Source organism: Diospyros lotus, chromosome 1, assembly GCF_014633365.1.
Source record: "Diospyros lotus cultivar Yz01 chromosome 1, ASM1463336v1, whole genome shotgun sequence".
NCBI classification, from domain to species: Eukaryota; Viridiplantae; Streptophyta; class Magnoliopsida; order Ericales; family Ebenaceae; genus Diospyros; species Diospyros lotus.
In genome coordinates this window covers 12,332,530-12,404,618 of record NC_068338.1, presented here as the reverse complement: position 1 = coordinate 12,404,618, position 72,089 = coordinate 12,332,530, and the positions used below count along the sequence as shown (strand labels likewise).

The 72,089-nt window shown below is 38.9% G+C and overlaps 2 protein-coding genes and 1 long non-coding RNA gene across 5 annotated transcripts; 2 read left to right on the top strand and 1 right to left on the bottom strand.

Annotated features, from left to right (window-relative positions):
- Nucleotides 1–16,391: 16,391 nt before the first annotated feature.
- LOC127807602 (protein EMSY-LIKE 3-like) lies at nt 16,392–56,355 on the top strand. 3 transcript variants are annotated; one of them, XM_052345603.1, is made up of 10 exons: nt 16,392–16,687; nt 52,462–52,667; nt 52,760–52,869; nt 52,969–53,206; nt 53,326–53,508; nt 53,586–53,654; nt 54,924–55,142; nt 55,252–55,320; nt 55,400–55,454; nt 55,936–56,355. In XM_052345603.1, the coding sequence occupies exons 1-10, from the start codon at nt 16,660–16,662 to the stop codon at nt 56,106–56,108; spliced, it is 1,350 nt and encodes a 449-aa protein (XP_052201563.1). In that variant the 5' UTR covers nt 16,392–16,659; the 3' UTR covers nt 56,109–56,355. The 3 variants fall into 3 exon arrangements, with proteins under 3 accessions (XP_052201563.1, XP_052201568.1, XP_052201575.1); XM_052345608.1 differs by having other exon boundaries at nt 16,393–16,687; nt 55,939–56,355; XM_052345615.1 differs by lacking the exon at nt 55,936–56,355 and having other exon boundaries at nt 16,393–16,687; nt 55,400–55,619.
- Nucleotides 16,694–23,181, top strand: LOC127807620 (uncharacterized). Its single transcript, XR_008024763.1, has 2 exons — nt 16,694–17,998; nt 21,389–23,181. It is a non-coding gene; the product is annotated as an uncharacterized LOC127807620 (long non-coding RNA).
- Nucleotides 56,356–58,451: 2,096 nt separating the features above from the next.
- Nucleotides 58,452–59,935, bottom strand: LOC127801693 (uncharacterized). The gene is made up of 2 exons (XM_052337065.1): nt 59,724–59,935; nt 58,452–59,022 (listed from the first exon to the last, which is right to left on the bottom strand). Exons 1-2 carry the CDS (start codon nt 59,933–59,935, stop codon nt 58,452–58,454), a joined length of 783 nt encoding a protein of 260 aa, XP_052193025.1.
- Nucleotides 59,936–72,089: the final 12,154 nt, after the last annotated feature.

Sequence of the window (72,089 nt, the reverse complement as noted above, 5' to 3'; positions counted from 1 at the left end):
ACGCATTCTAATCCAACCCTCGACGCATCACAATATACGGCATAACCCCCACTCCTCGACGGTAGGGTCAACACTAGCGTTGTTGTCAAACGCCGCTTCAACTCATTGAAGCTTTCTCTCATGCATCTGAACACTCAATTTTACATTCTTTTGGGTGAGATGCATCATTGGTGCTACAATCTTCTAAAAATCCTTCACAAAGCGATAGTAATATCCTACAAGACCTAGGAAACTACGTATCTCAATGACTGTAGTGGGTTTAGGCCACTAAGCCACAGCCTCTATCTTCTTTTGGTCCACCTAGATCCCTTGACTAGACACAACATGCCCCAAAAAGACAACACTCTCTAGCCAAAACTCACACTTTGAAAACTTGGCGTATAGCTCATTCTCACGAAAGGCCTGTAAAACTGTCCTAAGATGGTGCTCATGCTCAACATCACTCCTCGAGTACACCAATATGTCGTATATGAACACGATGATGAATCGATCCAAGAAGGGTCGAAATGCCTTGTTCATCAAGTCCATGAACTCTATCGGGGCATTCGTTAACCCGAAGGACATCACCAAAAACTCATAATGTCCATATCGAGTGCGAAAGGCAGTCTTGGGAATGTGTTAATTCCTAATCCTCAATTGATGGTATCTTAATCTCAAGTCGATCTTAGAAAATCGCCTTGCACTTTGCAACTGATCAAATAGATCATCAATGCGCGACAACAAATATTGGTTACGAATACTAACTTTGTTTAATTGTCAATAATCGATGCAAAGTCTCAAACTCTCATCCTTCTTTCTCACAAATAGTATTGGCGCACCCCATGGCAACGTGCTAGGCCTAATAAATCCCTTATCTAAGAGTTCTTGTAATTGATCCTTTAACTTCTTCAATTCTGCTGGGGTCATCCTATACGAGGGTATCGAAATAGGTCGAGCCTCCGATACTAGGTCGATATAAAACTCGATCTCTATCGAGTGTTAATCCAGAAAGCTCCTTGGGAAAAACATCTAGGAACTCACACACCACTAGGACTCCACTGACTTCCCCAGCTGATCGCTCACAATCTCTCACAACCGCTAAGAATCCTTCACAGCCTTTGCCCAGTATACGTTGTGCCTTAATAGCTGATATCAATCTGCTAGCCTCTCGAGTTCTATCCCCCTGGATATAAAACAAATCCTTACCAAGAAGATCAAAGTAAACGCGTTTCTGATGACAGTTTAGGCTAGCGTGCATGAAGCTAACCAATCCATACCTAAAATGGCATCAAACTCCATAGAACCGAGTAAGATAAGATCTGCTAACGTGTCCCTACCCACGAGAAAAACAACACAAGCCCGATATTCTTGTTCTACCTGTAAGGCATCACCACGAGAGTCCCCATTAACATGGGCTCGTCCAGAAAAGTGGCACTTACTCCCAAATAGGGAACAAATTGTTGCGATACAAATGAATGTGCCGTCTAGGGATCGAATAGCACGTGTGCACTGTGACCACAAATATGGACTGTACCTGTCACCACCTGATTGGATGCTTGGGCATCCTGAGTCGTCATATGGTAAACCCTCGGCTGACTCTATGGGCCAAGTCCTCATTGAGACTGTAGAGCACAACTCTGAGCTTTAAGTGCAGGTTGCGGGGCTGAAGCTTGCCGTCCTTGAGGCCCTTGCCCTAACTGTGGGCAATCTTTCTGCATATGACCTGGTTGTCCACACCTAAAGCATGTAACTGGAGCCCTTGCGTACTTGCACACCCCTGAGTGTCGCTTCTTACATATCAGACACTAGGGCCTCTCTTCTTATCTCCATTTCCACTACTACTGTTGTTGTTGTCTCTGGGAAGGCAGCGCAGGTAATGGTGGAAACGATGGCGCTACTGCCAATGGCTGTGAACTTGTCGAGCCCTTGCCTTTCTTCCCAGAAGAGAATGAAGTACTACTCTCACCTTTGGCCCTCTTCATGTCTCTAGTTGCTCTCTCCTCTACTGCACGTGCCTCAAGGGCTAAGGCACTATCAATTGCCTCCTCATAAGTCCCAAAGTGGGAGGCGTGCATACTCCTGAACCACGGCTCAATCAGTCGAGACACGAAACGGGTAATCCTATCCTACTCTATAAGAACCAAAGCAGGTGCATACTGTGAAAGCTAAGTGAATAATGCATCATAGTGCTCGATGCTCATATTTGGGGTTTTCCTTAAGGACTCGAACTACTGGGCCCCCTAAAATCTCATAGTGCTAGAGACATACTTAACCAAAAAGTATCTCTTGAACTCAGTCCATCCTAACGGGGCATCACCCCATCGTCTCCTCAGCATATCGTACCAAGCGCTCGCCTCACCATGAAAACAGATAGAGGTGAGCTCCATCATCCTGTAGCCATGAATACGGGAACCTTTCCTAAATTTATCTAACTGATCCAAGAACTCTTCAGCCTTGTCCCTCGCACCTCTGAATTGGGGCGGTTTCAGACCATGAACCTCTTAAATTCATAATCTACCCCAACAGCCTTAGCGTAATATTCCAAATTTTCTAAAGGGCTTAAGAGTAATTTTAACGTGGACCATAGGTGAAATTATCAAAAGATTAAGGACTTAAGTGTAATTTCTAATAGTTATAAGTGTCGAATTGACTGTAGGGAATGCCCTGGAGTGTAATTGTCTACGAAAATAGATATGGTCTTGACGAGTATCCCGAGATAGGATTTATGGTATTAAAAGAAAAAGGAATTGAGATGATTTTTGGTACAGCTAAAATACAGCTTCGATTCAAGCTAAAAAATCAAATCATTGTAGAGGACTCCCAGGAAGTCAACGGAACCCTAAGGGGGCTCCGATTTTATGTAAGGATCAACCCTGAAGTGATTTCAGGACAAAACAAAGGTCCGGTGAAGACGCATGGGTGAAATCATCCTTATCAGGTAAATCTCAAATTAATTTGATGTTTGAGGATGTAAATGAAATTAAGAAATTGCACAAGTAAAAAGAGATGAAATTGGGGTTTCAATATGTAATTTTTTATATATATTGATATAATATATAATGTTATATATATATAGCTATGCGCGCGATGGGGTAAATTTGCAGCAATTAAGGGATAAACTTTACACCAATTGAGGACATTGAGATGAGGGATTGCAGAGTGATTTGAGGAGAAAATTTCGGAGCAATTGTCTAGAGTAAGATTGATATATATTTATAATTATGTGTACTTGTGTGCTTGGGGACCAAGGCTTCAATAGTGCCCCATTTCGTGACATTTAAACACACACACACACAGAGGGCTTGTGAGAGCTTGGCCAAGAGCCATGAGAGATTGAGAGAAACAGAGAAGCCAAGAGAGAGAGAAATAGAATAAGAGAAAGAGAGAGAGCTCGTGAGATCTTGGGCTGAAGTCGGCCATGGCAGCGCAAGCGATGAGTCAAAGCAGCAACCAGCGGCTAGATGCGAGGCAGGGGACTGCTAGCAGCGACATGCATTGTGCAGGGGTCATGCGGTGACGAGAAGCAACCAGCAAGGCTGGCAGAGGCTGACGAGGAGGCTATCAGCATGGGCGGAAGCGACCATGGCAGCTGCGGCTGTTGCAGTTGGGCGGCTGTGTGCAAGTCGCGAGCAAGAGGCTGGGTGGTTGTGTGCAGGTCGCGGGCAAGAGGCTGGTTGATGGCCGCGAGGCGGTGGCCAATGAGGCGGCCGGGTGCATGCGGGCAACAGTAGTGCTGGCCGTGGTGGCGACAAAGGCCAAGTAGAGTAACCGTGAGGCTGTCGTGCGTTGCAGATAAGGAAAGAAGAAACAGAGAAGAAAAAGGAGAAGAAAGAAGAAAGAAAAGAAAAAGGAAAAAAAAATGAAATAAGGAAAAAGAAAAAAATGAAGAAAATGCTAGAAAAAATAGGAAATGGAGATTTACTAATATTGTGGAGATTTTGGCAAGAAAAATTGTTCGGGCACGCGTTTCAAGGTCAGACATGAAAATTGAAACTATGCAAGAGAATCGAGGCGATGCACAAAAATCATGGTGGTGCACAAGAATCGAGGTGGTGCACGAGAATTGAGGATTTGCATGCATTTCAAGGTATGACACATACCGAAAAAGCCTAAAAGGCTAAGTTGAGGTGAGTAAAATTCCCTAGAAAATTTCAAAAATTTCAGAATGTTATTTTATGAATTGTTATAGTGAAATATTTGAAAAATATTTAGTTTGGATTTATTGAGGAAAAATATGAAGAAATAGAAAGAAAAATAAAGAAAATGCAAGCAATTATGAAAAAATAGGTTTTAATGCTTCTTTAAATAAATATGATGATTAGGGTGCTTTGAGGCTTAAGTTGAAGTGACTTGCACGAATTTTGAGATTGGCACACAAATCGAGATGATGCACGTATTTCGAGACAAGACATGAATATCGAGGTAGCCCGATAAGCTTAAGGAGGTAAATGGTTCAACAAAAAAAAAAAAACTAGTTTCATGCAAACGTTTTATTATCATGTTGTTATGTCTTGGTATGCTATACATCACGTAAAGTGTATTTACATTTTCTGATGATGAAATATGCATATGAGCACGATGAGATTCACGATCATACGTTGCATGGGTTTGGGATTAAGGACTGGCATCGTTGCTTTGCCAAAGGTGCATCCATACACCTCGGTCTGGCAGGGAGACTGTAAAAATGGTGGGCAACAGTTGGGTGCGGTCAACTCAAACATAAGAGTAATGATGATATGTGCATTGCATTCATACACGTGCATTAAATGTTTTGTTCCCTTACTTAGATTATTCATCATATAACTTGGGCTTTGCCTCTGAAATATTCAAACGTTCCAAATGGAGATTGTAACAGAAACGAGGATGAATGAGGCATAAAATGGCACTTAGTAAAGTACGTGAAGAATTGAATAATGAATTGAATGTATGTTATGTAGCCCATGTATTTAAATTCTGCTACTTCGAATTCTGAACGCTTTGAGGAATGATGATGTATAACCTTATTTATGGTTAATGAGGATGTAATAATTAATTTCTGATTAATGTTAAGATGTTATGTTCGATTCTAGCTTCCGTATTTGATGTTTATGATAATTCTCTTTCGAGATAGATGTATGGAAATTTTAGGATGGATATGAGGAATGATATGGTTTAGCAATAGTTTTTAAGAAAAAAATTTATTATCTCAGAATTATCCTAAGTTATAACACGCCCGAGAAAGTGGGGTGTTACACTTAGGGGGTCCTCTAGAGGCTGTCCCCTAGCCTCGCTAGTATTGCTAGTGCCGAGGGCAACACCGTCAGTGCCACCGCTAACAGCGCCTCTAGCGCCACCAACCACAGTACCGTTGCTAGTGATAGTAGTGCTGAAGCATATTATCCATGTCTCTCATGGCCTTAGCATGCCAAGCCTCACAGTACCATAATCTTTTTTTGCTGTGAGTCACCAAGGAATCTACCAATTAGTCCTCTAATAATGCAAATGATACCATAAATAATGCACAAGTCATAACCATTTATCATTTCTTGTGGTGCCTAAAATGCACCATATCATTCAATATTTCACATACTCAAAGATAAGAAATTAATTAGGGTATCATTTATAATCTTTATACTTATGTCTCTCTCGGTAAGATGGAAAATATTTTATGCATTTTAGAAACATTTAAAAGTATTTTTCTATGATCCGCATATAAAAATCATGTACAAGTTATGCATGGAATAGTATATACGTGCACAATATAAGGTAAACATAACATATCTTGTCTACTCGCCTGGGAAGAAGATCGAGTGAAATCTTGAGAATCCAAGCCTATAATGAATAGAACAGGGTGATCACCTTTGGATAATAAAAATAGCGACATAATGAAAATTATCGAAGATCTTAACCATTACCTATTACCCCGAATTGGTTATTATATACCTTAACTTACACAATATTTGAATTTGGCGCCATGGAATTCTTCAAGCTTAGCCATCGATTACGTCATCATGCCTGGCCTTGCATGCTATGCATAAGTGTATAGTAGAGCTACACACCCATTTTTAGGCTATAATAAGAATAAAATATATATATATATATATTCACCCATAACTAGATTTCTTTTAAAATAGATAATATTTTAAAGTTTTTCCAAAAGAATATATTTATGACTTAATTGGTTTTTTTTTTTTTAAGAAGTGTAATAATTAATTAATTAGTGATTTAATAGATGGCTTAAAAAAATTGCAATGTGTTAGCCTCAAAGTAAAATGAATCCATCATAAATCAAGATTCGGGGTAAACCCAAGTCATCATCATAGGCTAGCCTATAACACACTCGGGGTCAGTGTTGTTCGATCTCGAATCATATAATAGGGCTTCGTCCTTAAAATTTCGATCAACAGAGTGACTCACCAGTCATATCGCCAATTCCAAGAGACCTAAAGAGAATCCAAATTAGACTGACGTCGATATCCTGAGTAGAACCAACCAACCAAGTTATTCTAAGTTCAAGGACAAGCGACAAGAAGGGAAAGCAAGTCGAGTAGGCCAACCTAAGGGCTGCCACAACTAGGTCAAACTTTGCCCAACACATTTGGCCATTCTATAACCCAATCGAGTCCTACCATCCTAGGCCAAAACCTTATTCGATCTGCCCGAACCCAAAAGCCCCTATTTTTTTTTTTTTTTTTTGTTCTTTGTTCCTTTTTCCCCCACATTCTGCCGCTGCCATTGCTGCCGGCGATCGTCGCCGGCCAATGATGATATGGCCGACCAGCATACCGTTTTGAAGCCCTTGCCAGGAACATCAAAATATCTCAAAATGAGAGCCATCAAACGGTTAGATTTTAGCAGATCTGAAAATTAATTTTCAGCCAACATAGGGACGCGTTCTACTCAATTATTTGTCCAAATGGAAATTTTGGACGCATGAGAAGGTAAAAAAAAATGATGGTTGAATGATACTGGATTAGACAAGGCAGTAAAGATACAGCGAAGTGAAGAACCCTCGAAGATGCAATTTTGAAGCTTTACCCTCCTCACTGAACCGAGAGCTGCTATCCTTTCCTCCATTGCATTTTGTCGCATCATAGCATTTTCAGATAATTAAATGCTCTAGTGCAAATGATGAGAGATGGTATGGAAAGGAGAGAGGTGTGAGCGGCTATGGCAAAAGGGAGAGGGATTGGAAAAGTGAGTTTTGGTGGATTGAAGGAAGCACTCGATTATGTGAGTTGCTATCCACGTTCTCTCTTCTTCTTCTTCCTCCTTTGTTTCTCCTTTTCGCTTATTGTCCATCCTTTTCTTCTTCCTCTAAGTTGTGGTCATTGCTCATTCTTGCTCCAAGTTTGGTTGGTGCAGCTTCCTTCATCTTCTTCTTTCCATAGAGAGGTTGTTGGACAACCAAAAAGCAACCGAAGAAGGGACCACGTATAACTTTAGGTCACCTCCATCAAGAGGGTCCTAGCATAGCTCTGTTTGAGAGTTTTGTGACTGCTCAGGAATGGACAAATTAGGTCCTCTACACTTGCGGATGAGAGTTGGTCACATAAGTGCTTGTAAGGATAAGAAGCTCACTGGACAGAAAGAAAAAGAGGTCACTACATAGGCAATCGGCACCAAACCTCATCCGAAAGGTATACCAAAAAACCCCCTATAGCATGGGCTTTTCTGTTTTGCATGTGGTTGATAGATACCGAGTCTAGCAAGGTTGATTTTGGTTTTCACTATGTATGTTTTATGCTTCCGTTGTGCTATTTTTCTATTGAAAAATGCTTTGAAAAAAAAAAACCCTTGTAGGTTGGTGTTTTTGGCGCTCCTTTGGTCGCAGCCTTTCAGTTCTCTCCTTACACCCTGGCTCTCTTGCTCCTTCGAGCCAAGGGAATCTCCCATTCCTTAATCTCCTTAGAGTTAGGGGCTCGTGTAGGTCATTTTTGTTACTCTATCTGTCATCACCTCTCATTTTTCTCTCGGGTCTCTTAAGCCCGCTTTATCACCTTGGCCATCTTGGGCATCCCGATTCTTTGAAATTTCTCTATCTCTGCAAATAACAATCATAACAAATCATTAGTGCATTCCAAAAGCAATTAATTAAAGCAATTAAATAATAAAAAAAAGATAGGGCAAGGTAAGCACCCTCGGGGTCTGTCTCCCATTCTTCTTCTTCTTCTTCCTCTCTAGCATCACCATCGTCACCCATTACATCTACTTCTTCATCTTCCTCTTCCTCCTCCTCTTCCCCTTCCTCTAAGCAAGGTCTTTGGGGAGTGGCCCTCTCGTGTTTAGCTGACTCTAAAGGCCCTGCATCTTGGGCTACGAGTTCTGATGGGATGGCACCCTCATCTCCATCTCCTTCTATTGTCATCCATCCTACCGCAATCAGGTGTTCATCGATAAGAAAATTGGACAACACCATTGGTCCTCTTTAGGCCAATTTATTAATATCTTCTTGGTGTTCCTTTACTAAGGTCCTCATGTCCCACCACTTGCGCACCATTTTCCTCATGGCCGCAGTGCATCAAAATCGCAGTGCATTCCAGCTTAGAGGTGGTTGAACCACTAGCCACTTAGTTTCAAAGCCGTCCACCTTTTGTGGCATGCCTTTAAATAGCCTCACCTTATTAACTATGTTTTGCAGTGCCATAAATTCCTTCTCTCCCCACATGGTTCGAACGCAATAGAAATAGTGAAATAAACAATTATAGGCTCTACCCCATGCTCCTTGCACATGACAAAAAATCCTACCAGCATAGCCCAACCATTTGGGTGTAGCTAGGCTAGCGTCGATATCTCCTCCTTCAAAAATTGCATCCCAAATGGGTGCAATGGAAGTTTGAGTCCTACCCTTAGACTACCAATGCTTCGCATTTGACCGTGCTCATGAATTCCTTCTTATGGGGTTTTCTTGGCAGTCATGAGAGTGGGATGCTAAATGCTCGTGAAAATCCCCTAATGTCCCTACTTCTCAACACACATGGTTGCAATCTCGAATAGATGATTACTCTAGTTATACCCGATCTACCCACTTATAGTATAAGAATTGGTTGAGAAGATGCCATGAGTTTAGGGGTGTTCGGTTCGGTTATCTATTGTGGGCAGTTCAGGTTCGGTTACTATTTTCCAAATAATTCGAGTAATCGGTTCGGTTTGGGTATTTTGGTAAAAATAACTCCAAAACTAAACCAAGACTGCATCACCCTCCCCAGCCCCCCTACTACCCAAACCCAAGTCCAAGTCTATTCCTTTCTTTCTTCCTCTTGTACACCCGATAGCCTGAGATCGTTTGCCTCACCCCCCAACCTGTCATCAAAGCATCGAACCCTAACCCTGGGTCACCGATCAATCTTCACCTCATCGTCGTCGTTGAAGCCAAATCCCTTGGTTGTTAGCTTCTCCCCCATCCAACACCCATTCAGCAACCGCCACGTTATAAAGGTTCGCGGCCAGCCTTGCGCCCAAGCTGGCCGCAAGGGCAGGCTCACGGCAGCCTGCCGTGAAGGCCAGCCTCGTGGCCACCTCCCCCTTTTCTTTGGCTTGGCTTTAACCCGTTCAACAACTGCCACGTGTCAACACCAGCCACCCTTAAGAATCGACACCAGCCATACCAGCCGATTGGGTGAGCTCACTTGACCCTACCCGAAGGAGCACTCGTACCAAGACGGGAGCCACGAAAGGCCCCCACCAAGTGCACTCTATAGTACCAGAACTTTTAGTAGATCACCCTAACAACGAAGTGCATTCTGGAAATTTTCCTGTGCTCGAATACAACCATACCACCGGACTAGGGGGCATGGAGCGTTCGGAGCAAGAAGAAGCACACGTAGCTGGATTGAGGAGATACGCGATAGGGCGAGAGGAACAAGTCCCACATGCAGCGCCCGCTAACCAGGAACAACACTCATCTGGACAGTCTTCAATTCCAAATAGAAACCTCATGGGAACTTCAAGAATAGCTCCACCCACAATCTTACTCTCAGATTATGAACTATTGTGGAAGAACTTTGAGGAGCTAAAACAACAGAATAATGAACTCAAGGTGAACAATGAGGAGAATATGAGAAGACTATAGGAAGTCACTGCTTTGTTACGTGAACTAATGCCAGACATTTACATTCCCCACATAGGACAAATCGATACAAGGGTAGAACATTGGAGATCTGCTTAGCTCTGCTCACTGCCTGTCTTAACTTTAATAAAGGATCTCATTTCTGTGTCAACACAAGGCCATGAATCATTGAAAAAATACGTTTTTCCATTAAGGCAGGTGGACGTGGGAGAAGTAATATACTTTTCCCTTTAACTTAAAAGTCAAAGCAAAGAATGGGGGGTTATTGTTGTTCCATAGATTTTTCAAAAATAACGTCCACCTGGGGGCTTTTATTAATAAATCAAAGCAGGTGTATTTTTTATGAGTAATTCCAAGTGAGAGTACTTTTTCAAAGAATAAATCATGATTAAATGGTAAGAAAATAATTAATAATGCTTATAATGTAAATATTCATGATTTTGGCAGAAAAATGGTTCAAGGAAAAATGTGGCACTATTCCCTATTGTTATACCAAGAAAATCAGACTAAGAATAGTGAGGACTTTTTAAGAAATAAAAGGCTCGCGGCAATGTGCCGCAAGTTGACTTGCGACAAAGCCTTGCTGAAGAGCCTTGCAACAGTGTGCCACAAGCCCCTTTGCAGCAACAGGCCTTGTCGCAAAGCTGGTGAAGCCTTGCAACCACAAGCCTTGTCGCAAGGCTTGCTCAAGCCTCGCTGCAAACCTTAAGACAACAGCCTTACCGTAAGCGTTGTGGCAAGGCCTTGTGATAGTGTGCCGCAAGCCTTGCGGTAGTGTGCTGCAAGACCTTGTGGCAAAGTCTTGGTTTACGGCCACATATCTTGTACATGACTCATTCAACGAGCGACACGTGTCAACACCATGCATCCTTGAGAACCGCGCCCTATAAATACCCAGTTACAGGATATTGAAAATGACTTCCGATTTTAGTAAAATTCGACACATTGACTGCATTTTTACTGTTTTTGTGAATAGTTATCTGGATCTGGTACTGACTTAGACATCGGAGGGTCATCAAGGGTGAGGATTCTCGCGAGCCTTCTAATCCATTTCTGAGTATCAACAAGATTATATCCTTGCAGTGAAATCCTTGCGGTGAGATAGGTCCTTGCGGTGAGATTCTTAAGGTGAAGATCCTTGTGGCAAAATCCTTGCGGCCAAATTCTTAAGGCAAAGGTGCTTGCGGCGACTTTTCTCACGGTAACCTCACTTCACCAAACACCGAGCTCGAGCGGACTCCACATCATAAATTTTAATTGTTGTATTTTTTGCAACAACAGTAGCTTTTTTGGTGATCTTAAGGCTTATGACCGCAAGGATTGTTTGATTTTAGTCTTTTTTGGGTTTTCGCAACTATGATTTTGGTCTTTTGTTGGGTTGGCTTTTCTAAAAACCTAGTTTACTTCACTTGTGTAATTTTAAAAAACAACAGATGAAGTCAAATTCATTACCTATGGTTAAGTAAAATGGAGTAGACATTTAGAGATAGATAGGAGATGTAATTAGGAAAAATAAGAGGAGATGAAAATAGATATAGCATGGACATAAAACAATGAAATGGAGACTTCTTATCCTATTCATGTTGTATTATTTATGGACAGTACTTCCATATACTTGCTTCACTTCTCATAAGTTATCTCTTCTAGAGAGCCAACTCCTTCTTGGAAATTTACTATTTTGGCCGCATGTGCAAATGCCCAACTCCTTTCCACTAGAAATTTAGCCTTTAATATGACCCATTGTTCCAATTGATCCTGTATATCATTGCAAGGACTAAAATTACACAAGCCAGTTGAGCTGCAAAAAACCCATATGAGTCATTATTCTAGGTGCAGTTTGGTTAAATCAGTTTGGAAGATGTGTGTCGGTTAAATAAGTTTTTTGTTTATATTTAGTCCGATTTGGTCGGTTTTTGGGTTATGTTTCCAGTTCTGTTAGTTCAAAGTCCAAATCAGTTAGTTCAATTTCGGTTAATTTAGTTAGTGTATCAAGTTAGTTCAGTTATATCCTTAAGTTCGATTTAGTTCGATTAGCTAAAATCGGGCAGTTCGGTACAGTTATAATCGAATGCTCACCCCTACATGAGTTTACCTTGAAAAATGAAAATTCTTTAGAAAATAAGTCTTTGGGAAGAAAGTCTTCCAACGAGTCTAGAGCCTTCTAAAGAGTCGGAAGAGTCTGCAATAGTCTTCAAGTGAGTTGGAAGAGTCTTCAGGTGCTCCAGATGACTGCAAAGTCTTTAGGTAAATTCAAGTAGAAGGTGTGACCCGCATGGACCACCACTATTTATAGTTGTGTCTTCGGAAGATGAATCCGCATATAATCATTACGCACGTGTGGGCTTAGTCATCTAGAGACCTCTTCCGATGACTTAAGCCAGCACAATTTTTCCCTTAAACCTAACCAATCTGCATTCCAGTCTTCGGGAAACTTATCACCTAGAGATATTATACTCTTCCCTTTGTTTGGCAACCAAAGGCAAGAGTGATGAGCCATTTTTGTGGGGTAACTTAGCAAAATCCAAGAAAATATTAAAGAAGGCCGAAGACCCAAAAGACCCTGAAGAGTCTTCCTGGCATAAATCTCCTGATGACTCCGAAGGGTCTTCAAGCAAGCAACCCTTTGAAATTCCCTTTAAGTCCTTCATCCCAAAGACTTCTCTCGAATAGTCTTTAAGGCCAACCCCTTAATCCCGAAGACCAGAAGATTCTTCGAGGTATTCAAAGAGTCTCATCCAAAGGATTCTCTTCGGGGTATCCCATCCTCAAAGGTACCTTCACGTTCTTCAGCCTTATCCGCAAACTTTTTGCTTGAAGAGTTAATCCACCCGAGCATGCCATGTGTCCAGCCTTGCCACATGGCCCAACTATCGAGGCCTATAGTACCCTCGGGATAAGGGAGAGAATGGGGATAGGGGTAGGACAAAAATTGAGAGTAATTTGGTTAGTTAAAAAATTTAACAACAATAAACTAATGACAAGAAAAAAATGGTACATGGTCATAAAATTTAAGAGAAGTCCTCATTATTTTTAAATATATATATAGTGGTGGTTGGTGTATTTTTGTCAAAATTTAGTGTCCATTACTCATTGTAATTATTATGTAATATATATTAAATTATGTAAAAGGGTCATAGAGCCGATATATAAAAATAAAACAAATTTTTTTTTGACATGCTCTAAAGATATATAACAATTGTTTTAAATCTTCTTGAATGAGAATGGATCAAGCCAAGAAGTCGAGGTTTGGAATTGTAACTTTTTTCTTCATCCTCACAACCAAAAACATGTCTTATATAAACACATCATGAGATATTTTGTTCTCCTTGTTGTCTGTTGTAGCATTCCCAACTACTAATTAATTCCCATACCTAGTACATTCTTGGGATGATTGTCTTTGCACGACTCTCACCGTTCGTGCTCTTGATTCTAGTAGAGAAGATAAATCGCAAGTGTAAGACTTTAGTTCACTGCGCAGGACGAGAATTGAACTCACGATCTACTAGTGCGAACCTGGCATATCGCTTGTCTGACCGCTCGACTTATGCCCTGGAGGCTGACCTAATACATTCTTGGTACAATAATAAGTTGATAACCATCATCAAATTATAAAGCATACTATATATATATATATATCATTCCCTATGACCATATAAAAAATACAATAAAACAAGTAAAAATGCCAATACTTTCACAGTTAAATGTGAACAACCAAATCATTTATAGGATATTATGATTTTCAAGTAGGTATTGATTAGGTAGTGTGAATACAATTTTGTGTATTATGTTCATTTTTTTTCTTTCAATTACTTTGAGTCTTGTTATAAGTTTTATATTGTTAAATCGTTCTAGTTTTCCTTTTCAACACTTGAACATGTTTTTTTTAGCATTTGTATATAAAACAAAAATTACAGATTTCATAGAAAACTAAAGATAGAAAATTGAAAACAATTTTAACAACCCCTAACTTCTTTTCTTTACTTTTTTTTTTTTTTAGATAAAAAGGGTTAACCCAAGATTAAACCACTTTAACTAGTGGTGAGCACTATTTGAAAAAAAAAATGAATTTCCTAACCCAACTCACCTTATTTGATTTTTACTTTCGATTATTTGACTAATACAATTCAATTCAATTATTGATTTTTTTAAAAAAAAATTGATTTTCGATTCAATTATTTAAAAAAATTGGTTAAAAACAGAATTAACCGAGCTATTAATACCCTTAGACCAATATCCTTATTTTTATAATTTAACTACATATAGGCTCTTAATATAAACAGGCTCCTAAGAACCCTAACCCTAACTTTTCTCTTCTTGTTTCCAGATATAATCTCTCTTTTCTTTACTTTGCTCTTATCTCTCTTACCTTCATGACCTAACCGTCAATCTCACTATCATTCATCCACCATCTGACCACCTTTTGGTCATTGCTCTCATTATCTCTCTGATGTCTTATTGTCCAACGCTCTCATTATCTCTCTCATTGCCTTATTGTCCGATGCCTTCATCTTTGGCGATCTTTCTTTGGTCTTAGAATCATTTTAAGGAAATATATGAATATCTTTCCATTTTGCTCGTCTTTCTCATAGTCTCGTCTGACACCTTCATCTCCAACAATCTCTCACTGTTCTCACAATCCTTTTAAAGATTTTGTTCTAATTTTTATTTTACTCATTGATTTTGATTTTGTTGTAAAAGCCCTAGAGAGAAAAGGGGGTGAATATGGGTTTAGAGGAATCCAATTAAAACTTTGAATGAATGCTGTTAATGCTTGTTGAAACGCATTTATTTGGACAGTTCAAAATTATCAAGATTTTGATAAAAAAAAAAATGGTTAATTTGAAATATTGGTTAAATTAGTTAATTGATTAATTAAAAAAATAACATTTTATAAGTTCTTTTTTTTTTTCGATTTTGTAATCAAATTGGTTAAAACTTAACTAAATACTCACCCCTAACCCTAACGGAGTCAAACATACCAAAGAATCTCAATAAGTTTTTGTAGCAACATCAGGAGTTCCTTCACACCTTAAATTTGGACGTGGGTACTCATGGCCTTGTCTATTCAAAACCACAATTTATCTTCCTATCTCCTTATAAATATATCTATAATATTTACAAGAACCTATCTAAATATTTACACATTCAAAATTATTTAAGAAGTGAAAGTATTTTCAACCTCATTAATAGTACCAGACATCCACATTATTAAGAAGTCCGATGCGTGGTTAATCTATAATTTATTTATCAACTGATATGGTAGTAGAGTCAACAATAAAAGATATTTCTCAACCAATTCCACTCTATTCTCAACCTCTACCCAATATCAATCAAGGGGGTATCCCATTAATAACGTACGATTAAGTGCTGACGGCTAGAACTTTATAAAAGAGATCGCTTTTTTTTTTTTACCAAGCAAAATGAAAGAAATAAAAGAAAAATGTAAGAGAGAGAAAGTTCATATTGAACGTGCAAAACAAACAAGAAACCCGAAAACTCTCAAACTCATATTTCTACCAGATTTTCAAATTTTGTCTTGACTTTCTTTTAGTTAATTGATTTGCTTTAGTTCGTTACTTACTTGAGTCTCATTGTGCCATTCAAGAGGTGCTCCAGCCAAACTAACCTTTATCTTACAAATTTGAAGATCTGAACAACTCAACCATCGTGATATTCTCAATCTGAACATTAATGGTATGATTTTCTAACATCATCATTCATATTTATAGATTTATCTACTCTTATCTCTATTTCTATTGTTGTTCTAGACTAACAATCTTGTATATATGTTCTTTCAAGCTTGCAAGGATTCTCTTTAATTAATGTTGATGGCATTGTTAGCTTTCATAACTAAAAGAAATCCATAAATCCCATCTCCAAGCTTTACATCTTTCTTTTTCTCATTCTCAATCTTTTTTTTTTTTTTTTTGTCTAATCACCTCATAATTCTTAACAAAGTCAATATATATAAATTGGAATTGGAAGGGTTTAAATTTAAATGGTAGGTGGATTTCTACCTACCTACCTATCCTTACCCTAACAATAATCAGTCAATAATTTTTTTTATACGCTCTCACGGGGCATGATTTAGCGGTAAAGCATGTGAAATTATACAGAGAGTATCAGAGACTAAATTCTTGTGGTGGTTTTTGTCTCATATGAAAATGTGAATTTAATGTCATGCTTTATGTGTGTATAGGTTGTGATCGTATCTGAGTTTACTCGATGGGCAAATCGAGAGAGAAGGCTGCCTGTTTTCAGAATTAGTTGGGCGAAACTCGGAACTTGAGTTATTAAAAAAAATAATTTTTTATATAAATAATAATAATAATAATAATTCAACATAAAACGACGTGGTTCGTTGTTCCCTTCTTCTCTCTCCCCTGCTGCCAAGATTCTCTCCTTTCTTTCTCACTTCTTCTCCCGTCTCTGTACTGGTCGTATTCTTCTCTGTCCATTTAATAGAATGGCGACTTTGATTGAGCCCTAAGTGGGATTGCTCCTTTGCTTCTGCTTCCGTAAAGCTTCATCTTTTGGTCTTTGCTCGACCACTCATCAACTATTCCTGCTTCGAGTTTTGGGGGATTTTCTGCTGGCTTCAAGAATCTCTTTCTTTGGCATAATATACGGCAATGGAGTGCGGCCTTTCGGATAGCAGTGGTGAGTTTGTCATCAAAGACTCTCTTTAACACTCACAATCCCTTCTCCACTTTCTAGGGTTTTAGTGGACTTCTACGTTTGAAATACTGTTTGTGATTCCGTGATTTGTTACTTATTAATGGTTTTGAGAAAGAAGGAATTTCGTAATTAGGGCTTAGGGCTTGATGTGGGGTAGAATTAAAAATGGCTTGTCATCTTCATGTTGCGACTGTAAGCTTCTGCGTATATGAAGCAATGGGATTTTAAGGGTTTGTTGATCCAATAAGATATGACTATAGGGTTTCAAAACAGTACCTGGTTGGGTATTTCTGTAGGGTTTGATGGAAGTCAGTGGACTTCATGTCACCAGGGGGCTGGCTATATGAGAACTTAAGAAAAAAAAGAAAAAAAAAGTTTAGGTAGAGACACCAAGATTTCGTCATCCAGAGGATTGAAAAGCAACAAATAAAAAGAAGCTTAGGGTTTATGTACCCACTTGACGGAACATGCCCACGTCGACAATCAATAGGATTTTTTTAGTCTTCAATTTTATTTCCCAAGAGAACTTCTTTCTCAGTGAGTTGTTGGATTATACTGAAGCTTTATTGAATACATAGAACATGTTTTGATCAAAATTCTCTCTTTTGTTTGTTATTTTACATGGTATGAGCATGTTTTTGATTGGTAAATAGATGCTGCTAGCTCTGATCATGGATTAGCTTTTTTGCACAAGAGATGCTGTTCACTAGGTATTTGATCTAATCTTGTGCAGAAATGGACATTTCATTTTGATGGACTATTACACATGCAACAATATATTATATAATGGGTTGCATTAACCATTGAAGAAATTGACCCTAGGTATTGATTGGTTGCAGTACACTTAATTGAACATGATAGAACCAAAATTATCACAAAGGTCCAAACCATGATGGGAGGACTCTCAATTCATGGTAGTCCATTATTTTAGAATACAAGGAGTGAGACTTCCATGTATAACACCTCTGTATGTTGGGTAACTGCTATCAAGAATTTGAGAACTCTAACCTCCAAGTCGCCACACCATTTTTGTAAGAAACTTATTATGCCTTTTTTTGGTGCAATCTATTAGTTTGTGTTTATTAAATTTGATTGGAGTCATTCTGATAAGTTGTTGTTAGGATTAGGAGCACTAGGATCCTTTCAATTCAATGCCAATCTCACACACTCTCTCACTCGAAATGAATTCAAATAATAGAAATAAGAAAACATAATATGATTTATACAGACTTCCTTACAAGATTAGGAAGTTGCCAAAGACTATCTTAGGAAAGCTTTTGTCATGAAACTAGGGTTCATGACGGATTGAAATGGACAATCGGAAAGATCCGATTGAATTAAGGTTAAGAGCAGAATGTATTAGAGGGAAAATTGGAGAAGAATGGGGGAGAAATTAGAGAGAAAATGAGGGAGAGCAGAATAGATAAATGAGAGGGAGATTGTAGAGAAATTGTAGAGAGAGAATCAGATTTCAATTATCAATTCAAGCATATCCTTCTCCTCTTGCAATTAGCCTTTCTATAGGCATAGCTAGGTGTTTAACTAATTTCTAACAGTATCCTAACAGCACCCATGTGCTTCTAACAACTTGTAAAATATTTCTAATTAACTATTATACTCTATTACAATAATACCCCTTTATTACTCCTAAGGTCATGACAATTCCCCCCTTCTTGAGAGAGTTCTTGTCTCCAAGAACTTGCAACAAGTAGCCATTGCTTCATCCAATTCCCGCCTTTTCTATCTGATTGATCTTCCTTTCTTTCTTTCTCCTTCTAGGCCTCTTCTTCTTCCTCGTTCTTAAGTGCCTAAGATCAATCAGATTCAAGCCATTGCTTCAGGCCTAAGTTGCCCCAAAACTTCCATAGAAGAAACTTTGTCGAATTCAAGCCCAAGACAACCACCTCCTTCTATAGTTGTCTAATCAAATTCGGCCTTCCATTGAAGAACATGATCTGCCACACCCGACCTGATATGGTTAACAGTTGAAACTTGGAGTTTAAAGGAAGAATTAACTATGTCCTTGACTGACTTTGATAGTTCATCCCCGTCCCATACCAATAAGTAAGGTCAGCATGAATTCTTAGCTGCTGTAATTTCATTTCCATCCATCCCACAGCCATATTCTACTGCAAAACTTCCAGCAACATCCTGAAATTGCAGCAATGGAGGATTGCAGATTTGCCTTGGATACTCGTACCAAAGCTGTTTGTGAGCATTAGCATTAGGAGTTGCTGTAACTTCCATTTCAGCCAATGATTCATCCTTCCATACGGTAGACAGCAACTTGGATTTTCTAGTAGGAGCAAAAACCAACACAGCAGCGATAGTTTTGTTTTCTTCAGCAAACCCTTCGATTCCTTCCGCTATATCCCTTAGTTTTCCTCCAGCTAGTGCTGTCTTCACCTTCTCGTTGCCTATTTTAACCCAAGTCAAATCCATATTTTGTTCCAAATGTGATTGTTCCTCAAATTTCGATAAGTCTAAAATATGAGGAAAGGCTTCAGCATCATCATCCACACCGATGGCTGGTTCTTTAGTCTGATTTGTCTGATCCAATGCTGTCCCATTTTCCACAAACTTCTGATCTGGAGCAGTCCCAAACCCTTCCGCCCCTGCACTAGCTACTGGGAGTAACGAAGTTGGCTTTGGCCTCTTCTATCACTTCATCAATTGCTTCCCTAATATTTCCTTGGAGCCTTTTAGTAGATGCATCTTGGGGTATTATTTCTTCTTCAAAAAGATCTGAAGGCTCCTTTTGATCTGTTGCCCTATCAGAATGCTTCTTTTTCTACCCAAAGTCTAGAGTAGGCAGTGAATCGGATGTTCGTAATCTTGTCTCCTTCTTCGGCTGCTCCGCTCCAAGGAATTCCTCCTTGTTGAAACTTCCTTCATAATCATCGAAGTATTCGATGGGGAAGTTGTAATGATACTTTTTAGATAGTATCATTGCAAATTCTTGCAACTTCTCGCGAAACATTCGACCGAATTCCTTGCACTCTTCATCAAACCTACTGCTAGTTCCTTTGTCCAATTGGCTGATCCCCTTCTTATGTTCCTTGTTGCTGCCAATTGAAAATGCAGCCTTCTTTGGCTGCCATTGAAGCTCCATCTCAGCTGGAAAATAAACATTCTTCTGCTGCAATTGAAGCTCCCACGCACTGCTCCCCTTAGCTGATTTTTCACAATCAGCATACTTTGAAGACCACATACTGCTCTTCTTCAAACAAGTTAACCCAAAATTCAAAGCCAAAATTAATCTTTGTTTCCCTTTGCTCACAGCCTCAAGCACCCACAATCAACTAGCTGGATAAGCTGGAAGAATCCACTTCTCACACAGAATCCGCCGAATCCGTTGCACCACTCTGATCTGTAACTGAGTTGCCACTTAGAGCTGATTAACACAATGGATAAACATCCTCTTAACTCACCTGTTACCAGCAGTCTCTATACTTGTTGGAATCGCGTCGGAAACGCCGACCAGAATGGTAGCTGAATCTGATCTTGCCTTCAAACTTGAAATCGAGAGCTGTCGGAATGTTGCCTATGAATGATAAGAAATTAGTCATGAAGCGTTGGAATGAAGCAGTCACAGCCTGAGGATCCTTGCACTCGCCACCAAGAATTGGTAGGAAGACTCGCCTGACCTACTTCCCCTCCCAGCGAGTGTCGGAATTCATCGCCCAATCAGAATCGACTAACGCGCACCCTCTAGACTTGCTCGCTATCTGCTCGCGATAGCTAAAGCTTCTAGATCACCTGGATCTAAGTCTACTTCATGCCTTCACTGCTTGTTGGAATTGAAATGGTGCAGCGATCTTCCCAGCCGCGCCTCTTCTTTTGGCCTCGGCTGTCTGCCTTCCTCTTCGTATAATAATTACCGAAATTATTGGCTGAGGGTCACTCACCTACTACGCCTTCCAATTCCGAATTGAGGGTGCTCGCTTGCTCGGAGATTAACACTTTCCAGTGCCAGCTACCGCCCAATCACCGACCAACACCACCGTTTCTGTTGTCGCTGGCCCTCCTGGTTGTTTGTGTCACCACTTTTGACGAACTCCCACACCAATCGCGAATGCTCCTCAGTTGGCGTTGCCTTTGGTGCTGTCCACGTCGCCCACTTCAGCAGATCTACCGTACCAGTCGTTCGCTCTAGTCACAAATCCTCCTGGCTTGCTCGTCTTCGATTCCGGACAAGATAACTAGAGTCTTAGCCGTGAGCCAATCCTCTACTTCTCCTTCAGATCCGAGCCAGCACTACCTTCCTCGTGCATCGGAATCAATTCCGAGATTCAATGGCCGTGGATCATAGGCTCAGTTCAGCCTCCAAACCATTGGTTCCAAATCCGACTAAGCTGCTATCGACGCCTCCAAGAAAATCAAACAACTCTTTCAGATCACAAGCCGTGATCACCTGCAGCTTCGCTTACCCAATCGCTTCCTGTAACTCGATCGGCTCCGAAGCTGTCCTCCAAAGTAGCCTCAATCAGTTCTGAGGGACGCCTTGCTTGGTGACGATCTCTCCTTGGTTCCTTATGAATCGGATCGAAATTGTTGGTCGATCGATTCTGTTGAAGCTCTTCGACAGTTCGCCAATATCACTATATTTGCCTCAATTCTGTCTAGAATAGATTGAAATCATAGTCGAGGAACATGTTCTGATACCATTTGTCATGAACCTAGGTTCATGACGGACTGAAATGGACAATCGGAAAGATCCGATTGAATTAAGGTTAAGAGCAGAATGTATTAGAGGGAAAATTGGAGAAGAATGGGGGAGAAATTAGAGAGAAAATGAGGGAGAGCAGAATAGAGAAATGAGAGGGAGATTGTAGAGAAATTGTAGAGAGAGAATCAGATTTCAATTATCAATTCAAGCATATCCTTCTCCTCTTACAATTGACCTTTTTATAGGCATAGCTAGATGTTTAACTAATTTCTAACAATATCCTAACAGCACCCATGTGCTTCTAACAACTTGTAAAATATCTCTAACTAACTATTATACTCTATTACAATAATGCCCCTTTATTACTTCTAAGGTCATGACAGCTTTCTAAACCTAGATTAGGAAATATACATCTTTTAGGATACAACAAATTAAGGAAATATATACTAATATAGATCTAGAAGATACAATCCTAATTTAGGAAATATATACAATCATAATTAATCAATCAATCAACACTGATCTTGCCCGAGATTAGGACCTAATTGTCGACACCCCCCCCCCCCTCCTTAGATTGGGTGTGAATATCTTGCATTCCAATCTTGCTTATCATTCTTCTGAACATGGCTGCAGGCAGGCCTTTGGTTAGCATGTCTGCTAACTGATCATGTGATGAAATGTAGGGTGTGCATACAAGTCCACCATCCAATTTTTCCTTTATGAAGTGTTTGTCTAGTTCAACATGCTTTGTCTGGTCATGTAACTTGTGTTGAACTAGATTATGAGAGATACTGATTACCGACTTGTTATCACAATAGAGCTTCATAGGTGTGGTTCATTCAATCATGAGATCATTTAGTAAAATTTTTAGCCACAATAATTCACACATACCTAGAGCCATGGATCGAAATTCCGCCTTAGCACTTGACCTAGCAACCACGTTTTGTTTTTTGCTTCTTCATGTTACCAAATTGCCTACCAACATGGTACAATAACCAGAAGTTGATCTTCTATCTACAACAGATCCTGCATAGTCAATATTTGTGTATGCCTCAAGTGTCATGGCTTCTCCTTTCTTGAATAAAATGCCCCTCCTAGGTGCTCCCTTTAGATAGTGAAGTATTCTGTACATAGCTTTGAGATGACTTTCTTTTGGGTAGTGCATAAACTGATTGACCACCCCTAACAACATAGGCTATATCTGGCTGAATATGGGCCAGATATATCAATTTCCCTACTAGCCTCTGATAAGCCCCTTTGTCAACCATACTGTCCTCCAAAGCCTCTCCTAGCCTATGATTCAGGTTAATAGGGGTTTCAACTGCCTTGCAACCTAGCAATTCGGTTTCATTTAGGAGATCCACTGTATATTTTTGTTGGGAAATGAATATGCCTTCTTTTGAATGAGCCACCTCTATTTCCAAAAAATATTTTAATCTCCCCAAATCTTTGATCTCGAATTCCTTCACCAAACACTCCTTCAGTTGGGTCATACCTTCCTCATTATTGCTGGTAACAACAATATCATCCACGCACACAATAAGCACTGTCACTCCCCCTGTGATTGAGTGTTGAATAAAAAGTGTATGGTCTCCTTGGTTTTGCCTATATCCCATGCTAATCATTACGCTTGTAAATCTGCCAAACCAAGCCCGTGAGGATTGTTTCAGTCCATACAAAGCCTTTTTTAGTTTGCATACAATTGGTTCTTGTGTGGTTGTCCCATAACCTGGTGACATTTCTATATATACCTCCTCTAGATTCCCATGCAAAAATGCATTTTTGACATCAAATTGATGCAGTTGCCAATTTAGGTTAGTAGCCAAAGAAAGGAGAACTTTAACTATATTCAGCTTTGCCACTGGTGCAAATGTGTCCAAATAGTCCACCCCATACACTTTTGTATACCTCTTGGCAACCAATCTCGCCTTGTACCGATCTAGAGACCGATCAGACTTATATTTCATAGTATAGACCCATTTTCAACCCACTAGATGTTTTTCCTTAGGCAATTTCACCAAATCCCATGTCTGATTTTTTTTCTAGGGCTACCATCTCAACCTCCATGGCATCCTTTCAATTCTTATTTCCTATAGCTTTAGAAAAATTTCTTGGGATATGAATAGTATGTAGGCTGGTAAAAAAGGCTCTATGGGTAGATGATAGCTTAAAAAAGGAAAGAAATAGGTGTAAAGAATGTTTGGTACAGGTTCTAGTTCCTTTTCTAAGTGCAATGGGCCAATCCAGGTCATATGTATCTGTCTCGAGTGTGGATTCAATAGGTTTTACAGAGCTATTATCAAGAGGGTTGGTTGATAAGATACTTGGAGATGGCTCTGAAATGGTGGCAAAATTGTCAATGTCACTTTTGTCTGGGGAGATTTTAGGACTAGTAGGACTTGCAGTGGATGCTGGGGCTTGCATAGGATTAGATTCAGGTTTCTTTCTCCTTGAATATACTTGTAGTGGACGGGGAGTAGATGGTGAAACTTTCTCTGGTGTCACACTTACTGAATCCTTCAAATTAGAAGATGGGTTCAAGGAAGGTGATAGATGATAGTTAAAGAGAATTAAAGGAGAATCCCTATTGGTCAAGGTTAGATTTTGTTCTTGAGTATTAGAGGATTTAAATTAGGACTCTCTCTCAACAAAGGTCACGTCTACATATACAAATTTTTTTTTTTGAAGGAGGGTGATAGCATCGATAACCTTTTTGTGTAGAAGAATATCCAATGAACACACTTTAAGGCATGAGGATCTAGCTTCCCTCTAGTGGTGGTACAATTCAAGCTTCCACAACTCAATCAAGATGACCCCTTTTGAGGCCCTTTATGGTTACAAGCCAGACTTACTTCCTGCCCTAGGAGGCCACACAACAGTCGTAGCAATTGAGGCCTATTTACAATAGAGACAAGAGGTACTAAGAATGGTAAAAGAAGAGTTGGCCAAGGCTAAGAATAGGATGAAACAACTAGCAGATCTAAGGAGGAGTGAACGAGAATTCTCAGTGGGGGATGAAGTATACTTGAAGCTCAGCTAGCAACATTTCAGGGCACTAACCAAACAAACCATATCTAAGTCGAACCCCAAGTATTATGATGGTCCATTCAAAATCTTGGAGAAAATAGGAGCAGTAGCTTACCGGTTGCAGCTACCTAAAGAAGCAAGGATACACCCTATCTTCCACGTCTCTCTTCTCAAGAAGGCAGTGGGCAAACTAAGATCTACCCCAAAATTACCTCCTATAGTGGGAGAAGTACCTCCAGACACTGTGCCAACTACCATTGTGGACAGAATTGTCATACAACGCAATGGAGTTCCTCTGATCTAGGTGTTAGGTTCAATGGTCCTCCCTTCACTCTGACAACAATACTTGGGAGTGCTTGCCGGAGCTTCTTCAGCAATTTTCCAATGCTGCAAGCTTACTACATATTTCTTGCGGACAAGAAATACTTTAAGGGGTCGGGATTGTTATGATAGCTAGTTGATTATAATAAATAAATGTGTAATTGGGCTACTAGGATTTGAATTTCCATTTAGCATAGCTGGTAGAATGTTCCAGCATGCTGTAGCCACTTGCAAGCACACATGGGCACGGTGCTAACTGTTTTTGGTGCCCAAACTACTGGATCAGTATAAATAACTAATCTGAGCACATAAATGGACATGTTGAATGAATTTGGAAATTAGTTTCTTCCCAATTCTCTCTAAATCTGTCTTTGCCTCCATTCTGATCTCTCTCTCCCTCCCAAATATCTTCCACACTCTCTCCCATTTTAATTCTCAATTCCTCGATAACTCTCTTGTCAGATTCGTAATCTAGTACCTTTCTTTTCTAGATACTTGTTATCAAACTGTTTGGTTTGGTACACCTTCTAGATCATTTTTATAGTATACATCATGATCTATAATTGTCGGGAAATGAGGAATATTTTTTAGAATTATCAGATTTATGGGTTATTGTTTGTTTCCTATAGTTGTGGGTTGTTTTTCAATTATTTTTATCTAGTAGTGGGTTGAATTATGTTCTTTAATTTGTGTTTTGTTTCAAATTAGGTGGTTAAATAGTGGTTCCTTATTTTAAGGAAGTGGGTAGTTTCTTCTCCTAAACTGTATATATAGTTAGTCTATTGTGCTAGAAATAAGATAGTTTTTCCTTGTTAAATCCTAACATGGTATCAGAGCCATAGGCATTCTATTTCTAGGAAGTTGATACTTTGGTCTGTCGTGACCTTGAGCCTAGCAATCTTGTGACCTGAGAGATCAAGTGCAATTCATCTGGAAGCAATGTCTACTGCAATAGAATCGAGTGGTGCATCTAAAGCACCAGTTACAACAACTGTTAGTGGGGAGAACAAGAGCACTACTCCAACCGAAGAATTGTAGAACATCTAGGTAGCCTATAGACTAAATGGTAAGAATTATTTGAAGTGGTCTCAATTGGTTCGCACATTTCTAAAAGGGAGAGGCAAGCTGATCCATTTACTCGGTATTGGACTTAAACAAGGAGACCCTACATTTGAAGCTTGGGATGAAGAAGATTCTATGGTAATGTCTTGGTTTTGGAATTCAATGTTTCCTGAAATAAGTGATAGTGTTATGTTCTAAGTACAACTAAAGAAATTTGGGATGCAGTCAAGCAAACTTATTCTAAAGTTTGAGATGCAACTCAGATTTATGAGATTAAAACAAAAATCTCTGCAACAAAGCAAGGAAACTGATCAATCACTAAATATTCCAATCTCTTCCAAACTTTGTGGCAGGAAATAGATCACTATCAGTGTATCAAAATGACTTGCAATGAGGATGCAGCTCTACTAAAAAGGTTTGTTGAAGAAGGCAGGATTTATGAATTTTTTTGCTGGTCTAAACATTGAGTTTGATACAATGAGAGTACAGATACTTTGGAAAGAGGACTTGACATCCCTATATGAGACTCTAGATATTGTCCATGCTGAGGAAGGAAGGAGAGGAGTCATGCTTGAAACTCCTACAGTGGAAAATTCTGCACTAATGACAAGAAGGGTACCCATGTAGGATTCTAATGCTGAACGCCAAGGGGGTGAGGCTAAAAGAACTCTAGATAGGTCTTAGTCAAACAAAGATCTATTGTGGTGTACTTATTGCAAGAAGCTTAGACATACTATAGACAAATGCTAGAAGTTACATGGAAAGCCACAAGTTGAGAGTAAAGGGACATTAGGCAAATAGAAGAGGCATGAGGAGGCCTATGTTGCAAACACACAACTGAGAAATGGATTCTTCAAAATTATTGACAACTGAGTTTAATATGGAAGAAATTACAAAACTGAGACAATTAATTGGATTATTAGAGAAACCTATTGGTTTAGGTACTTGTACTAACTTTTTAAGGTATTTCTTCCTTCTCTCTTGCACTAAATGCCTCATATACTACTTTCTCAAGTGCCTTGATTAATGATTTAGGGGCCATAGATCATATGACCTATTCCTCCAAAAAATTTATTTCGTATACCCCTTGTCTTAGTAACAGAAAAATTATCACAGGTGATGGTACAACCGCTACAGTAGCAATTCAAGGAGATGTGTATATCAGTGAATCTCTTACCTTAAAAAATGCTTTGCTTGTACTTTAAGTTTTTTTCTAACCTTGTTTCAATTCAGAAACTCACCACATATTCTAATTGTAGGGTGATTTTTCATCCTTCTCATTGTGAAATTTAGGAGCAGGGACAAGGAGGATGATTGGACATGCTAAAGAGAAAGAAGGTCTCTATTATCTTGAGGAACAAAGTGGCTAAAGAGAAAGAAGGTCTCTATTATCTTAAGGAACAAAGTGGCTGAAGAGAAAGAAGGTGTTTATTATCTTTGAGGAACAAAGTGGATAGGAGACCAAGGTAGTTAAGTTCTCTCCAATGTCCTATATGACTGATTCCTCATAGTCACGTAGAGAAAGGATTTGGCTTCAACACCTATGTCTTGGTCATCCATCTTTTAATGTTCTTAAGATAATGTATCCTTTATTGTTCAAAGGATTAGGTGGAGAAGACTTTTAGTGTGACATATGTGAATTTGCAAAACATAAGAGGACATTATTTCCTATTAATATGAAAAGAAGTCCTTTTCCCTTTGCTCTTATACATAGTGACATTTGGTGTCCATCTCCTATTCCTAATATCATTGGGGCTCTGTAGTTTATGTCATTTATTGATGATTGTACTCGTGCCACTTGGATTTATCTTTTAAAGAACAAATCTGAAGTGAGTTCTATAGTTATTATTTTCTATAATATGGTAAGAACTCAATTCAATGTTGAGATCAAATGAATACGATCTGATAATGCTAAGGACTATTTCAATCAATTCCTTACTTCCTATTTCCAAGCAAGAGGCATAATTCATGAGTCCTCTTATGTGAATACTTAACAACAAAATGGGGTGGTTGAAATAAAGAATGGACATCTTCTAAGTATCACTAGAGCTCTCTTATTTTAAAGGAATGTTCCAAAATAGTATCGGGGGGAAGCTATCTTAACTGCTACTCTATCTCGTAAATCGACTGCCATCAAGGAATCTAAATTCTCAAAGTCCTCTCCAATTGCTGTCTCAATTCTTTCCACAAGTTCCAATCTCTAATGGTCTTATACTTAGAATATTTAGGTGTGTAGCATTTGTTCATTTACACTCTCAACAAAGGGGAAAACTTGATCCTAGAGCTCTTAGATGTTTTTTTTGTGGGATATTCACTTACTCAAAAAGGGTATAAATGTTTTCATCCGCCAACCAAAAGATTTTTTGTATCAATAGATGTTATATTTGCTGAACAAAATCAATATTTTGTTCAGAATTCTCTTCGGGGGGGAGACCTTAATAACTGAGGAAAATGATAGAGATCTATTTCTTCTTGAGTTTCCTTCCTTATTACCTTCCTCTATTCAGCACATACAACCTACTGTTACATCATTACAACCTGCATCTAAGCCTCAAGAATAGATACAAGAAGTTTTAGTTCTGGAACCTGAACACCATCCGCTTCAAGTATACTCAAGAATACTCAAGAAGAAAGAGACCAACTGCTCCTTCAGCACTTGCTCAGGCATCTTAATCAACACTTGGTCCTGACATTGAGCATAATGAGGTAACCACTTCTACTTCCATCTCTCCTAATGAAATTGAACTTCTTGATGATATCTAACTCAAGTGATAGTGACCTACCTATTGCTACTCGCAAAGGAAATAGAACTTGCACAAAACACCCCATGCACCTATTCATGTCTTATAAAAAATTGTCTTCTAGTCATAAAGCCCCAACATTAGCTCAATTCCCATACCAAAAACAGTATCTTAGGCATTAAGCAATGAGAATTGGAGGGATGCTATGAGGGTCGAGATACAGGCACTTGAAAAGAATAGGACATGGGATCTAGTAAGGCTGCATAAAGGGAAGAAGCCAGTGGGGTGTAGGTGGATATTCACAGTGAAATACAACTTAGATGGGTTATTAGAAAGATATAAAATAAGTTTGGTTGCTAAGGGTTATACCCAAACCTATGGTGTTGATTATCTTAAAACCTTTGCTCCAGTTGCAAAAATGAATACCATAAGGATATTGCTATCCCTAGCAACTAACTTTAGTTGGAAATTACAGCAATTTGATGTGAAAAATGTCTTATCTACATGGAGATCTAGAGGAAAGAATCTATATGGAAGTACCACTAGGATTGAGTTCAACAAAAAAAAAAAAAAATGCTATGGTATGCAAGTTAAACAAAGTTCTATATGGGTTGAAACAATCACGGAGAGCTTGGTTTGGAAAATTTACCAAAGCCATGCTGAAGTTGGGATACAAACAAAGCCAAGGAGACCATACTCTATTCATAAGACATTTTGTTAGTGGAAGAATGACTGTTTTGTTAGTCAATGTAGATGATATTATAATGACAGGAGATGACTTGGAAAGAATGGAAAGTCTAAAGAAGTGTTTAATAAAGGAATTTGAAATTAAAGAGTTATGCAAGCCGAAGTATGTCCTGGGTATTGAAGTAGCTCACTCTCAACAAGGGATTTTCATATCCCAATAGAAGTATATTCTTGATTTATTAATTGAGATCAGTATGCTAGGATGCAAGCCGACTGAAACCCTTCTTGGGCCTAATCATAGACTTAGTAGCAATCCATAAGATGTAGCAGCTGTAACGAAACCCCAAGGCACGAGAAGAAAGACGTGAAAGAAAATGAACGAACGGAATTCACTCAAATTTACTAAAATGAGAATCTAAACAAAATTACAAGAGGGAGAGTGCGTAGCTGGATTTATGTACAACTCGCCTCACTAACAGATTGCTGTTGCAATCTTATAACAATAGAAACCACCTTAAGAAATAGCCTAACTAACAACCACTACTTATACTAACACACAACATATATAAGCATTACAATTATCAATCATCAAAACATAAGTAAAGGCTGCTACTCAAATGCTACATGCTTCCACATTCCCCCTCAAACCAGACTCCATAGTAGAAGAAATTATTTTTATACACGAACTGCCTATGGAGAGTCATTAGAGCTGATATGCCCTAGTGACAGCTTAAGACCAAGCATATCACACAAGAACAAAAATCGGTTCCTTGGCAATCTTTTAGTAAGAATGTCAGTCACTTGATGAGAAGTAGGAATATATCTAATCTCTATTTCACTATTCTCTTCTTTCTCTCGAACAAAATGCATATCAATCTCAATGTGCTTAGTATGAGAATGAAAAATAGGGTTTTTAGCAATACTCTTTACAGCCAAATCATCACTCCATGGATATCCCAACTTTGAAAACAAAGACTTCAGCCACAAGATCTTTGTAACACCCTATGCAATTGCTCGGTATTTAGCTTCCCCAACTGACCTAGCTACCATAGACTACTTTCGTGACCCCAAACAATCAAATTCTTGCCAAGAAACACACATAGCCCACTAGTGGACTTTCTTGTAACCTAAAAGCCTGCATGGTCAGCATCTGTATACACAACTAAGGACATATCATTAGGTGATGGAGAAACCAATAAACCCAAACCAATAATCCCCCTAAGATACCTAAGTTGCCGTTTGCAGGCTAACCAATGCTGCAACTTAGGAACTGACAAAAATTGGCTTAACTTGTTAACTGTAAAAGCAATATTTTGTCATGTATATGTCAAATATTGTAGGGAACCAATGACAGTCCTATATAATTCTGGATTGGAAAAGGAATCACCCTCATCAGTCAAAGAAACACCCGAAGTCATAGGTGTGGCACTGTTAGTGTAGGTGCTCTAGATCCAATCAGATTGGGAATATTGTACATTGATAATTGCAATCATATTTATTATTGAATAAAGAGTTATTCAATTTCATAAGAAGTTGTTATATTAGTTTCTTGTTATTATTATAATGAATGGATGATACTAGATAGAAGTCTATATGATGTATGTTGTGATTAATCTATAAAGGTGTGAGATGATGCATTACAGTTTGTAGACATCATTAAATGTTCAAAGTTGTAGCAATGTCAAGAATAGACATTGACAATTGCGGTAAGACTTGTATGTGCTATGTTTTTGCTATCTGATAGCATTGGGGGTCTCACACACATAGGCATGGGAATGCCTAGACATGTATATAGGTGACCAATGTTGGAGAACATGTCACTGAACATGACTCGCCATGTGAATTCATTTTGATTATATGTTAATGGAATTCTCATACGAGATGGGTGTAACTAATTCTTGGACCTGAGGTTGTCATGATCATCTCATAAGAAGACCGATATGCTTTGACATCGTTACGATAGGCTTAGACAAAGGGTACACATGGGTGATCATTGGACATATCGTGAGGTTTATGGAGATGGGTGCATAATTAAGATGAGACTCGTCTATCCCTTGAAAGAGGGTGATGTATCTACGACGTCTTCGGTAGATATTTACTTTAAATCCATGGCCATAGTAAAAGAGATCAACAAGGAGTTATTGATTCACTTTCTATTGAGTGAGAATATCCGGAGGATCGAAGAAAACTCATGTGATTGTAATCAAGCAACACATCGCCAGACTTGAGATCACAGAAGATACATTGACAAGAGAATCGAATTACACGGTAACCATGCTCGTGAAAGATTGTTTGCGGATTATGAATCATTTTGAATAATTGGGTAGGCATGATGCCTTGCTAGAGGCTAATCTTGTTTTATGTGTTAGTACCAACACATTGCCAACATATTCGAAAGCCTAATGAGTCATACGCAAAAGGTACTGTCCCTAGCTTAAACCAGGAGAGCAGGCATATGATTAAGTGGGACACTTCGGCAAGAAGTTGTGCTGTCGTAGGTTTTCATGGAAAAAAAAAAAATAGACGTAATGATCTCGATTTGACGATGGGTCGTCATAAAGCAAAGAGTTTTCTAAAATGGCCATTGATTAAATTAGAAACGAGTTTATAATTTAATAATTTCCTATATTTGTTGGAGTGACAAATAGGAAATAAAATATATATATATTTAAATTTAAATTAATATTTGGGCTAAATAGAGTACTTGGGGCAAATATTAAATTAAATATTATATTTGGGCTAAATTGGATTTGGACCAAATATTTTATTTAAACTTATTATAATTGGATTTGAGCCATTTAATTAAGTTCCTACTTAGATTAGGATAAAACTATTTAATTAATTACTAGTTGGATTAGTAAAGGGTTGACCCATATCTATTAAGGTTTAAGAAACCTTAGGAGACCTTGCTCCTCAAAAGGGGTTGCCCAAAGTATCAAGATTTGTGTGTTGTTTCTCAAGAGTTGAAAAACAAAGGTTGCCATTCACTCACTCCCGTTTTCTTTCTGCATCGATTTGAAACGAGGAGATTCTTTCTATCCATACACAAGCCATGAAGAGAAGGAGCTAGCACTCCTATTCCACTCTCCTCGCCAAAGGACGCGTGTTGCATATCACGAGTTAGAGGCTGGATACTTGAACGGCTCGGATCCGCAAACAACTTAAAAATCTAAAGGTTAGATTTATTTTATTATGTATGTGAATGTTTTGATTTCAACGTTGATCCAATCACCAGGATCAGGGTAAAGTTCAAATTTTTGAACTATGCTGCTTGCCTCGTAGCGATCTTGATTTATTTCCAGGCACAGGGTTTACAATTCTGCATTACTGCCTTCTTCAGCAAGTCCAAAGCATACTTGGATTGAGTAAGGTAGATACCACTATCATCTCTATGCACCTCAAGCCCTAGGAAGTAATTGACTAACCCTAGAGTTTTAAGATCAAAGTGAGTGTCCAAGTCCTGAATACAAGATTTAAGGGTTGTAGAATCTAAACCCGTAATCAGGATATCATCAACATACATCAAAACAAACAACACATGTCCAGAAGTCCTCTTAACGAACAAAGAAGCATCAGGAGTAGCTTTGAGAAAACCCCAATTCTATAATGCAGCCCTTAGCTCTGTATACCAAGTTCGAGGAGCTTGCTTAAGACCATAGAGTGACTTTCTCAACCTACACACGTGAGGGAAATTGAGAGTTCACAAAGCCTTCAGGCTGTGACATAAACATTGCCTCTGTCAAGCCACCATTTAGAAAGGCATTATTCACCATCCAAAAATGACTGACGAAAACAACACTTTAATAGTTGGAGCCTTAATAACAAGGCTAAAAGTTTTAGCATAGTTAACCCCTGAAGTTTGAAGAAATCCCTTGGCCAGTAACCGGGCCTTATGTTTAAGAATTGATCCATCAAAATTGTACTTGACTCGAAACACCAATTTACTGTCGATAAGATTCATATCCTTAGATCCCATGTATGATTACGCTGCAAAGCTGAAAATTTCTCCTCCATAGCCTTAACCTATCGCGAGTCTAAAAAAGCCTTATGAATTGAGTTAGGTTTGAGAGAACTCACTAAGGCATGAGAAGAGGTTGTCACAAGCTACTTAGACTTTGACCTAGTAAGCATAGGGTGAATGGAAGGAGTTGGAGCAAGTTTGATTCTAGGTAAACAAGCTTTAAGTGTAGATTGCTGAGGACAAGGTGACTGTGTCTCATGAATAGAAGACAAATGGTCAGTAGATGAAACATGAGAATCAGTAGAAACAGGGTTAGCAAGATAGGAATTGAGGGCTGTGCTACTTGAGGAGGAGAGAAGAAGTAGAAGGAAATGAAGGAAGAGATTGAAAGTACGTAGTAAAGAGACCATTAGAAGCTGATGGAGACTTAGAAGAAAAAGATGAGGGTGAAAACAAAGTAGGAAATGTAAAGTCATTAGGATTAAATTGCATATAGGACATAGACCTTTCCCGATGGATGTAAACACTTGTAACCAGCCTGAGCATGATTATACCCAAGAAGCACACATTTAGTGGAGTGGAAATCAAATCTATGCTTGTTATAGGGTCTAAGGTAAGTAAAACAAGCACAATCAAAAGGCTGTAGCAGGAAATAATTTGGTGATTTGTGATAAAGTAGCTCAAATGGTGTATTAAACTTGATGGGAGAAGCTGGGAGCAGGTTGATAGTATGAACAACAATTTGAAAGGCTTTCTACCTAGAACTTTAGAGGCATGTGAGCATGGGCTAACAATGTGAGACCCATCTCAGCTATGTGTCTATGTTTTCTCTTTGCAACACCATTCTGTTGATGAGTGTAGAGATAGGTAAATCGAGGTTGTATGCCATGGCTATGAACATAAGGTAAAAAAGCTTTAAATTCCCCCCCATTATTAGTTTGTATGGTTCTAAGTTTGGTCTGGTATTGAAATTCAACAATTTATGAAATTCCATAAAGGTGGACAAGGCATCAGATTTAAGTTTCAAATGATATAGCCATGTATACCTAGTGTATGCATCCACAAAGATAATATAATATTTATACCCTTCGGTAGACATGACAGGAGAAGGACCCCATAGATCTGAATACACCAATTCCAATGATTTCTTTGACTTCATTTCACAACCAGCAAATGGAAGCTGATGTAGTTTCGCAATTTTACAAGAATCACAAAATGAAAGAGCTGAATGAGAACAAGGAACATGAATTTTATTCAAAACAAATTGCAATACATTGGAAGATCGATGCCCTAATCTTGCATGCCATTGTTGACACACATTGTTGTTTTGGGCAACATTGACACTAGGTGACAGCTCATGACAAAATGAGTGTTGTCTGTTACATTTATTCAAAGAAAAATCATTATTAGCAAATGAATCAGGCTTGATGGATTGGGCTGAGCTGCTGTGAGCAGCATGATCAAGTGCTAGAACCTGCTAATAAAGTCCATCCTTAGAGGTGTCCTCGAAGTAGGACCAACACTGAACCCTTGTCCTTGATCAAACAAGAATTAAAGTGAAATTCAGCAATAACATTATGGTCTCGTGTAAGTGGTGAAGCACTAATTAGGTTTTTCTTCATATTAAGAACATGAAGAACATTAGGCAATGAAATAATGGAGGTAGGTTTGGTTTGTGTGTACAATTGATTGAGACCTACATTAGAGATAGAAAGTTTCTTACCATTCCCAACAACTACTTTGTGAACACCGTTGTGTGGTGTATGTAATGACAGGTTGTTGAGATTAGAAGTGATGTGATTTGTTGCTTCAGAATCAACAAACCATGAGAGGTTTGGCAAAGAGGGTTGAGATAGATTTTCAGAAGGCTAGGAAAAGTTACCATAGTGAGTCTCTTGAAGTGATCCTGCTTCACTCATGAAGACTTCGTTAGAATCACTAAGGGAGGCTATATATGCTCTCGGATTTGACTGAACAACAATGTTAGACCTTCCAAAATCTTGGCTAGGTGTTCGTTGGAAATTTCTATCAAATCTGTGATAACACTTATCCACATAATGCCTTGGTTTTCCACATAGCTGACAATAAATCCTCCTACCAGATGTTCTACCGCGACCTCTTCCACCTCTATTTACATAGCCATCCCCTCTCGGTGTGGTCACAACCCCACTACCCTTCCTTGATAAGTATGATGCCACATTAACATGCATAGATGAAGGCATAACAGACTCAAAATTAGCAAAAGATTGTGGCAAATTTTTGGCAGCTAACTGTTGCTCATGCATCAACAACAAATATTGCATCTTTTCTAGGTCTATGTCATCCATTTGATATGTTATGAAACTAACAACAGTCTCTCATATTCATGATCCAAACCATTTAGAATAGGGAGTCTTTCTTAATGGATCTCAATTGCTGCTTTAATTGAAAAGACTTAGCTATAATTTGTCTAAAATAGAGGTTTTCCAAAGAAGACTCTGCAGATAATTCACAGTGAATCACCTGTGCTAATACCTCTTTATCAATGGTAGAAAACAACAATCCAAGCAACAGCTGATTAGATTTGATCCAACTCATGTACTCGGAGTTGATCAAGGGAGATCTAGACTCGCTTGCCTCTGGATCTACCAAATACTTTGCTGGAGGTGGTGACTTGTTGAGAAATGGTAGTAGATCAAACGCTCAAATCGTTGCAAGGATTTGAGCTTTTTAGAAAATGTAATTGCTGGAATCCAACTTAATTGGAATGAAACTGAAAGCCTTTGCCATCGCTTCAAAATCTGACTGTGAGGCGGATAACAAGGAAGAAGAAGAATGAGGTGGTGGAGAAGAGGAGGAGCTAAGAGCTGGATTAGATGCCATTGGCTCTGATATCATGTAATGAAACCTTAGGGTACGAGAAGAAAGTCAAAAAAGAAAATGAAGAGAAGGAATTCACTCAAATTTACTAAAATGAGAATGTAAACAAAATTACAAGAGGGAGAGTGCGTAGTTGGATTTATATACAACTCGCCTCACCAACAGATTGTTGTTGCAATTTTATAACAATAGAAACTGCCTTAAGTAACAGCCTAACTAACAACCACTGCTTATACTAACACACAACATATATAAGCATTCCAATTATCAATCATCAAAACATAAGTAAAGGCTGCTACTCAGATGCTACATGCTTCCACAACAAGTAAAGGTCTCTACCAAAGATTAGTTGGGAGACTCATTTATTTGTCACATACCAGGCTGAACATAGCATATGCAGTGGGAGTTAGCCAATTCATGCACAATCCTAAGGAGGTGCACCTGAAAGCAGTGCAAAGAATTTTGCATTATCTAAAGGGCACACTAGGGAAGGGTATTTTTTTCAAAAGAGGGCAAGAACTAACTCTTGAAGTCTATATGGATGCTGACTATGTGAGATCAATAGTTGATATGAGGTTAACATTCGGGTATTGCACTTTTCTAAGGGGGGATATTGTGACTTGGAGGAGCAAGAAGCAGAATGTGGTGTCAAGATCATGTGCAAAGGCAGAATTTAGGTCCATGGCCCTTGGGATTTGTGAGTTACAATGGATAAAAATAATTCTAGAAGATCTGAAAGTCAAATGGAAGGATCCTATGACACTATATTGTGATAATAAGTCAGCTATTAATATTGCACACAATCTGGTGCAACATGTTCGAACTAAACATGTGGAAGTTGACAGGCATTTTTCAAAAGAAAAGCTTGAAAGTAGTCTAACTTGTACTCTATTTGTGCCTAAAGGAAGTCAGCTTGTAGATTTACTCACTAAAGGCCTTCTAGGGACAGCTTTTCAATGGTTAACAAGCAAGCTGGAAATGGAGGATATACATTCACTAGTTTGAGGGAGAGTGTTGGGAAATAAGGAATATTTTTCAGAATTATCAGATTTATGGATTATTGTTTGTTTCCTATAGTCGTGGGTTGTTTTTTCAGTTGTTTTGATCTGATAGTGGGCTGAGTTATGGTTCTTAAATTTGTGTTTTGTTTCAGATTAGGTGGTTAGATAATGATTCCTTATTTTAAGGAAGTGGGCAGTTCTTCTCCTAAACTGTATATATAGTGAGTCTATTGTGCTTGAAATAAGATAGTTTTTCCTTGCTAAATCCTAACAATAATATTATTGTATTAAGCATGTGAAAGTTTGGAGTTGTAAGAAATCATATCTGTGTCTTCATTTTGTATTGTTATAGTTTTTTAGTTTTTAACTTCTTTTGTTTTTAGCTTGTTCTGGTGATTTTACTGTAACATGTGAGCAAGTAACCGATGTTATGTACTAAATTGCTGTAGGAAATTGTTTTAAGTTACAAGAGTTTTTTCATAATTTAAATGAATTTTAAAAAAATTTAAGAAAATAATACTCAGATCAAACTTTTTTTCATTTCTAAAACGCTAGACAAAATTTGACAGTTTAAAAAAATCTACAATTTCACCTATTAACACAGCCAAAGGATTTGACATGCAAATAACAAAACGGTAAAAATGATTTTGAAGAAAACAAATAAACTGCTTTTAAGGTTTTTCATCAATTAAGAAAACACATGAGAGGTTCTTTCAATAAATTATAAAGAAAAAGGCAAAACCACTAAGTTTTGCTTAAGCAGGCAAAAACTGTATTTATGGTTTACAGTTTCTGCCTTCTATATTTGAGCCAAAAGCTTTCACTTTGCATTTTAATTATGATCTATATCAATTTCTTTGCACTGGCTGGCTCATAAATAGTCGTCTTCCACTTTACATTTCAATTATATCAATAACTTTGCAGTGTGCCTCGTAATTATTTGTCCTTGGCAGGAAATAGAAAGCAAAAACTGTAAATATGGTTTTTGCCTTAAGAAAAACTGCCAAGTGTGCTTTTGCCTTTTTTGTTTTCAAATGGTTGGAAGAACCACTTTTGCAGTTTCTTCACTTACGGAAAACTGCAGAAGTGGTTTATTAGTTATTTGCATGTCAACTCTTTTGTCTGTGTTTATATAGGCAAGAGTTATAGATTCTTTTATACAGTCTAATCATGTCAGAGTTTTAGAAATGGAAAAACTATGATCTAAGTTTTATTTAAATTTTTTATGAGTCTTTTATGAAAAAATTCAAGTTACAATACAACATGGATATCTTATATGATCTTTGCTGATCATTTTAGCTTATGTTTTTCATCGTTTTTGGTATGGGTGTTGTGTGTTTCCTAAGAAGTATGGAAACCTCCATGACATGCCTGTATCATGTCCAACACTGACACTAGTCATATACTTACTAATCATATGGGCAATTTGCCAAAATGCCCTGTTAACTTTAAATTTTTTAATTGAAACTTGGGACACCATTACTTTTGAAGATAGTGAACATAAAAGTCTCCAAGCTAATCGTAGTAGAATTGATAGGCAAAGCAGCAACAGCAATCTGTTATTGCCCATCATTAGATAGTAGGTTGCTTCCTTGCCATTTAGTGGACAAGGGAGGATATTGTGAAACTTATTTTGGAACCATAAGATATCATATCAATGCCTTCCTTTTATATTACTACTTATGTGCATTTTTTGGTGTTAATCTCTATTTAACGTATCCTTTGCTAGTTTTATAGCAAGACCATCTTACTGAATGTGGAAAGTAACCAATGGTTTACTGTTCTAGGTAGCACCATATTTAGGCTACTTTGTTTTTTATGGGTACAACATTTATATATTGTATGCTCTTTTCTTATTTGTAATTTATGTTTTTCATAGCCTTGGGAATCAAATTGGGTGATGGCTTGAGAAGGGCGAGTACTTCCATAAAGGTGCTTGTATACTGTTCAATACCAACAGTAGACTGGACAGACACTTCTATAATAGTATAAATAGGCAAAGCAACCAATGGCTCTTTACTCTGGCCCACTGTCCAAGCTTAAACTAGTTAGTGGGCAGCATAGGCAGTTAGAATACAATGGCTATAACTGAATCTTGTGAGAACCACAATATAAGTTAGGAAAGAAACATTGTAGGTTTACTTGTATTAGTTTTTTCCTCTTTAAACTCCTAATTTGAAAAATTTAGGTGTTCTCTTCGTGTTTGAGTTTTGAATTTTGAATTCATTTTCAATTTTGTATTTTGATTGTCTGTTTTGAGATTTTTGAAAACACGTTCTTTTTGTTATTTTGAAAAACTGTTTCTCAAAATAAAAAACTAAAAAATGTTTTTACTTTGAAATTTTGAGACAATTTATTTTATAATATTTCATTAAATAAATTTGATCCAAAGACTTTAAAATATAATTCAAGAGATAACTGATAATCTAATCTTAGAAACGAAAGAAAGTAATTATAAATTATAAAATAACATAACATTATCACAGGTATAATCCAAAATCTTAGAAATATCTTTAAAAAAAATTAATACAAAAAAATCATATTACATATTTAATTTAATATTTAAATAAAATAAAATAAAACAAAACAACAAAAAAATCAAATCGCAGAAGGGGAAGGGAGCCGCAACAATCAGGAAGAAACCATGGTGAAGGGGAGGTGATGCTCGGCCGTTCGGTGGTGGGTAGTGGTGGGCCAGAAGAGAAGAGAGGAGAAAAGAGACAGGGGGCGGTCGACGACGGGGGGCGGTGATGTTGGACGCGATGGGAGGGTTTGCGATAGGGGGCAGTTGACGACAGTGGTCGCGGTGGTGTTGGCAGAAGTGGTCGGCGGCGGTGATGGCGATGGCGATGGCGATGGCAGTGGCGGGCCAGAAGAGAAGAGAGGAGAAAGGAGACCGGGGGGGGGGGGGGTTGACGCAATGCAAGGGTTTGCGATGGGGGGTGGTGGTTGCGGTGGCGGTGGCGGAAGTAGTCAACGATAGTGATGGTGATGGCGGTGGCGGTCGACGACCAGAAGAGAAGAGAGGAGAGATGTGGGTCTGTGCAGTTGGGGGGGAGGGGAGGCTGCATGCATTTTCCATGTTTTGGTATTTTGAGTGTGTTTTCACTGAAAACACCCAAAACAATATTTTTGTTGTTTTGGGTTTTCTTTATAAATTTTTTTCTTGTTTTCGAAAACGCATTTTTGAAAATAGAAAAGAGAACGCATTTTTAGTGTTTTGAAAAACTGAAAACTGAAAACGGGTTGAAAACAGCAAAGAGAACAAGCCCTTAGAATTCTAGAAATTTGAACTTGTTTAAAATTTTAGCTACTATATAAAATGTGATTTTTTGGTCTATAAATGTTAAATAATGTTAAATGGAGCGTCTTTATTTCACCATAATTTTTGAAAATTACCATTATCATCTTGGGGTGTTTGTATCATGTTGTATCAATGACCATACCATGCCCATCCATATCCATGGTTCTTAGTGTTTAGGTATATATTGAAGTGTTGGATTTGTCTAATTCTCATGTTTCCAAATTTCATATTAACTTTTTTAATTGTAGAATGGTGCTTACAGAAACATTGTACAACTATTTGTAAATGATAAAGGAACTCTTCTACCTGTTTAATGAGTCCATACCTAACTAGTCATCTAGGACATATTTTGTCCCAAGTGCCAACTATCTCGTCATGCATTTCACAAACGTAAAACTGGTGTAACATAGACTGCAATCCTTTCCATGTTCAAATTTTGCATGTTCCTGTTTTTCTTTAGGGGAAATTACACTGTGCACTCCTGATTTTTAGCAAAAACACACGGACCCCCTTGACATTTGAGAAATGACAAAGACTCCCTTGCTGTTTAAAACATAGTAAAAGACCATTTTACCCTTATGGCTTGAACTATTTCTCTCCTCTTTCTCTCGTCGGTGACAGCCAATCATCTCTCTCTTGCTGGTCTTTCTTGTTGCCATAGAACAACCATGAGTGTCTCTCTTTCTCCTCTCCATCTCTCTTTCTATTTGCTCTCCTCTCCCATTTGATTTAGCAACAAGGCCAAGCTTGATCAATCTCTCCAAGCATTGCCCCAAGCATTGCTGGATAATTCCACCCCAACCATCTCCAAATGGTTTTTGATTACTCTTTCATAGGTCTTTCTCATCGACGACAAAGGTATCTCTCTCTCAAAACCTATAGGTGATGAGGAAACCCTATCGTTGATCCTTGTCTCACTTTAACTTGCTCTATCAATCTGCATCTCTCTTTTCACTCACTTTCTTTCTTTGCTTCTCTGAACAACCCCGTTGCCAATGGGTTTTTCCCTCTCTACTAATCATCCCCCCACCCTCTCTCTCTCTCTCTCACACACACACACAACCCCATTGCTGTCGATGGGGTTGCAAAAAACCAATTAGACCCTTCGAATCTCTCTCTCTCTCTCTCTCCCCGTATAGGGTGATCGGTGGCCAGCCACCACTGGCAAATGTTTATTTTTTAATTTTCTTTTTCTATAATTTCTAAGAGAGGATGAGATGAGTAAGAAAAGGCATTTCTGGTATTTAGAAATGTTGGAGAAGATAAAGGAGAAAATTTAGTCTACAACCGAGAGGATAAGAAGAGAAGATGCTAAAGATAAAGATGAAAGATATAACCAGCTGGAAGGATAAGGATATTCCTTAAAATCAAATAAGGAAATCCTAGTTTATATTGATCTTAATCTAAAGTATATTGTTGTAATCTATACCTAAATATTAGGAGTGTAATCTAGTTCTAAATTCTAGGAGATTTATTAGGAGTGTAATCTAGTCCTAAATTCTAGGAGATTTCTTTGGAAACTTTGTATATATATTTATATACTAAATATCAATGAAATTTAAGGAAGTTATGCCATTCATTAAACTTCTACCATTGCAACGAGTGAAACTTCTACCAATTTACCATCTACAACAAGGAATACTCAAGTCCCACAACCTCCAATCACTCTCAATAGTCACTCTCTCCAGACCACTCAGCCTAATCTGAATGGAACCAACTTCAGAGAATGGTTTCAGTTAGTTTTGCTGGTGATCCGAGGAAAGGGCAAAGTTGGATATCTAAATGGGACAGTTTCTAAGCAATCACTAATTCAGCAAATTATGGCGTTTGGGAGGCTGAAAACTCTATAGTAATGGCATGGTTAGTTAATTCTATGGAACCAAAGATTGGGAGGACCTATTTGTTCTACAACACAGCCTAGGAGTTTTGGGAAGCTGTGCAAGAAATCTACTCGGACATGGAAAACACTGCCCAAAGCTTCCAGATTCGCTCTACTATTTGAACAAGAAGGCAAGGTAATAGTTCAGTTACTGAATATTATAATGCCTTAACTGAATTGTGGCAACTGGCAAGAGATGGATCTATTCCATGAGATTAAATGGGAGTGTGTTGAAGATGGAAAGAAGTATGAAAAGATGATAGAAAAAGAAAGAGTGTTCGATTTTTTTCATGGTCTAAATTTTGATCTTGATGAAGTATGAGGGAGGTTGTTTGGAACCGAACCCTTTCCATCAATAAGGGAAGTTTTTGCAGAAGTAAGAAGAGAAGAAAGTAGGAAAAAAGTGATGCTAAATCCTTCAAGGGTGACCAATTCTAATGTAAACTTACAGACATCAAATCCATCCAAAGGTGAGCTTCAAAAGTGATCACTGCAATAAACCGTATCACATAAAAGAAATTTGCTAGAAGATTCATGGAAAACCAGTGTCATAGACCAAGGGTATAACTATAATTAGAGGAGTAATGGCAGAATTGTAATAACCCTATAGTTGCTAATTCAAAGGGTGCGCGCATGGGCTGTTCCTAACTGTTGCGCCTAGCTGTGTAATTCTCCTATAAATGAAGATAAGCTGAGGATGAGGAATTCGTGTGAGGATTATTCCACAGATTCCTTTCCCTCTCATTCTCATTCATGTTTCTCTTGCCCCCTCTCAATCTCTTTCTCTCAATTTCTCTTTCTCAATTCTTCTCGCCTAAACCATTCCTTCCGGAATTATGGAAGGATCTCTTCAACAGATTTCAAGCTTGACAAATTGGTATAAGAGCCCGCGACCTGGCAAATAGGATGGCCGATGGAACGCGAGCGAAGCAGATGGAGGTCAGACTGGACGCGATCGAGTTGGGATTGCGACAACACCAAGAACAGGTGGACGATAGATTGGAGACGTTGGAGTTAGGAATTCGAAATACACAGGAAGAGATCCACCGGAGTAGATCGGATTACACAACTACGTCGGATAGGGCATGATCGGACTGCGAGAAGAATTCTCGGGTCTCAGCCAGCAACTGATGGCAGCTCTGAGCATGTTTGCTAGGCAACCAAATGTCAGTTTGCCAACAGATTTTCCCCCACGGTCAACGTCGGCACCAATACTGACTGCACCGGCGAATAGGCTGCGACCTCAAGAACTAATAGAAGCAGGGGCGGAAGCACATCAGAAGGGTTATGGGGGTATCAATTCCACTCAACCGGGGCTGAGGATGGAGATTCCGGCCTTCGATCGGGACAGGCCGAGGTGGTGGATATGTAGATATGAACGCATGTTTTATCAACATCGAATCGTAGAAGGAGATAAGGTATGTATGGCTGCTTCCTACTTAGATGATGTGGCGGATGCTTGGTTCCAAAATTGGAGTCATGGCAGGTTGGATTTGAGTAGGCCAGAGTTTGTTAACCAATTGTGCAGAAGGTTTGGAGAGAAGACCAGATCGGATGTAATTGAGGAGTTTAACAAATTAAAACATAATGGAACAGTGGAGGAGTACCAAACTAGATTTGAAGAATTAAGGTCCTTGTTATCATTGTCGTAGCCTTACCTAGATGAGGAGTACTTTGTTTTGAGCTTTATCAGCGGGTTGGATGAGTTAATTAGACCGACGGTTAAGATGTTATACCCCACCACAGTGGCACAAGCAGCGGAACAAGCTCGATTTCACGAGCTTTCGATGGAAACGTTTGCGAGGAGACATAAGTTGTCGTCCAAAAACAGTAGGGAGGATCACACCTATGGGGGATATCACAGGGGAAGTAATTTCCAAAGTTCGCGAGGAGGACCTACCAGTAAGGTTCTCCACCCTACGACCCAACCAAGAAATCTCACGGTGGACCAAAAGAGACAACTAGACCTATGCTTCCGTTGTGCTGAAAAGTATGGATAAGGCCACCAGTGTAAGAAACTCAATACTTACTATGGAAGGCCAGGAGGAAGTTGAGGAGGAGGAAGCGGATACAGACGGAAATGAGGGAATGCCTGATGAGAAAGAAGGTGATGAGATCTCAATGCACGCCTTGCAAGGCCAAGCAGCTGGTAGAGTCGTAAAGGTGACAAGGGTGGCTCGGAAAAGGAAGATAGTCATGTTGATAGACAGTGGCAACACACATAGATTCCTAGATGAGACTACAGCCCACAACCTACAGTGCAACCTCCAGGAGACTCCCCCACTGTCAGTACTAATAGCTGACGGGACCAAAATGGTTAGCCAACTCAGATGTATGGGTTTCAAGTGGCTAATAAGTGGACGAGAATTCTCGGCAGATCTGAGAATACTCAAGTTGGGTGGGTGCCATGTTGTATTAGGGGTAGACTGGATGAAGACGGTGAGTCCCTAAATATTCGATTTCAACACTCTGGAAGTAACCTTTAACTTGGAGGGCCAACAGGTTACCTTACATGGGAGTCAAGAAACAGGGGATTGTAGGGTTGTTTCAGGGAAACGAATTAAAAAATTGCTGGAACAGGGGAGTACCACTGTGGGACAGCTGCATTCCATTTATGCGGTGGACGTGGGGTTAAAGTCAACGGAAGAACCGAAGTTTGCTGCACCAAGGGACTTTGCCTTGGCAACAGAGAACAGTAAGGTACACTTCCCTTTACCAATCCATAATTTGCTAATGGAATTTGAGGATCTGTTTGCCACTCCCCAAACCTTGCCACCCCATCGAGTCCTTGACCATTCCATTCACCTTAAACCTAACAATGAACCAGTCAATCTAAAGGCCTATCAACATTCTCCCATACAAAAGGCTGAAATAGAAAAACTCATAGGAGAAATGTTGTCTAGAAATTTGATCCAACCAAGCCAAAGTCCATATGCCTCACCAATCCTCCTAGTGAAAAAGAAAGATGGCACTTGAAGGTTTGTGTGGATTATAGGCAACTCAACTCACTAACCATTAAGAACCAATTCCCTATACCTATTATTGAAGACCTCCTAGACAAATTAACAGGCGCATCCATTTTTTCTAAGCTTGACTTGACCTCCGGATACCACCAAATCCGAATGAACTTAGCCGATTGTCCTAAGACAACCTTTAGAACCCATCAAGGGCATTATGAATTCTTGGTAATGCCTTTCGGCCTCACCAATGCGCCTGCAACCTTCCAAGCATTGATGAACCACATTTTTGCTCCCTATTTACGCAAATTCGTGTTGGTTTTTTTCGATGACATCCTCATATACAACGCTACCTTAGACCAGCATCTATCCCACCTCAAGCTGGCATTTCAGATCCTTAAATTCCATCAGCTGTATGTGAAAAGGTCTAAATGCTCATTTGCAGAAAGGCAGGTTGAATACTTGGGTCATATTATATCTGGCCAAGGAGTTAGTATTGATCCTCACAAAATTGAGGCCATGAAGGCCTGGCCTCAGCCAAGAACCCTGAAGGAACTAAGAGGCTTCCTAGGCCTAACTGGTTATTACAGGCGTGTCATAAAAGGGTATGAAATAATTAGCAAAGCCCTGACCACGCTGCTCAAGAAGAATAATTTTGGTTGGAGTCCGAAAGCAAAGGATGGCTTTGAATCCCTCAAAGCGGCCACGTCGCAAGCCCCAACAATGGCTCTACCTGATTTCTCCAAGGAGTTTATTTTGGAAACGGATACGTGTGACACCGGTATAGGGGCAGTGCTGAGCCAGGGAGGGCGACCAGTGGCTTATTTAAGTCGCACATTGGCCCCTCGACATCAGGGTTTAAGTACATATGACAAGGAGTTGTTGGCCGTTCTAATGGCAGTGGAGAAATGGAGATATTACTTGGAGGGTAGAAGATTCACCATTAAGACGGACCACGAGAGCCTCAAATTCTTAGCCCAACAACGGGTACACAACCAGTTACAAAGGAAGGGAATAACCAAACTCATGGGCTTTGACTTCACCATCTTGTACCGAAAAGGGAAGGAAAACAAGGCAGCCGATGCTCTGTCCCGGAGAGATGTGCCAGCCGCTTGTCAGGCCATTTCGGCGGTGGTGGCAGATTGGGTGCAAGACATTACCCATAGTTATGATCAGACTCCTTGGATCAAAGAGCTACTTATCAGGCTTTCCACACAGTCCACTAATGATCCTAACTACCAATTAAAATGGGGACTATTGACGTTCCAGAACAGGGTGGTGATTGGGGAAGACGAATTGTTGAAGAAGAAGATATTTCAGAGCTTGCATGACTCCCCCATAGGGGGACATTCTGGGCTCAACGTAACTCACTGGCGGGTAAGACAACTTTTTTACTGGAAGGGCCTTAAAAAAGATGTCACTAGATTTGTTATGGCATGCACTACTTGTCAACGATGCAAACATGAGCAAATTACTTATCCAGGCCTCCTTCAACCCCTGGAAATACCCTCACAAGCTTGGGAACTAATCTCAATGGACTTCATCGAAGGCTTACCAAAATCTGAAGGTGCTGACACTCTTTTGGTAGTAGTAGACAAGTTAACTAAATTCAGCTACTTCCTCACGTTGGCCCACCCGTTCACAGCCACGGAAGTCACACGTAAACTAATGGATTCAGTATTCAAAGTCCATGGGTTGCCTAAGGCAATAGTTTCTGATCGTGATAAAATATTTACAAGTCAGTTTTGGAAGTCACTATTTCAAGGGCTCGGCACTAAGCTACATCTTTCTTCGGCCTACCATCCGGAAACTGACGGGCAGATTGAAAGAGTCAACCAATGTCTTGAGACTTACCTTAGATGCTTGTGTGTATCCAAACCCAGAAGCTGGAGTCGTTGGGTAGTTCTGGCCCAATGGTGGTATAACACCAACTACCATACCGCACACAAGAGAACTCCTTTCGAAGCTCTGTTTGGGTACCTGCCGCCCATCATCCTAGCTGTAATGCACTACTCTCCTCAGGAAACATCTGCAGATCAGTACCTAAAGGACAGACAAGACGCCCTACTAGCTATTAAGCAGGAATTGGCCCTAGCCAGTTAGCGGATGAAGCAATTGACAGATAAGCATCGCATAGAGAGATAGTTTGAGGAAGGAACTGAGGTATACTTAAAGGTGAAACGGTTCCAACAACACCTTTTTCACAAGGGACCAATCTCTAAGCTCAGTCCTAAATTCTATGGGCCCTTCAAGATCGTGGCAAGGGTAGGATCGATTGCCTATCGCCTCCAATTGCCTGAGGGAGTGGGCCTCCACCCAGTATTCCACGTCTCCCTACTAAAAAGATCAATTGGCCCAGCTGACAGTTCCAGCATTACACTGCCTTTTCCATTGGAAGACATTGAGACCGACGCCGAGCCAGTAGCAGTATTGGACAGACGAGTGGTTTACCAGGACCAGGCTCCCCTGACGCAAGTATTAGTGCAATGGTCCAACCTCCACCCGGATAACGCCTCATGGGAATATCTCCCTGACCTTCTGTAGCGTTTTCCTAGAATTACAAGTCTACTGTAATTTCTTGGGGACAAGAAATATTTTAAGGGGCGGGAATTATCATAGACCAAGGGTATAACTGTAATTAGAGGAGTAATGGTAGAATTGTAATAACCCTATAGCTGCTAATTCAAAGGGCACGCGCATGGGCTGTTCCTAATTGCCGTGCCTAGTTGTGTAATTCTCCTATAAATGAAGATAAGCTGAGGATGGGGAATTTGTGTGAGGATTATTCCACAGATTCCTTTCCCCCTCATTCTCATTCACATTTCTCTCGCCCCCTCTCAATCTCTCTCTCTCAATTTCTCTTTCTCAATTCTTCCCGCCTAAACCATTCCTTCCGGAATTACGGAAGGAAACCCTTCAACAGATTCCGAGCTTGACAACCAGCAAACTGGAAACCTAGAAATTAGAGGAAGGGAAATCAAGCAACCTATGGAGGAGAAGTGGAAACCGAAAAATCAACCAACCTAATTTTATCTGCAGATCAGTTGGAGGTGTTACAACAACTATTGAGCCAAACCAAGATGACCAAATTTGATATAAGTGAAACTCCTAACCTGGTAGTGTCTCTTACTAAGCAAGGTATACCTATACACTGTCTAATCTCTTCAAAATTCCTTATAGATTGTTGGATAATCGACATAGGTGCCTCATATCACATCACTGGATCTTTGAGAGTACTATCAGCCTATGAACCTCGTGATCAAGGTTTACCAATCTCAATAGCTGATGATACTACAACCATGGCTCAAGGGAAAGGTACAGCTAATGTGGCAGGCCTAAAACTGAAATTAGTGTTGTTTGTGCCTAATTTAAAGTGTAATCTGCTATCAGTAAGTAAGTTAACTAAAAAAGAGAAGTGTTTGGTGACATTCTTTCCTTCCTATTGTGAATTTTAGGATCTATCTTTCGGGAAGATGATTGGCAATGTTGAGGAGAAAGGAGACATATACTATATTTCAAAGAATGGCCAGGCCCTTGGATCTAGGTCTCAAATAAAATCTTCCTTGTCTACTATTTTAGATTTTGAACTTATGCTATGGCATTAGCGTTTAGGACCCACTAGCTTTAATTATCTCAAAGTCTTGTAACCCTATCTTTTTATTAATAAAGGAAGTAATTCCTTTCATTGCGAGCAATGCATCCTTGCTAAACAAACCATAATTTCTCATCCATCGCATACATATAAACCTACAAAGCCATTCTATTTGATTCATAGTAATATCTAGGGGCCAGCAAAGACTTCTAATTTGACTAACACTTGGTGGTTTATCATATTTATAGATGACCACATAAGGGTTAGTTGGGTGTTTCTAATGAAAGACAAATTTGAAGCCTATGCTGTATTTAAAAGGTTTCATCAAATGATCAACAATGTCTTTTAATCTTCAATCCATGTTTTACGTACAGATAATGGTAGATAATATTTCTCAAATGAATTCAATTATTATCTAACTAAACATGGGATCATTCATCAAAGTTCACGCCCTTATAATCTTCAACAAAATGGGGTGGCAAAGAGGAAAAATTGCCACCTTCTTGAGCCTGCTAGGGCAATTTTGTTTACTACCTCGGTCCCTAATGCCTACTAGGGAGAAGTTGTTCTTACTTCCTCTTACCTTATTAATTGGCTTCCCTCCAAAGTACTTTCATTTAGAACCCCTTTTGAGTGTCTTACTTGATTCCTATTCTCATTACAATCGGGTTCTAAATTCCCTATCACCAAAAGTCTTTGAGTGCACTGTGTTTGTTCATGAACATCAACTCTCTCAATCTAAACTTGAGCCTAAAGCCCTTAAATGCATATTTGTTGGGTATTCTCTCACTCAACAAGGTTACAAGTGCTGCTACCCTTCTACAAGATGTTCATTGTGTTATATGATGTGTCATTCCTTGAACAACCACCATTTTTTCATAACACTTCTCTGCAGGAACAAAGGCCCAGTGTAGAGGAACAGTGGGACTCTATTTTGCCTCTACCTATGATCCAAGATCCTGAACCCCCTACTGCCACTAAATCAGTCCTTGAACCTCCTATTCCTACTCAAAATTCAGTGTCTAATTCAAGGGGAGATCAAGAAGACCGGATTCAAGAAAATCCAGCCTTGGATAAACCATATTTGGTATATTCTAGAAGGTCTCGTGACCCTCAGCCAAACCCAATGTTTGATCCAGAGATAGGTCCAGAAACTGAGGGCAGTGACAACATGGAAAAGGCTACTTCCGATAGGTTTGATGATCTTGATATCCCAATAGCTCTAAGGAAAGGGGTGAGATTGTGTACAAAGCATTCTATTTCAAACTATGTGGGATATTCAAAGCTATCTCCACAATTCAAGGCCTTCACACCAGCATTGATGATGTAGTGATTCCTAAGGATATACATCATGCATTAGAAGATGAAAAGTGGAAGGAAGCAATAATGAATGAAATGCAAGTCCTAGAAGCTAATGGTGCTTGGAATATTGTCAAATCTACAGATGGAAAGAAAGTTGTTGGCAGTAAATGGGTTTTTATAGTGAAGTACAATTCTAATGGAAGCATTGACAGGTATAAGGCAAGATTAGTAGCTCGAGGGTTTACCCAAACCCAAGTACTCAATTATGAGGAGGCTTTTGCTCCGATGGCCAAACTTAATTCTATCCGAGTGTTGCTTTCAGTGGTTGTTAATCTAGATTGGAAGTTACATCAGCTGGACATTAAGAATGCATTATTAAATGGGGAGTTGGAAGAGGAAATTAATATGAAGATCCCCTCGAGTTTTAGACAGAAGACACAAGAGGAAAGGTATGCAAGCTAAATAAGTCATTATATGGTCTAAAGCAGTCTCCAAGGATTTGGTTCAAATGATTTAGTGACACTATTATTCAATTGGGATACAAACAAGTGCAGACAGACCATATCCTCTTTACAAAAATTGAAATTGATGGCCGGAAGACAATTCTTATTATCTATATAGATGATGTCATCATCACAGTAGGCTAAGAGCTGGAAATTGAACATTTAAAAGGAAAATTGAGAGCCGCATTTGAAGTAAAAGATTTGGGAGAGTTAAAATACTTTTTGGGGATGGAAGTAGCCAAAAGCAAGGAAGGGATTTGCATGTCTCAAAGGAAATACACTATTGATCTGTTGAAAGGAACTGGTAAGCTGGAATGCAAACCTGTTGGTACACCCTTAGAACCTAACTAGAAGAATAAAGAATACAACAAATAGGAGTATCAAGTGGATAAAGGGAGATATCAATGATTAGTGGGCAAGTTTATCTATTTATCACTCACAAGACCTAACATTATATATGTTGTAAGCATAGTAACTCAATTCATGCACTTCACCTACAAGAAGGCATCTTAAGACAACCTATCATATTCTTAGGTCTCAAAGGAACACCCGGGAAAGGACTCTTGTTTAAGAAGAGTCAAGACAAAGCAATAAGTGCATTTGTGGATGCTGATTGGGCTAGTTCTATTGAAGACAACATGTCTATATCTAGTTTTTGTAATAAACTAGAGAAATTTGGTAATCTGGAGAAGCAAAAAGCAATTAGTGGTGGTAAGAAACAGTGCAGAAGCAGAGTTTAGATCTATTGCACAAGGGATATGTGAGGTTATTTGGGTAGAGAAAATGATGGAAGACTTGCAACTTTCAATAGCTTCACCAAAAGTACTTTATTGTGACAGCAAGTTTATCATTAGCATTGTGAATAATTTGGTACAACATGACTGGATGAAACACGTGAGGATTAATTGGCACTTTGTCAAGCAAGAAATAGAAAGAGGAGATATAAGTTTCACCTATATCCCTACTGAATTTCAAGAGTCAGACTCCTTACTAAAGCAATGCAGAAGCAAGGATTTGAATCTATTTGAGGCAAGTTGGGAATGATAAATATCTATTCACTAGCTTCAGTGAGAGTGATGGAGAAGATAAAGGAGAAAATTTAGGCTATAACTGAGAGGATAAGAAGAGAAGATGCTAAAGATAAAGATGAAAGAGATAACCAGCTGGAAGGATAAGGATATTTCTTAAAATTAGATAAGAAAATCCTAGTTTATATTGATCTTAATCGAAAGTATATTGTTGTAATCTAGACCTAAATATTAGGTGCGTAATGTAGTCCTAAATTCTAGGAGATTTCTTAGGAAACTTTGTGCATATATTTACATACCACAGATCAATGAAATTTAAGGAAGTTATTCCATTCATTAAACTTCCAGAAAGTTTACTTTTCAAGAAAAAATTAACATTCATTTTCTAACAGCAGGGGGAAAGTGATGCATGGTTAATAACCTCGAGTGAGGTCTTTTTCATTTTTCAAATGTCAGGAGGTCTGTGTTTTTGTCAAAACTCATCGGTGCTCTGTGTAATATACCCTTTTCTTTGTTGTCTTTTTAACACATGATTATCTGGGCAAGCATGTTGAGGATGGCATGCTAGATGCTCCAGTGAATGAATGTTGTACTCAAGTTCAAATATATGCACCACAACAGTACAGAAATTGTTATAAACATTTAGCTTCCTTCTCTCCTCTCATGCTTGAGCACATGATGCATGCAGAGGAAACAACATTGTTACTAGTCAATGTTGTTGCCTGATAATTATCTAATGATTTTTGAAATGTTCATGAGGTTTTTCCCTAAATCTACAGATTTCCTTTTTGTTTTCTTTTTTGGGGGTGTACAGTGACAGTGAGGAGTATTGATAGAGGAATTCTTATTTGATATTACTGCAGGTACGGATGATGACCTTCCTGCAAGACATCAAAATAGATTTCCAAGGGCGGGCCATGCTGCAGGGAATGGAGGATCTGCAGTGGTCATTACTGCTCAACTATCTCGTATGAATAATGATATGGAGACCCAGATCCACCATATAGAACAAGAAGCATATAGTTCAGTGCTCCGGGCATTCAAAGCTCAATCCGATGCCATTTCATGGGTACATATTACAGTTTATTGTGTATTCATTGTATCAGATTCTTTGGATTGCATTTCATTGCTTTGAAATTCTTTTTTTTGTGTGTATTCTAGGATAAAGAAGGCTTAATTACTGAACTTAGAAAAGAACTTAGGGTGTCGGATGAGGAACACAGGGAGCTTCTATCCAGGGTTAATGCTGATGATATCATCAGGAGGATAAGGTTTGATGAAGTTGTATAGTTGAGAATAGTTCATCGTGTATCTTGTCACACCTGTGCGGTTACTCCTTTTTATGAGATTCTGTTCAATAATGTCATTAGGGAGTGGAGGAAGGCAAGAGGCCTCCAACCTGTTATGCTCAGCAGTAGCCAGCCTATCCATGATCCCATGCCTAGTCCTAGTGTTTCAGCATCACTTAAGAAACAGAAGACATCACAGTCTGTAGGTTCTTTATCTCGAGGTGCACCATCCCCACCACTGCATCCAACAATGCAGCCATCAGCAGCAGCTTTGAAACGTGGGCCTGTCTCTAGATCTAGGGGCAAGAAGACAAAATCAGTAAGTCATATAATTTTCTGAGAAGAGTTTTCTTTAAAAAGATGAAGATTGACATGCACTATACGCCTTTATTTTCTGTTTTTGGTAAAACTGAGTGAGGCATTCATTGGTATATGCAGCACACTTCTGCAGGTTTAACTGGAAGAGCCAAAGTTGCAAATCAGGGTTCTTCAGGTCCCCTTGGAGTTCAACCCTCTGAAGCAGCAAATTTTAATCCATTAATTGGAAGGAAAGTTTGGACTAGGTGGCCTGAAGACAATAACTTCTATGAAGCTGTGATAGTTGACTATAATTCTGGTGATGTATGTCCAGTTGTCTATCAATGTTACTGCATTATTCGATGGGCCTAAACTTAATTAACTAATCACAAAAATGCCAGGGTCGACATGCTTTGGTTTATGATATCAGGACAGCAGATGAAACGTGGGAATGGGTTAATCTCAAAGAGGTAAAAGATGCAACTTTCCCTCAGTTTCAATAATTATATTGCTGTTTTTTTTTTTTTTTTTTATCCTGGGTTAATACATGTGCTTTGTTTAGCTACCTGCCCATGTAGAAACTGCTTGATTGTGAAGCTTAGTTGTTGTTGGCCACATATGACAACATTAAAGAGGGGTCTGAATAGCATTCACTCAAAAAATGCTAATTTCAACAAATCACAAGTGAAAGTATTAAGTGGGTTAAGTGTAATGATACAAGGCAAGATGTACAAGCTATATGAAATATTAAGCAAACTGTTTGTTAGTTTGCTAACCACCGATTCATTTGAAAGATTTAGTTGTTAAATAGAGGGCTAATTTTCTTTTTTATATTATTAGTTTATACTCTCTATACATGCCCCTTTTTGTGTAGCTAGAATTTGTCTAGCTAAACTTAAATTATTCATCACAATCTCATTCAAAAGACAACTTTTACAGAGAGTAATTCAATTTTTCTATTGTTATTTATAAGCTTATACACTATTCCTTGCTAATTATAAGATGCAAGTGTTGTGAGAATATGATGAATATGAAACTAAATATAAAAGTGATAAGAGGGGAAGAGAATAGAAAGATATGGATGAACTCACTAAACATATGGAGGAGAAACATGTGCCATGAAGTAGAAACATGTATCAATACAAATGGAGGAGATATTAAATCTTTTCCCATTACAATGGGATTACATCAATGATCTACATTAAATCTTTACCTATTTTCCCTAGTAGTGGATGAACTCACTAAACATATCCAGGCAGAAGTGTGTGCATGTTGGATGAGACAAAAAATAAGGCATGAACACTAAGCTTGGGATACGGAGGAAAACTTTAGAAAGGTTTGGTTTGTTGCTACTCTTGTTTCTGATCTCATGGTGTATTTGGTTTTGTCGCTTCTCGAAAGAAAGGTTCAAGAGTTCAAGAGAGATTACGTCATTTTGCATGAATGTAGTTTAAGACTTCAAGAGAGAATGCCCCTTCTATCAATCTTTTAATGTACATAAAGACAAACAAAAATTAAAGACAAGTATATGTCAGGCAGATTTCAAAAATTCATGATTTATTCATGTGCTCGTGTATGATATGGAATGAGTTGCTTGCTATCGCACGAGATTTTTTCAAATGAATCGGAACGATTTTCATTCTAACTTTTGCCATCCTCTATACTTGTGGCTGGTAGCCTAACATTGCATGACTTGCATATGAAAGGCAAAAGTTAATTATATGATCTTCTGATCGTAGATATCAGCGGAAGACATCCAGTGGGAGGATCCAGGAATTTCTCATAGAGGGGGTCGAAGTGGACCAAATCGTGGATTTAAGAAGCCAATGGCCCACATCGGTGCCGCAGCAAGAGGAAGAGGGACCACGAAGCATCAGCCAAGCAAAGACCTTCCTTCATCACAAAAGAAGGCTTTGGGCGATATTGAAATACTTAATACTGATACTCTAATTAAGGAGGTATGCTAAATCTTTTAAAACTTTTCCATGAAACATCAAGTATGTCGACCCTTTTTTTCTTTTTTTTAGCATGGTTTTTTGGTTCCCACGCTGATGTGAACTTCTTTAGGTGGAGAAAGTTTTCAGTGCAAACCAACCAGATCCAAAAGAGGTCGAGAAAGCAAAGAAAGTGCTTAAAGTAAGAACTAGTACCTGGCCATAGATTTGCGTCACCGTCTTTCCTAGTAGCAATGGTGACACCCCTTTTTTAATTGCAGGAACATGAGCAAGCCCTTGTTGACGCAATTGCGACGCTTGAAGATGCTTCTGATGGTGAGAGCAGTACTAACTGACTAAATATAAACACACTAGACAACTAGGCAAGAATTAAACAAAGGAACTTTCTCTTCTATTGCAATTTGGAGCTTATGCTTCTTATGTATATCAGTTTGTAAGCTGTAAAATTTTGTCAAAACAAATTATTCAAATTTCTCCATAGAATGGCCTCCAGATGTTCCATTTCCTTATCAAGCTTTTCATTTTTATCTTCGGCTGGCATTCATTGGCTGCTAGTTGAATATGAGGCATATAATTTTGCATATATTCCTCTCTCTACCACTGGTAGTTGCCGGAACCTGTAATTTTCCATTTCCTCTAGATTCCAGACGCATGTTCTTGCATCATCAAGTTTCTTCTTTTTAATCCTCCAGTAGAGTTCCTAGGATTAAAAAGGCTGCTCTAACGAGCATTTGGTGACAGAGTGCGCATTGTTACACATGCTTTTCTGGTTTCTTTTCCTATCCAACTTTTGAAGCAGATGGAGAAAGGCAATTGATGGAACAAGATGATCAGTGCCGAAACCAGAATTATCATTCCGTGATAGGAGAAGGTGGTCCAGATGGCAACAAGAGAGAGATTAAAGATGGAAAGGCGGGTTCTCAAGCTCAAGAGCAGCAACCACAAGAATCCACTGCCTTGAAACAATGAAACATGATGTAGTTGGTTTAATGAGGAGCTAGGTGAAATGAAAGTGCTTGGTTTAGCGACTTCTTACATGTAATTTTAACTGTCAGTCAAGCTGGAGGAAACATGTTAGTGTTGGTTGTAAAATAAATGCTTTTAACAACTAGACTAGACTAGACTAGACTAGGTAGCTAGAAATTCGACGAGTTGTTATGTTAGTGGCTAAAGCTGTGAATATATATATATATATAAAGAGAGAATTGTTTCTGGATATGTTTGCCCCCGATTCTACCTGTAAATGCATGTCAAATCACGTGGAGTCGTTGAGGTTATATATATATGTATATATCGCTATCGCGAGTTTTCATTAACATGTTTCCCTTGGTCTTGGTGTTGAGCTTTGTTTAGTGAAATGATCTAATAAAATGTCAGATTGGAAGAATATAGACTTACCACCACTACTACTACTAGTCTGTACTTTCTTTACATTATTATTATATCAGTTCGGTCTTCTTCTGTTGTTTGGAATTATTTACTATATTTTTCTAACCAATAATGTAACTGTAAAATTACGTATTGTGCATAAAATATTGTTGCTAGGACACGATTGTTTTATTGTTGCATTTAAAATTTCAAATCGAAATCAAATCTTGATTTCAATAACAAATGTTTAAATTTTATCTATATTTTTCTTTACTTAACTGAAAATAACAAATATTTTTGTTTAAATATTCACTATTTTTCTTATATACTACCCCACTGAACGAAAGTGTTGGGTATCTTGTGGCCATAATTAGCCATAATATTATCAAGCAAAACACCACACACCTTGCTCCAATTAAGAATTGATTGAAGACCAAACAAAGCAGTAGTAGTAGGATTGCAACAACAGAACAGCTATCATATTCATAGCATATAGGAGATGCATGCAACAGCTTTGCTAAATCTTCCGCCATAATTTTCTAAGTATTGCCAAATCAAGCCAATCAAGCAGATCCCAGTAGTTACCTGCCAACGAGATGGGTCATAGATGCTACAACTTTTAAGAAGCTGGTAGAGGAAATGATTCCACCAAATCTAAATCAATTCATTCGGGGAATGGGAATGAGTTTATTCCATAACCTGACGGATTATGTTCTTGCCAATTAGAGTAGTCAGTCTTTCCAAAGTCCAGTGGGCCATGACTACATATGCACATCTGATTCTCTTATTCTATTTCCCACTTAGATTAATGGCTTCGAACTTCAGCTAAATTCATGCAAAAATGAACACCTAACTCCTCCATATTTTTAACATCGGATCATAACGCAAAGAGATATTATCTATAAAATAAAATTTTGTTTTGTATGTGTGGTAGATCCCAAATGTCTTTTAACGAACAATACCCAGAAATAACCCACTCAAAATGTCTCATCAACCCACTATTTAGTTGAGATGCCCAGATCCGACTTTGCATCATAGGCATGCCATCTGTGCTGATAGAACAAAGGTAAAGGCCAAAAAGAGTAAGATCCTAGATACTACCTGATGAGTGCAGTGCTTTAAATGTAGGGGTTTGGGTAGTCATTTGCCTAGTGGTCCATCAAAGGCCCTAGTTATTGAGGAAAGTGGAGTGAATGATGGAGGACACCTAGAGGAACAAATCTATGAATGTAATAATATTTAATGAGGTTGGTGATGATGCTTATGATTGATGATAATATCTTTAAGTTGTGTTAGAAAATCACCTCCTCTCATTCTGGTTCATCAGAGGCTATCCAGCGTAGTCATGCCATATTCCTCCCGACAAATCAAAATTAATCAAGAACTTTGTAAATGTCAATGCAATCTCCTCTAATCCAATGTCCCGCCTAGGGTTAAAACCAGTACCTGATCCCAGCCTTCTAGTGTTTCCTAGGAAGATAAGATACCTCTTCCATAGTAGGGAAAGCACGATGCTCAATGCCCATTCAACTCCTAGCTAGATTGTGAGGTTCAAATTTGGTGTGATGTTATTCCTATTGATGATGGTGTCAAGTCTTCGGGGAGAGACTTGAAGTTACCGTGAATTAGAAGACAAGAGAGAGAGAGAGAGAGAGAGAGAGGAGTGAATTTAGAGGAAAAGAGATTATCATTCAAATCGGATAACTCCCACCCTCCAATATATGGCCTTATATAGGCTCTTCCCGTGGAATATGAACATAATCGTGAGGCGCATCTACAACTACTTACATGCAAGTGGCCATGTGGTTACTTTTATTACAAAAAATTTCAATAATACCCCCAAGTCCTAACATTTCCTCACCCCTAGAAACAATTCTTGTCCCCAAGAATTTAGAGTAGCCCTGTAGCTCGTGGGAATTGATTGAGTAACTTAGGCAGGTACTCTCATGTTGTGTGGTTGGGGTCTTTTTGTGTCCAAACTAGCACTTGAGTCAAAGTCACCGAGCCCGGATGTAATACCTTTCTATCTAGAATAGCTTGGGGTTCTACTACTCCTTTTTCCTCTTCATTCAAAGGTAGGTCTGGACTGATAGTAGCATAGGGCTCAATGGACTTCTTCAAGAAAGACAAGTGGAACACCAGGTGCACGTTGACTCCTTCGGGCAATCTCAGTTTGTAGGCCACCTTCCCAACCTTTGACTCGACCTCATAAGGATTGAAGTACTTAGGGCTTAGTTTAGATGATGGTATGGTTGTAAAAGGTTGTTTTAAGAACCTTTTCAACCTTAAGAAAACCCTATCCCCCACCTCAAAGGACCAATCACTCCTCTGATCAATGTGCTGCTTCATCCGGTTCTGAGATATACTCAATTCCTTCTTGAATATTCTCAAAACTTCCTTCTTTTGCCGGAGATACTGTTCCATCGTGGCCATGGTGGTTGTGGCACTAGATAGGGCTGGAATCAGAGAGGGCTTGTAACCAAATACTGCTTTGAAAGGGCTCCTGTTAATGGCACTGTGGTGGTTTGAATTGTACCATCACTGGGTTAAAGATAGCCATTTATGCCAAATCTTAGGTTTAGTGTGACACATACATTTCAAGTAACCCTCCAAGCATTGGTTGACTCTCCTGATTTAGCTATCTGTTTGGGGATGGTAGGTAGTAGACATGTGTAATCCAACTCCCAAGCTTTTAAACAGCTCATGCTAGAAAGTACTCGTAAAAATCTTATCCCTATCAGAAACAATTGACTTTGGCAACCCACAGAACTTCACCACTGAGTCCATGAACACCCTTGCTACCTCTTGTGTTGTAAAGGGATGGGTTTAGCTGATGAAGCGCGCGGACTTGGTTAGCCTATCCACCACTACCATGACCACATTTTGCCCTTTTGATTTTGGCAAACATTCAACAAAGTCCATAGATACTCCCTCCCATGCCTGCTCTGGAATTTCTAGGGGTTGTAGCAGCCTTGGATAGGTTACATTCTCATGCTTACACCTCTAAAAGATTGAACATGACAAGACAAAGTTCACTACTTTTTTCTGCCATGGCCAAAAAATAAGTGTCTCACCTTGTGGTAAGTTGCCTTAATGCTAAAATGGCCTCCCATTAGTGACTCATGTAGGGTAGTTAGTATCCTCTTCCTCAATGCTTCATCATCACCCACCACCATTTTTCCCTTGAACCGCACCAACCCATTAGTAAGGGTATACCTTGAGGATCCTGATGGCTGCACTACTAGACTTGATGGCTGCATTGCTAGACTTGCCATTAAGTCTTTGACCCATGGTGTCTGCTCATAACTTCCAGTCACTTCTTTCATCCACTTTGTGACTACCACAGAAATTGCTTGGCATTGTCCAACCTTTTCCTTCTTCGATAGAGCATTTGCCACCACATTTTTCTTTCCTCTTCGATACTCCATGGAGTAATCCAATCCCATAAGCTTTGAGACCCCTTTCCTTTGTAGTTGAGTGTGTAATTTTTGTTAGGATATAAATTGCAGACTCTCATGGTCGATTTTAATTATAAAAGGGTTGGCCTCGAGGTAGTGCCTCCATTTCTCAATAGCCCCCAATATTGTCAGTAGCTTCTTATCATACACACTCAAACCCAAATGCCTGGGAGCTAGTGCTTGACTAATGCAAGCAAAGGGCCTTCCCTCCTGTATTAACACGACCCCTATTCCTTTGTCACTTGCGTCTGTCTCCACCATAAATGTCTTGGAGAAATCTGGAAGGGCTAGCACAAGGGCCTCTATCATGGCTAGCTTAAGTGTCAAAAAAGAAGCCTCTGCCCGAGAGTTCCACTAGAAACTATCTATCTTGAGGAGCTTTGTAAGGGGCTTGCTAATGAGCCCATAATTCTACACAAACTTCCTGTAATAACCAGTTAAACCTAAGAACGCCCTTAGCTCCTTTATTGATTATCATCTAGGCCACTTAACCATAGCTGCAACCTTTTGAGGGTCAGTCCTCACTCCCTCCCCTATAATAATGTGGCTTAAGTACTCCACCTCTTTTTGAGAAAATGTACACTTGGATAGCTTAACATACAGCTTGTTAGAATTCAAAACCTCAAATGTTATTCTTAGGTGGGTTAAATGTTGGTCAAAGTTTTAGCTATAAACAAGGATATCATCGAAGAAAACTATGATGAATTTCCTTAGGTAAGGCTGAAATACTTGGTTCATCGAGGCCTAGAAGGTAGCTGGGGCATTGATGAGCCTAAAGGGCATCACCATAAATTCGTATAGTCCTTGATGTACGAAAGGTTGTCTTATGTATATCAGGGGGTGACATCCAAATTTAATGATATCTGAATCTTAGGTCAAATTTAGAAAAGATTTTGGCCCCATGTAACTCATCTAAAAGGTCATCAATAAGGGGTATAAGTAATTTGCTTTTGATGGTATTGGAGTTGAGTTGTCGGTAGTCAACACAAAATCTGTGAGTCCTATCCTTCTTTTTCACGAGTAAGACAAGGGATGCAAAAGGGCTTTGGCTAGGGCGTATGATGGTTGAAGAGAGCATGCTAGCCACTTGTTTTTTAATCTCTGCTTTTTGTATGGGAGAGTATCTACAAGTTCTCAAATTCACTGGTTTAAAGTGAGGTTTAAGGAATATCGAATGGTCTAAGGTCCTTTGGTGTCACAACCCCATATTTAGGGAGCTGCGACTAAAAATTTAAATCAAAATACCATCCATTTTCCTCACTATTCTCTTACATAACAAGAGTGCAGCGATTACAACATGGTCCTTCTCATTCATAAATCAATTAAAAATTCCTAATGAGGATTACAAGCATTAGGCCCCTTGGCCCAGGACATCCCCAGAATCTTCGTGGTTGGGACGACCCTGTACGCAAGCACCTATTCATCGATTCCCTTAGGTCTTCAGCTTCCGCCACGTAGATACCTGGAATGATGTTAAAAACAAGGTGAGCCACAAGGCTCAACAAGCATATTTGAAGTAAAGGGCATCATAGGAAATTTTATCATGAAGGAATCACCATGACTAGCCACAACAAAGCTCCCCATATACATTCCTACGTCATGCTATACATTACGGTACATATTCACTTTGCTTTAAATTAGTGCCCCTGTCATGTTCCAGGTTCATATGGCACATGTTCATAATTATGAAAATGGTCGTTTGGGCCCAGTTCATATTATATGCCGTGTATCGTCATGCATGTCCACATTCACATTGCTTTTTATGTTAGGTACCCCCCATGAGAGGTTTCATATCATAATGCAACACATGCACATGCTCAATAAAATATAAATAGCCCTTAGGCTTACACCTGTTAATATGCTTATCAGCACCACACACAATATCAAAACTTCTAATACTCATCAACCATACGTCACCTTCTTTGGCATGGCAACACACGACTATCTTGCCCGGACGTCACCGGCACAATGATAACAGTGCTCCCGTTCAGAGGCCGAGGGGACAAATACCCATCATAAACTTCACCTGATAATCATATATACAATATCATGCATGATCATATGCAATTCACACATTCATGTATATGCAAGGGTTTTTACACAGTTATTAAGGGAATATTTATTCAAGTATTTCAAGGCCAAAAACCCACATAGATAACATTAGTATATACTTTAAACTTGGCAGTTCATAAGCTTTTCATGACTCTTCCTACAATCTTTTCCATTAAAACTTTTAACGTAACCCTATAAAATCCATCCTATGCACTTATTAAACTCCCTCTTCGCTTAAACCCTCAATACATTAACATGCTCTCATTAAACTCAATGAACTCAGAACACAAGACCAAACTTATATACCATATTCTTGCAAGATGACCCAATATCTTGCGTACGCCTGAACCTAGCCAAGAAGCATCATTCCAAACGAGTAATAGGGTGAGACAAACCCTATTTCATGCTCAAGATGGAGGTTACAACAAAGTTAAGAAAGACCGAAGATAAACTGATGAATCTTACGTAAAGGAGAGGGGGGGGGAGCTTGCCTTAAACTTCGCTTATGACGATCTTCTTCGACTTCACTTCCTTCCTTTTTCCTATCCTTTGCAGCTGGCTGCGTCTTCTTCTTCTTCCTCGAGTCTCCTCTGGCTTCTCCTCCAGCTTCCTCACGAAACTTCTTCTGCAATTCTCTTTCCTGGCCGAGCCTCCTGCTTCTATTTATAATCGCCAGGTACTCACAACGACATCCTCACCATTGCACCATCCCTCTAATTAATTTTCACAATGATTAGGTAATCTAAACCCATTTGCAACCATGCTTTCCCTGATTTCTCCATGCCCTGACACTCATTAATGCCTTACTTGGCCGCAAAGTAAACCGGAACCAGAGAGACGAGAGGAAGGAATGCAAGAAAACGAGATGCGTGGCCCATATCTAGATGATTCTAGGCTATCCGAATGCTATCTTGCTTCTTTTGTGAGTGATATCTGAATAGACTCCCCCACATCCAAATATGGCTCCCCCTCTTTGTCTCACATATCTGAATACAATTCCCCATATCCAAATATGCATCTTGGAATATTCTGATGCCCCTCAAGCTATCCGAACTAGCTTTCCTCTTCTTCTCTCACATATCCGAATAAGGCCTAGCATATCTGAATGCATGACCTCTCATATCCGAATACCCCTCACACCATCCAAATTCATACACTCTTCTTTTCCTTTGACACATCCGAATACCCCCTCGCATATCCGAATATGGTCCTCCTCATTTCTCTCATATCCGAACACCTCTTGATATATCCAGATAGGGCTTCCCCATATCCAAACGAGGCTTCCCCTCTTTTGAACATATCTGAATGAATCCTAGCATATCCGAATAGGCATTCTCACATCGAATATTCAGCTTCCACATCCAAATACGGCCTCACACATCTGAATAGGACCCCCTCATATTCGAATATGGTTTCCTTCTTTCCTTCTCATATCCGAATAAGGCTTGGTATATCCGAATGGGACTTCCACATATTTGAATAGCCTTCAACACATACAAATATCTTCCCTTGCTATTCGAATATGAAGCCTCATATCCGAATATCTCATCCACATATCTGAATGCCCCCCTTGCTATCTGAATAAGACTTCTTCTTTCCTTGATGTTCCTTCAAACCCCACTTAGTTCTTCTATCTCTTTCAAAAGATAATTATTGTGAGAACAATATGATGCCACCTTGCTCTTTGCCCTGAAAACTCGGGTCGTTACATTTGGGGTGGCAGGGTGTGAGGTTCAACAAAGAGATCCTGAAATTCCTTTAACAGTAAAGTTAAGCTATTTGGAAGTGATACCTAAGTGGTGGATTGGAGCAGTGCCAAGCTTCCTCTCCATAGAAGATTCTTTTCTATATCCCTACCTTCTAGTTCATGCCCCTCTAATGCATGGATTGAATACAGTTAGGTTATTTGACCCTTTTTACTCTTTATCAATCTCTGTAGTTTCTCTCCCCTTATCCATTTGCATTCTCCTTGCTCCAAGGTCCCTTTTAGAATGAGCTTAGAATTTCCCCTTTCCACTGTGACTTCCAGTTTGTTAAAATCAAAAGTGAAAGGGCTGACAGTCTTCATCCAATCCACACCCAACACTATGTAATAGCCACCTAATTCTAGAACACTTCGGTTAGCTTGGAATGCGTGTCCTTGCATCTTCTAACAAAAACCTTCACACTTTTTGTGGCTATACATCTTACTCTCATTAGCCATTATCACCGAGAAAGGAGTTGTAGCCATTAATTTGCACTTTAATTCCATGGCAGTAGCTTCATTCAAGAAGCTACGGGTGCTGCCACTATCGATCAATACCAACAGTCTCTTTTGTCCCACCTACCCCTACACCTTTATGATTTAACCAGTAAGCCCTCCTTTCAAAGCATGGAAGGAAATTTCTCCTCCCTCATGTTCTGTTTCTTCTTCCCTCACTAGTCCAGCTCCCTCTTGAATCACTTCCTCCTCCTCTTCTAATCCGTCGGCATTATGCTCCTCCTCTATTTCCATGTTAAGGAGTTGCCTCCTGTACTGGTGCATGCATGATATTTCTCACCACATTTGAAACATAACCCCATAAGTTGCCTCTGCTCCATGGTTGTGGCACAGAGAGGTAGAGGGTTAACTTTAGGACCCCTTAAAGGCCCTCCCACTAATAATGGCCTGTTATTCCCTCTTGCAAGATAATTAAGAGTTGGCATTAGCCTAACAGCCAACCTATTCCTTTTGAATATCGCCTCTAGTGTTAATTCCTACAACCTAGCCTTTTCTATTGCTTGCCTAACCGTCATTGGCACCATCATTTTTATCATGGACCTCAACTCATCTTTGAGGCCACTAATGATGCTGGATACAAAGTACTGATCGGTGAGGGTTGGTTGAGCACTCCACATCAATGCTCCTAATTCCTCAAACCTTTCATGATATTTGGCCACTGACCCTTCCTGTTTGAGTTTATTAAACTCCTTTATCACATCTACTGTATTTCGTTCCCTGAAGCGTATACAAAATTCCTCCACAAAATCAATCCATCTAGCATCCATTCCCCTTGATTTATGCCACCCTTGAAACCAAGCATCAACCGTATCATTTAGATAGGCTATGGCTACATTGATTCGCTAATTCTCAGCAATTTGGTAGAATTGAAAGGACCTCTCACAGCTCTGGATCCACCACCTAGGCTTGGATCCTTCGTGTAATACCCCAAAAGCCCAAAGAAGGGTAGTATGTATCGAGGATAAGTAAGGAAGAAAACAACACCAATTGGATACCTTTCGGGCTGAATGCAGGCAAAGAACTTCGGGGTTAAGCGTGCTTGAGCTGGGGAAGCCCAAGGATGGGTGACCCCCTGAGAAGTTCGCGTAGGTCCATTAGGGTAAGTTATTCCGGTCCTTCCTATCGCTCGATACGAGATGTTACAGGTGGTATCAGAGCCGAGCCTTGGTGAAGGCGGTCCGATGAGGGCGGGGAGTGGCGCCAGGGCGCGAGGGCCTGATCAAGGAGCGGCTCCTGGTAGGCTTCTAGGATAACAAACAGCCTTCAAAGGGGAGAAGATCTGGAACTAGTTGTAAGGTTGTATGACGAGAACGTCATGTGCTCAAGGGGGGAAAATGTAATACCCGAAGAGCCTAAAGAATGGTAGTCTGTATTGAGGATAAGTAGGGAAGGAAATAACACCAGCTGGATACATTTTGGGCTGAATGTAGGCAAAGAACTCCAGAGTTAAGCGTGCTTGAGCTGGGGAAGCTCAAGGATGGGTGACCCCCTTGGAAGTTCGCGTAGGCCCATCAGGGTAAGTTGTTCCAGTCCTTCCTATCGCTCGATGTAGGATGTTACACTTCGAATAGAGGAATATCCAACCTTGGCATAGAGCCTTGATGAGAACGAGGAGAATTAAATTCCCTTATCAATTTTGTAGTGTCTTCGTATGATGAATTCCCCATTTCTGCCACTCCTTGGGGTCGGGGAAGAATTCTCGCTCCCGCTATACCAGCTTCTGGAACGAACCAAGGAGGAAATTCCGGCGGCAACCGAAATTGAGAGAGAGCAAACAACATGCTAACCACACTGCCTATCCGTTGCCCGAACTAATCTAGCATCTCTATTTGCCTCGCCAATTCCCTTTGGACTCCTTCTCGGGATGACGCCATATCCTCCCTTAATTCATTGCAGATCGCCTTGTTCTCTTCCCTACTCTGCGTTACTACTTCCTACGTTTGAGTCATTCTGAATTCCATCGCTTCCATTCATTCTCCAGTTGTTTCAATCGAGTTCCTTCTGCCATCTATATCTATGATCACTTCGCCTCAATCCTACCAATTGAACTAACTCCCACACTCAGAACCACAGCCGAGGATGACTGGCTTTGATACCAATTGCCAAGTTTCCAAGGAGAGACTTGAAGTTACTGTGAATTAGAAGACGAGAGAGAGAGAATTAAGAGGGAAAGAGATTATCATTCAAACCGGACAACTCCCATCCTCCAATGGCCTTATATAGGCTCTTCCCACGGAATATGAACATAACCGTGAGGTACGTCTACAACTACTTACATGCAAGTGGCTATCTGGCTACTTTTATTACAAAAAATTTTAATAATACCCCCGGGTCCTAATAGTTGGTCATGTCATTTTGGGAAAGACATGGTTATTTGATTTGAATGTCACAAGATCTAGTTGTCCAACACTTGATCTTTTGAATTCAAGAGCAAGAAAATTCTCCTCCAACCCCTACTTCCAAAATCTACTAACTTCAACAAAAGTGGGGAAGTGATGGTAAAAAAAGAACTACATATCATTACCCCAAAAAAATTTGACCTAGAGATTAATGAAGAATCTCTTGCACTTGTGCTGGTTAAAAATGTTCCAAGGAACTTGAAAGTAACAGTTCCTAAGGAAGCCTGCCAAGTCCTTTATGAATTTTATGATGTCTTCCCATAAGATCTTCCAGATAATTTCCACCCTTGCATGAGATTTAACATGCTATAGATTTTGTTCTGAGGGGCCACCCTTCCCAAGTTGCCTCATTAAAGGATGTATCCTGCTGAGCATGATGAACTACTCCAAAGGCAAGTAGAAGGATTGCTCCAAAAAGGTTGTACAAGAAAGTTTAACCCTTTGTGTGAAGTACCAACCCTTTTAACTCCTAAGAAAGATGGGACACGAAGGATGCATGTTGATGGTACAAGAATAATAAAGATCACTGTAATGTACCACTTTCCCATCACTCAGTTTGATGAAATACTAGATATGATGGTAGATACCACAATCTTTTCTAAGATTCAGCCGGAAAGTGGATATCATCAAATCAGGATTTGCCCATGCAATGAGTGGATGAGCGCCTTTAAAACAAAGGATTGCCTTTATAAGTGATTAGTCATGGCTTTTGGTATATCAAATATACCTAGTATTTTTTTGAGGACCATGACTCAAGCTCTTAGACCTTTTATTGGATGCTTTCTAGTTGTTTATTTTGACATAGTCATCTATAGCAGGGACCAGAGAGCAACATTTAGAGCATCTTAATCAATTGCTCGATTCTATGGAAGAAATCTTTATACAAACTTTAAGAAATGTTTGTTCTTTACAGATCGAGTAATCTTCCTAAGGTTTGTAGTTTCCTACAAGGGAAACTAACTGTGGATTGGCATAAACCGACGGTCTATTCACAATGTCAGGAGCTCCAATGGTCTTAGCTACCTTCTGCTGTCAGTTTTGGATTGGATGTCTCTATGATACGACATTTTCTATATAAGTGTCCAAATAGATTTAATTATGTCAGTTTAATTGGAATGAGGATATTAGTTATTTTAAAGTGGGAATGTGGAAATTAAGTACACATTTACGCAAGTTAAGTTGTGTATTTGATTTAATAAATAATTAAACTAATTTAGAATAATGATAGATATCAAGTTGGGTTAATTAGTTTAATTTTTAGATGGGAGGGTGATACTTTTAAGTATAGAAAAATCAAACTTGAAATATGCAAAGTCTTGAATTAATACAAGACTTAAGGAAGAAATATAACTTCTTGAAACCTCAGCAACATGTAAAATAATTAATATGTCATAAGGTGTTAAGGGGAATTAAAATTTTTGGAGTCGGAAGGGAAGTTTAATTGTAGCCATTAGATAAAAAAGAAACCAATAGCTTAGATCAAGTCTTGCCATAAAGAGCAAGTTAGTGAATCAAACACATGCAAGGCCTCAAATGAAGTGAATTGGAGGGTGGAGATCAATTCTTACCACTAACAAGACTTAGTGGGCTGGATGATTTTTGGTCATTAGATCAAGAGAAATGGAAGACTAGGATGTACTCTTATTTAGAGGTATAAAAGAAAGAAATGGAAGAACAAATAACACAAAAGAAGACAAACTCTCCCCTGTGGAAGAAGAGCACTCGTTCTAGAGGTATAGGAGCAAGGAGAAGAAAAATTTTGCTCAACTTTGCTTAATTTTTTGGCTATTATGAGCCAAGGTAAGGGGTATGAACTATTTTCTAGCATTATTTGACACGATTCATCGATTCCATATGATCTATTATGAGCATTTTGTTGAGAATGGCCATGCCTGTGCTAGTTTTGTGTTCATTGAGAAATTTCATATCTTATATGACATAGATGATAAGTGTGAGACTCAATCATGGATTGGAGGTCCATGAAGATATCATATAAATTTGTAGTTCCAATTGAACCAATTGTTTTGAAATTATGTTGAAATTGCAACTCTATAGAGATTTATTTGCATTTAAAGTTGTTGAAAAATACTATTCATGTCAAAAGTTTTATGCAAAGTTTTTTATCGTGTTAGGCTCACCACAAAAGTATTTTCCTTGCTACAATTATTTATATATGTAGGTGAAGGAGATGCCTCTTCAAAAGGCAAGGTAAAGGTAAAGGTGGCTTCTTGAAATGCTCACTGGATGAATTGTTATGAGTTTTTGGAAGCAAGAAATATGAAGAAATCCCTTGTTTATTTTACTTGTCATTTTCAGCCAACGGAAAAATTTTGTAGAAATTGATGTTGGGTGCATAGGCTTGCTAGTTACATTGTTTAGCTGAAGAAATTGTATAAAAGTGGCCTATGTATAATTTTTCAATAGGTTGGCCAAAACATATGTTTTTTTGTTGGTAAATATGGCTGACTTTGAATGTTTATGAAACTCGATAGTTTATATAATTACCTAAGTGGCCAAATTTTTGGAAGGCCCTAAAGGATTTTATTTTGTTGTGTAATTTCAATGCATGGACAATTGTCAATGATGTATGATACTTGAAGAGATTCATGAACTTGAAGTACATATTTTGTTTAGTTATGGAGGATTATATGTTATTTAGTTCATGAATAGGCCTTATAAATTTATTGTTATTGAAGGTGAAAACATAGCATGGTTATTTATTATTAAGGTAAGGTATGATGATTATTAAGTATTTATCTTGAATGTCGAACAATGTATTTGGTTGTTGTGTTTCCATGTTGTACAGGTTGATTTCACAATATTAATTGTATATGGATGGAATGTGACGATATCAATTATTCATCACCATTTCATGAAACTTTTCTATATGAAGATGGAGTTAGAACTTTATCCTATTGTTTGTCTTGCTAGAGGGTTGCATTAGGAAAGGCAACTGGCACAAAATTTGCCACATTTTGTATTTATATTATCAATGTGACTTTTAGAAGTCAATTGACATTATGAATGTTGCGCTACCAATCCTAACTTAGTTAAGAAAAGATGTAGTTAATAATGAATGATCATAGAACGATGTAAGTGAAAGAAAACAATAGAGGTTTATTTATTTTTATGTTCATAATCTTACTTTATAAGTCTTGTTGATTTTTGGAAATTTTAGAAATGTAAATGAGATAGTATTGTGGATAAGTCTCATTTATAAGTGTATGTGATGGATTATTACAGGGAAATGCATTCTTATATGTGGAGCCCTGAATCTTAAACAAAAAAAAAGAAGTAGCCAAGAGTCTTCAGGCTGATCTTCGGAATTCTTTATAATGAATTAAATAAACTCTTGGCGGGATAATGTTAGTTAAAAAAAAGAAAATTTGTTTTTTGAAATGTGCCTAAGATTATGAGTGAAACTCACTTAGCTATAACCCTTAGTAGGCATGCCTATATGGGGATGGGTCCCGACGGACTGCCAGTTTATTAATGAACTTAACACCATTATGGTGCCCCAGTGTTGGAAAGAAGGGGAATTCTCCTTAGCAAAAACAGAAAAGAAGGGAATTCACTTAGATAATGTTGCGAAAGCATTTGGGGACAGAAAAAAGGTAACTGAAGCTCCAATAATGCAACTCTAGACTTCTCAAATGTGTTTGTGGTAGAATGTGATGCATCAAATAGAGGCATAGGAGTCCTTATCTAGGAATGCCCACTTGTTCCTTACTTTGGTCAAAAGTTGAATTCCCCAATAATGCAACTACTAGACTTCTCAAATGTGTTTTTGAGGTAAAATGTAATACATCAACTAGTCATAGGAGTCCTTATCTAGGAGTGTCAACCTGTTTCTTATTTTGGTGAAAAGTTGAATGACTCTAAGCAAAAATACTCCACCTATACAAACAATTTTATTATACTGCAAGCTCAGAGCTATTGTCATAACATTTGTTACCCTAACAATTTGTTCTCTACTTTGACAGTGAGGTCCTTTGTTAACTCAACTCCTATAAAAGGTTGAACCATAGACATGGTCAATAGATGGAATATTTGAAATCCCATTTGTTTTGTCATGATACACAGGCCAATGGATAAGAACAAGTCGAGCCTTCAGTAGACACGCATCCTTGTCTACTCAGGCTTTTTTTGTGATAGAGTGAAGATTATTAAAGAGATAAAGACAAACAGTGCAAAATGACCAACGATAACCCAAAGGAACAAAGACAGACCTGGGAAGAAACAGAAAAGAACAACCAAAATAGCACCAACCCAAGAACAACAAATTTAAGCTAACAGGGAACTCAAGGCAGCATACACCCACTAAATGACATAAAGAAAACCCAGCTTTAAATCTTCACAATAACAGAGCACTCAAGGCAGAATATACTGAGTGTTATTGTTATAGGACTTGAATGTGTCAATCAATGAAGATTAAGAATCCTACCATGGTCTTAGAGAGATTTTTTTAAGCTTGCAGGAAGGACAACTTAATGCCACTAATAGTTTTCAACTTCGAGATGGATATCGTTTAGGGTTAATAGAGGTTTGTATCCCATGAGCCCTCATAAAAGATTTTCACAAGTTGAAAATGCATGCAAGTGGTCTTTTGGAATATTTTTTGGGTGAAATATAACCAAAGGAGAGGTTGAACGCCAATTTTATTGGCCAAAGTTTAAACAGAGATGCCAATGTCGCGAATGCAACCAACCAAGCATAGAAAACAAAACACTATCTTCTATATACCCCACTGCTTGTACCTAGTTGCCCTTGGAAATATGTGAGTATGAACTTCAAGTTAGGTATTCCCCATACCCTTGAGAAACACCATACTATTTTCGTGGTGGCAGATCATTATTCAAAAATGGCTCATTCCATACCATGTAGCAAGACAAACTATGCTTCCATTGTTTCCAATATGTATGTATGTATATATATATATATATAGAGAGAGAGAGAGAGAGAGAGATATTTGAGATTCTCAAGTTGTAGTTGTTCTTCCTAAGACTACAGTGTCCCACAGGGATGTCCACTTTACTAATTGAAAACCCCATGGCATTTGGTTGGTACCAAATTAAATTTTCCACTGCTTACCAGACCCAAATAGGTAATCAAATCAAGGTTGTTAACAAAGTCTAAGAAACTTACTGCAATGCTTGATGCAAGACAATTACAGAGGTTGGAGTTTAATCCTTTACACAACCCAATTAGCCTACAACAATTCTGTCAATAGCTCTATTGATATGAGTCCCTTTGTAAGTACTAGTAGACGGATACAAACCTAAGAAATCTTTACATCTTATTTATATATCATCCAATACTAAAGTGTCTGACTTGGCCCAGTCATTTGCACAAGTCATTCCCAGCTTGTACAATGAGATCATAAGTGATTTTAGGCAGGTAATACTTATTATAA

Coding starts and splice junctions, on each gene's coding strand:
- LOC127807602 (XM_052345603.1), top strand. CDS start 16,660: ATGGAGTGCGGCCTTTCGGATAGCAGTG. Junction 16,688..52,461: donor CGGCCTTTCGGATAGCAGTG/GTGAGTTTGTCA, acceptor ATATTACTGCAG/GTACGGATGATGACCTTCCT. Junction 53,207..53,325: donor GGGGCAAGAAGACAAAATCA/GTAAGTCATATA, acceptor TGGTATATGCAG/CACACTTCTGCAGGTTTAAC.
- LOC127801693 (XM_052337065.1), bottom strand. CDS start 59,935: ATGGAGTATCGAAGAGGAAAGAAAAATGTGGTGGCAAATGCTCTATCG. Junction 59,023..59,723: donor CAGCCATCAGGATCCTCAAG/GTATACCCTTAC, acceptor AAACCACCACAG/TGCCATTAACAGGAGCCCTT.